This window comes from Oppia nitens, unplaced genomic scaffold, assembly GCF_028296485.1.
Source record: "Oppia nitens isolate AA-2021 unplaced genomic scaffold, nextdenovo-longstitch-racon4-pilon3 scaffold14_pilon_pilon_pilon, whole genome shotgun sequence".
Lineage (NCBI taxonomy): Eukaryota > Metazoa > Arthropoda > Arachnida > Sarcoptiformes > Oppiidae > Oppia > Oppia nitens.
Genome location: NW_026533193.1, coordinates 1 through 67,921, shown reverse-complemented (window position 1 = coordinate 67,921; position 67,921 = coordinate 1). Strand labels below are relative to the sequence as shown.

Here is a 67,921-nt window from a genome sequence, read left to right as displayed (position 1 = left end):
AACATTGTTTAACAAAGAAATTTTAATTTGTAAAAAAAATTACTAAATTTATATTATGTTTAATATAATTTTGAAATAATATTTACTAAATTATTAACAATATTTAATTAATTATTATGTGATTTTTTATTAATAGATATAATTTATTATTTAACTAAAACTGTAATATAATTAAAAAAATATTTATAATACTTTTATTTTTTTWTAATTTTTTAAGTGATAATTATTTTAATTAAACTTTTTATTGATAAATATAAATTTAAAAAAATATAAGCAATACTATAATAAAAAGTCAAATGTTTTTGTTTTTAATAAAAATTTAATAATATATTTCTAATTATTTATATAATTTTAACCATTTTTATTATTGAATTAATTTTAATATTAATTACAATAAGTACTATTGTAATAATAATTAGCTGTAAAATTTATATTATCAAATAATTTTTTAGATATTATAAATAAACTAGGTTAAAATTAGATTTTTATTTAAACATAAACAAGCTAAATTAATTAAATATTCTATTTATTGAATACTATGATATATACTGTATATTAATATATATTAAACATAAGTTTCTAGCATATTGATAAACAAAATAATAATAATAATATGGTTATCAAAACATACTAAATATTAGATATACTATTGTATATTAAGCGCAAACTTTCTATATATATGTGTATTTGTGTAAATAAATTGATTAAATCTAATATCTATATTTGTATAATAATAAATAATATATTAATAGTAGTATAGTTAATTAAATATGCAGTTTTGTGTGTGTGTGTGTGTGTGTGTGTGTTTGTATAAATAATATTTATTTTATAATAAAATAATATTATGTTTATTCAATCAATTTTATTGACAATTATAGATATATAGATATTTATATCTAATAAATAATGTTCAACACTATTATCATAGATATATATATAAACTTTATACTAGTTAATCAAATTTAAAAATCAATAAATTAATAATTAATGCATAATATTTGCAATATATCTAGTGTAATCATTGTTATATTATATTTATATTGTATTTTTTAAAAAAAAAATAATATTATTTATTGTATTTATTGTGATGTGACTATACAAATGTGAAAATCATGTTAAACAGTGTAATGTTGTTTAAGTTTTTTTTGAAAATAATTTTTTAAGGACATACATACCATTCCTTTACTATTTTTTTAACTATGGTTTTTCATATCTCTATTGAATCTCCCATTTATTAATTTTTAATGTCTAATGACTTGGCATATATATATATATATATATATATATATATATATATAGTATATATATATGTGTGTATGTATGTATGCCAAGTCATTATATATTATGTATACGTATAATACTGTCTGCTAAATATAACTTATCCGATGCTTACTACTAGTACTTATAGCTCTCATATGGCACCGTATGGTATAGAGTCTATGGTATACCGTATAGTATAACTATATACTGTAAGTATCGGATAAGTTATGCTTAGCAGACAGTATAACATAAGTTTATATAATGTCTTATATAATTTTTTTCTGTATTCATATAAATTAGGCAATATATATGTGTATATAACAACTATGATGATATATTGATGATAATATATTAAATATTATATAATAAATTAGTATAATTCTAAAATAAAATAACATTTAGATTACTATATATGATATATATATATATATATATATAATTATATAAACAAAATATTTTTTAAATATAAATTTTTTGAGAATTTTAGTTTTTTTTAAATAAATTACAATTCTTAATTGATATTTAATTAAAAAATAAAATATTAGTATAACATATTCTAAACTAATTAATTTTAAAAATAATTATTAAAAAATAAATATAATAAACTTGTTATATCATATATTAGTTAATTATTTACATAATTTTTATAAATTTGCTCTTAATTTATATTATAATAATAAATATTTCTATCATATAATATGCACATATAGTGTACAAACATATATATATATATAAATTATCTCATTATTTAATGTCTTAAACAGTAATCCTAGAAATCTTTATTCATTGAAAATGTCTTTTATAATATCAGTTATTCAGTTATACTTATATTATATAAATATATATATCATATGATATATAATATAATATGTAGTGTCTGTACTTTGAATGGCTGTCATCAACACTACTACACAACTTTTTTTTCTCATTTCTCTCTCTCTCTCTCTCTCTCTCTCTCTCTCTCTCTCTCTCTCTCTCTCTCTCTCTCTCTCTCTCTCTCTCTCTCTCTCTCTCTCTCTCTCTCTCTCTCTCTCTCTCTCTCTCTCTCTCTCTCTCTCTCTCTCTCTCTCTCTCTCTCTCTCTCTCTCTCTCTCTCTCTCTCTCTCTCTCTCTCTCTCTCTCTCTCTCTCTCTCTCTGTATATGTATGTCTTAAAGTCATCAAACACTGTGTCATTTATATTGAGAGCACAGGGATGTCTGTTCAAAAAAAAAAAAATGATTTTCCGCTCAATAGATGCACCGTTTGGTCGAACAAACACATTGTCTGTACGGGTATTCAACACTTACAGTATATATCTATTATTTGGACTGAATATGTCTTTACTGCCGGCGTTTAGTTTATTGTAGAGCAGAAAGAGAGAGAGAGAGAGAGAGAGAGAGAGAGAGAGAGAGAGAGAGAGAGAGAGAGAGAGAGAGAGAGAGAGAGAGAGAGAGAGAGAGCTATTGAATGCCAACTCATCTATCAATGTGTATATGTATTACAACAAAGTTTTTTTCCAGAGAGAGAGAGAGATGTCTTATACACTAAAAAGTCATTATATTTTGTTTTATTTATTAGAGAAGTAATACAATACAGATATATACAGTATTTTCTTAACTTATTTTTTCCATTGAAAAAAAATTTACCGCAACTTAACCTAAAGTATTATTATTATTATTATTTTGAGATAATTATAATTACATGAATAATATCTAAAATAGATTCTGTATTATTATTATAATTATTTTTGTCTGAATTCAATATTTTTATAATAAATTAGTTAATTTTATTAAACTATAATTTTTAAATTTTATTTTTTGTTGTTATTAAATATTAATAATATAAATATTAAAATAATCTATTTATTTTCTAAACTATGATTTAATTGGCAATTTTAATAGATGTTTAATGTGTGTGTAATTACAGTAGAAATAAAATACTTTCTTATATATTATATATTTTTGTTATATACAATACTATGACTTGAAATTTTTTTTATTGATTATACACTACTTATAAGTTAACTGTTATATACTATCAATATATATATATATAAACCATAAGAGTGTACAAAATAATAATGAGTGAGTGAGTGAACTGTTATTTAACTTTTAGATACAATACACAGACAGTATAGTATGTATATATCTGTATAATACTGTATATAATACAAGGTTTTTAAGGGAAAGGGATTGAAAAATGCTATTCACGTCTTGAAATTCATTCATTCAGTCAGTCATTCATTGGATCAGTGGATATCTTGACCTAACAGTGCAATCCATTTATTATTAATGTTTCATCAAATTTTTGATGACAACAACTAGATTAATGTCATCTTATAAATGTATGTCAATATGAGTGTCTGATTATATATACTGTATATATCAGTAATCATTAAAATGTAAGGACTTTTATATACATAATATTTTTTCTCTCATAAAAACTTTGAATATATATATATAATTAAGTCATTAATTAAATTATAGTTATAACTAGTTATGACAAATAAATTACTATAGTATTTAAACTATACGATTGCTTGATTGATAATATTATTATTTTTATTATTTAAATAATTAAGTAAATTGCAAAAAAATACAGTATTTGTTGTATAAGTTATTATATCTTATTATATAAAACCATATAATATACAGTAATACTCTAATATATATACCGTATATAACTATCAAATACTAAGCTAGCGTTTGAAATGATAAATCTCTTTCAATAAATTTTCAAATAAAAAACAGTTTACTATTGAGAGAGAAAAAAATTATATATATTATATAATATTACTCTACTTATATTTCCGCCATATATAATAAAATAAATAATACTAACTGGCTATAATATGTGTTCAAAAAACGTTTTAACATAAGTTATAGCCTATACTTTATCAAATAAAAATGTCACAAAATGCTAGTTTAGTATAAAAATACAGTAATACTGTATTAGTTATAGTATTAATATTATAATATATAATAATAAAAAAAATTGTTTACTAGTAATAGAGATAAGTTATTTGTGTCTATTTAAAAAAAAAATAATAATATGTTTTATACAACATATTGTTAATAGAAATTAAATTATTTTTAAGTATTGAATTGAATAAATTTAATATTTATATGATATTAATAAAAAATTTGTTATTATTATATAATAAATATATTTTAATACAGAGAAAATAAAACTTATTTATAACTTCTAATAGAAATATATTGTTTGTTAAGTCAAAAGTGTTGTCAGTTTATGTTTTCAATACACTTATAATCATATTGAGACCCATTGGACATCAATAATAAAAAATTTTTTTTGTATCACTGATAGTACTCTAGTATTAAAGATAATACCAGTATATCAGTACCTATTGACAGTTCACTTGTCAAATGTGTTGAAAATATATATATTTTTTAAAAAAAAWATTTACTTTATATTACTTTTTTTAAACAAAATATTATTATACAATACTTATAGATTATTAAAGAATTTTTTTAAATGTTTGATAAAAAATAATAATAATTTAATTAAATTTTATCAAAAAAAAGCAGTACATTATAAACTATTAAAATTACTGTTTAAATATAATTATAAAAAAACTATAAAATATATTTAATAAAACTATCTTAGAATTAATTAAATTGATTAAATAATTTAAATAAAAAAACACGATTTAAAATAATTAATAATAAATCAATAAATAATAAAATATATATTATATACTATCTTTTAAAAAGTTTTATATATATATAAAAAAACAATATCTCACTATAACTTATAAAACGTATCATTTGTTTTTTGATATTAATTGCATTGAAATAAAACTTTAGATAAACAGCCGTTAAATAAATGTGTTTCAAAAGTCGGGACTTAAAGTAGTTTTTTATATATATATATATTTATAAAATTGGGATTTTAGTTGATAAGTATAATAGATGTGAAATTTAAGTGGAAATATTTTTTTTTACAAAACTCAACCAAACGTTTTGTCTAAAAAATGTTTATTTAGTAATTTAGGTAACATTTATTTTTRAGTATCAAAAAATATMAMTAAAATAAATTATAAATAATTTGATTTTTTGTGTGTGTGTTTAATTATGTATTTAACTAATAATTAATTTAAATATTTTACAATTTTTTTTATTGCAGTATAAATATTAAAAATGTAAGTTATAATTTACAGTAATATATATATATATATATATATAATGTTTCAATAAGTTTACGATGAATTTGATATTTAAAAACAATACAAACGTTTGTTTCACTATTTTTTTATATTATTTGTTTATAAAATATATTTTAATCATAATATGATTAATAATTATAATAAAATTGGTGTTTATTGAATAATTCAAAAAATATATAGTTTCAATTTTTAAATAAATAGCAATTAATAATAAAATCAAATTTCTCTAAATATTAATTTATGAAATTTACTTATAAGATATAGAAAATTATTTGAATATTACAGTTTTAAAAAATTATTTATATTATTTGTTTTCAAATTTAAATAAATAAATCTATTATTAAATTTAACATTAAATATTAAAACTTAACTACTACACATTAAACTAAATTTTTTTAAAAATTTGATTTCTAAATAAATATTTAATATATTAAGTTTAAATAATAAAACATTTTACTTAATTATTATAGTAATATACTATAGATTTTATTTTATATGTCAATCAATGATAAATTTTCATTAAATTTTACAACTAATTACTTGCAAAATGTCAAAATTGTTAGCAAATAACTTGTATTGAATATCTACTATATATTATATATATATGAAAGCAATCAAAAATATATATAAGTTTTAAATTTAATGAATACTCTCATGAATTCTCTACAAAACATTTATATTTAATGCTAATTGACTGACTGTTTAGTCCTAAAAATAACATTTACATAAAACTTTAATCTTATAGTAAATAAACATTTAGTTACTTTTTCTAAAAAAAATTATTGTATTATTCAATATACTGTTTGCATAAATAAATGTCAACACAAATTATTTATTTAAATTTTAAACTCAATTTAAAGTAAAATTTTATGCTAAATAAATAGCAATTTTATTTTTATCAATAAGAATCAGTATTTCAAATATTATAATTTTTATGGATTTTATATGAATTACTTAATATTACAGTATATATAATACTAGTAATAATAATAATGTTTAGTTTTGTATATTTATTTGTTGAATTAAATTATAAAGTTATAAATTATTATTATTATTATTATTATTATTATCATAGTTTGTATTGTCTCATCAATTTTATAATTATGTTTTTAAAAAACTATTTATTTTGTGTTTGTATTATATATATATCTAACAGTTTTAGGTCTCTAGTGTTTTATTTATTGTTATAATTGATGTGACATTTACTATACAAATGTGAAAATTGTGTTAAACAGTGAAGTAGTCTTTCGGGGATAACTTTGTTCAAACAATTGTATTTGTTTAGTGTTTAGTGTTTTTTGTGTTATTGTTTAGAAAGTCAATAGACATATAAAATTAAACATAAATAAACAGTGGATAAAACAAAAACAAAAAAAACACTTTTTAAAATCAATACTAATTGATAAAAAACGAAACACCGATAACTATAAATACAATATATATTTTTTTATTAATTATTTTCAAATAAATAACTCATAAAATAAAAAAATAACAACAATTCTATAATATAAAACATTTATAACTAATAAGCGATTAATTAATTACAAATACATGATATTAAATAAATGTTATATAAGATATATATATATATATATATATGGGATTAAATGTTTTATATGTGTTATAATTAACTATGGATTATATGTAATCTTATAGTTATAGTGAACATAACATTATATGGGTTAAGACAACTATTGATTGATTGATAGAAAGAGAGAGACAGAGAGAGAGAGAGAGAGAGAGAGAGAGAGATTAAGAGAGAGAGAGAGAGAGAGAGAGAGATTTTATTTGTAATATCCATAAACTTATCAATATCATATATATTTATTTAATTCAATAATAAAAACAGATTATAACTATATTATAAAATGAGAAAATAGATTGATTAATTAATTGAAAGAAAATTATATAAATTATTTTAATAATAATTTTATTAATAGTTATAGAATTATTTATTAAATATATCGGTATATTAAAAATATCATATAATATTATTCCCTATATATATACAGTATATATATATAAGATTTAATTACATATAATTTGCATAAAATTTAGTCAAACAATACAACAACAATATTACTACTAATACTACATAATACATGCAATTTACTTGAATTGTTATTTGACTATGTAGTCTATTATGCTAATTAAAAAATCTAAATTTACATTTACTACTATAAAATTAATATTAATATTTTTAAGTAATACTAATACTAAGTAATACTAATAAATATAGAGAAAACTATTTTTGAAAACAAAAATATTAATTAAAACTGAATTCAAGTATTTTATATTTATTAAGTCATTATATTTGCATATACTTATCATTAGTATAAATTTAAATTAAAATATTAGTTTTATAAAAAAAATAATTATTTAGAATTATAAATATAATAAAATAATATAGAGTATAGAAACTTAAAAACTAATATAATTTAATAAAAAAAAAGTTCACTAAAACTTATATATATATATCTAAAATACAAATCAAATAATATTTTTAAATTTGAATTTAGATTATTTTATATTTTGTTTATTTTATATATATTTATAAAACGATTGAAACTTTTATTGTAATTTTATTTTTATTTTCTAATATATTATTTAATATATATATATATCTTATAAAACTAAAATATACAAACATTTGTAAATAAATATCGCATATTAATATTTTATTTAATCTTTTTAAAATGCATTACAATATTTTTTGGGACATTAACTATACTCACAAATATTGCAATTTAATATTATTTTACTATTATATACACAAAAAAATCAATAAATATTTATATAATCACAACAAGTTTGAAACAACTTTAATGACTTATATCTAACTTTAATACAGTTTATTGAAACATATTATTATATGTCTCACTAAACAACTGATGTCTATAAAAATGTTAGATTAAATATATTAATTGTATCATAATATATAAAAAAATTAAATAACACTTATATTAAAATTTTTATTAATATATTATTTAATAATATATTTTATTATTATATATTTTATTATACATTAAAGTAAAGTATTAGTAAATAATATCTTAATATTTTCTAATTTAAAATTTTTCAATAATTATTTTGCTTACAATTTAGAAAGTTTTATTGAGAAAAAAAACATGTGATTAATCTAAAAACTAAGTCTAAAGAAACAATAAAGATATAAAACCAACAAAAAAAACTTATTTACATAAGTTTTAACTATTATAAGCTCATACCTATTATATTAAGTAATATAATGACTGTATATTTTTTTGTTGTAATGACCATATTATTTGCATATTATTTAGTCTCTTTAACAAACAATACACTCCTATTATTATTATTATTATTACTAATACTACATAATACTGTATTTATTTGTTTTTTTCCCAATGTATTGTTTTATATAAAGTAAATGTATTTTACAGTTAAGTTTTACAATTAAGTACTAAACAATTAAAAGTAATACTTTATATAATACTATATGAAGATTATATGAAGATTTTTTTTTTGATAAAAAATAATAATTAAAAGCAAATTTAAAGCTCAACTTGTATTTAGATTTATATATATATATATATAATAATCATTACATTTGCATATATTTTTCATTAAACAAATGGTAATATAATATAGTAGACAGTAATATACATTAAAAACACAAACTAAATAACAGTTAAGTTAATAAATTGTTTACTAGTCATACAATTAATGAGAAACAAAATTTTGTTACTTTTAATTAAAATACAGTATATATTAAAACATTTATATATTATTCTAAAAAATTAATTAAATATATTAATAAATTATTAATAATAATATTAAAATGACTAAAAATTATACATTTATTGTATATGTTGTCTATATATATATATATATATATATATTGTTTTATTTTTAAATATAATATTTTTAAAGTTTAAGTTATACCTACATAATAAATATGAATATTATCATTTATATGCAAACATTATAATACAAAAAAAACAATAGAAAATATTATTATTATTTTTATTTTCTTATAAATCATTTAAAAAAATAGTCGTCAAATAAAACGGTCTAAACATTTACACACAAAAATGTTTCTCATAAAAAAAATGTTTTTATCTTTAAGTTTTTAAAATGCATTACATTTGTTTAGGACATTGAGTATATACTGTATATATTTATATAGAAAATGATGCGATTAAATATATTACTTGAATTTTGTTTAAAAATAATTTCGATATAATATTTGTATATATATTTTTTATTTAATACAAAATCTTAGATACTTTAATGGCTTATGTCTTGATGTTATATGATATCAGATATATATGTTTCACTAAACACATGTCGTCTACAATATCTAATGTATTGTCAATTCACTACACAATACATGACATTAGTTTAAGATATCTGAAAATAAAATCGTTTATAAAAATTTCTACGAAAAAAATAATATAAATCTAGGATTAAATTATTTAGATAATTTTTTTCATTACTTTTTAATTATATATATATTTATAAAATATTACAATTTTTTAATAAACACATACAATTGTTTAGTGAATATTATTAAGTATTTTATTTCATATTTTCATTAATATATATATATATATATATATATAAATATATAGTAATGTCAATCAAATTTTAACTTTGATAACAACAACATATTTACTCACTTAAAACTAACTCAATTCAATAAGTTATATAAAATATTTTTCATATATATTATAAAACATTAATAGCGATATATATAGAGTATATTTAGTATAATAAATATCACATATATATATAAAAACATTTCATTTTTAAAAAAATTAAAGTTTAAAAGCGTTTGACATTTATATTTGACACAAATAATAGTTATTATATATATATATATATTGAAACTACGGTACTGTATATACTATTTATAAAATTTATGATATATTTATTATAACAATAAAAATTGTTTTGAGTGGCAATTTATATTTTTATATTTTATTGCCACCACAATTTGATTTATAGTTTTAAGTTTAGCTTGCAATTAATTGTAATTGTAATTTATTATTATAAAATAGCATTAAATAATAAATTATTATTTTAGATATTAACTGTAGAAAAACTGTTTACATATATATTTACGTTATATAATATAACAAATAATACAAAAATTTTATTAAATATTTTTAATTTAAATAAAATGCTATGCATTTGTATGTATATATATTAAATAATTTATAATATTTAGTCATTTATACTGTATATTAGCTTTAGTAGACTATATAATATTTAAGCAGATTTTATTTTATTGGATATATTTTTACTAATATCTGATGCCATATGTGTCACACATTTATAATATATTAAACAAATATATTGAGAGAAAACTTTTATTGAAAGACAAGTTTTGATTCATAGTTAGCTCTCAAATACAATCTGTTAGTAAAAGTAAAGATCAATAATTGTTTGCAAACACATTGTGTGTGTGTGTTGTATATGTATATGTGTTGTGTATGTTGTGTGTGTATATGTGTGTGTGTKKATGTATGTGTATRTATGTGTGTRTRTRTGTGTGTATATATGTGTGTATATATGTGTGTGTATATGTGTGTGYGTTGTGTATGTGTGTGTGTGTGTGTGTGTATTGTGTGTCACACTTATAAAAATATTTTTTGTTTAAAAATGGCTTATTTTGTTGTTGTTGTTGTTGTTGTTGTCTATATATTGACTAATAATTTATTAATTTTGTTTAATATTTTACAATTGAAACCATATTTAACTAAAAAAATTATTGATATATTGTTGGTTAAGCATACAATACAACTACAAAAAAAAAATTGCTTATTATTGGTCAGCCATTGAATTATATGATACACTATATAGTAATCGACATTTTTTTTGTTTACGTTGGTATCGAAAATCAGGTATTATTTAATTAATTTTAAATAACATTTATATCCAATAAATAATTAATTGCTTTTTATTGATGTTTTTTGCAGATAATTATCTCACAGACAGACAGTACTTATAGTCTTATAGGAAGCCATTGTTTGACGACTTGATATCTATATTATAGTTTAGCCCAAAGTGTCTACAGATTAGCCAATTAGTCAAAACAATATATATATATTGATTATATTATAAACTAATTACTAAACTAATTGATTGATTACTAAATATTTTATTTCTCAATTTAGATCAACAAAATGTTACCGCAAGTGATGACCTTTCAATTGACCAGTAAATTGACAGCAAATTTATTACAACAACAATAAAAATTATATATCATTAGTATTAGTATAGTACTGTATAAAAGTATATATTAGTATTATATAATTTTTTATTTATTATTTTTTTATAAGATATCATATTTGTATTTTTTTTACTTAATTTTTAAAACTTTTAATTTAATATTTATTTATTAAAATAAAAATTAAGGTATTTAGTTTTTTTTATATAAAAAATGTATGCACTTATATATATATATATAGACAAAAATAAAACAGTATTTAAAAACTACAATAAACTGAATTAATGAACAAAATTGAAAAAATCTATTTTTTTATGAACTGGTTGTCAAATTACTTGTATATTGAATCTACTGTTTCTCTGTATATATCTGTCTGTATATACTCTCTCTCTCTCTCTCTCTCTCTCTCTCTCGAGAGAGAGAGAGAGAGAGAGAGAGAGAGAGAGAGAGACCATTCATGCATTCAACATAACTTTTTTATCACTTAATAAACTAATTTATTACAACAAATTATATATATGTATTAATTAGTTGTCAATTAAAAAGTTACAGTTTTTAAATTAAAAATAAATTCAGCTAATATTTAATAGATGTATAATATATCATACAATATATATATATATATATTGTAGTCAATTCAGTAATTAATATAATGTACAAAATTGGATTGAAATATTAAAATTAATGAAATAATTAATTTATAATTTTTTAAATAATTTATTTAAATATACAAATTATCATTTAAATTGTTTATAAATTATCAATTTAAACAAATCAATAAATTATTAATATATAAACTATAATTTAAATAAAAATAATATATATATATTGATATATATATATATAGCGATACTTAGAAAATAAATTAATTTAAAAATATATTAAAGTATTTGAATAATTAACTAAAATGTTTGAATCAGTTGTGTATTGAAACGGCTGCTTCTGTGGGACAGTCGTATCGGTTAATCGAGTGGTCAGTCATATCATTGACCGTATCTGTAATCTGTTTGTCTGTCCAATAATCGGTTCCCAATTGATGACCCGTGCCTTTACTATCAATTCATCATCAAAATTATATAATAATATTAACAAATAATTTTAATAACTATTTTTTTTAATTTAATTATTCAATAAATTAATCATTAAGTTTATGGAAACACAAATACTATGACAAACGAACAAAAAAAATGAAAAACTTAATTCAAATATTAATTATATAATTATATTAGAAAAATATTTTTATATTATATAAGTTATTATTATAACTAGTTTTACTTTTTTTCATTATTATTATTATTATTATAGAGATAACTGATTTTTATGTTTCATTACATATTTTGCTGTATATATATATATATGTATATAAATTTTTAGTGACAAACAAAATAAATATAAACACATTTAATGTCACAAACAGTTAGTTTATCAGTGTTTGGAATTTTGATGAAAATATTATAACTGTTTGTAATGATTAACACACATATGTCAACACAACACAAATACATACAGCAAACACATTATATAAACAGTAAATATATCATACAATTTAGGAAAAATTGATTTATTTATAAAAAAACAGTGTAAATGTAATGGTAAGTGAAATTATGTGATAAACAGTTTAGATATTATTATTATTTATTTTTTTTTTTGGTGCTATAAAACTTGTCACACAAACTAATGTATTAAACATTAGTTATGAGAAAAAAATAAAAAATATATTTAACTTTAATAGTAGTAATTTAACTATATATTAGTATTAAATGTTAAACTAATATAAAATACAACAACAACAACAAAATTCATTAATTAAATCAATCCTTAAAATAATAATTTTAGTTTCAAAAATTTACAAGGATTTTAAAAAAAAAATATTTTACAATTTTATACAATTAAAAAAATTGCTTAAATAATATTATACTAATGTAATAATACTAAAAAAACTGAAATATTTTAAAGAAACATATTTTAAAATTAAAATTATTATAAGTTTAACTTACTTTGACAACACTTTTAACGACATTTAAATTAATAATTTTAAATGTTTTAATTAAAATTTATTTAAATATTTACTAGTCAACAATCAAAATTAATAGCTATTTATTTAAAGTTTATAAAAATCAATATATATTTTTTGATTATTAAAATACTTAAACAATAGCTTAAATTTTGTTTTATTAAAATATATTTTCAAAATAATTAATAATATATAAATATCTATAATGATAAAATATCTAATATAATGTTACCATTATATTATTAAAAATTCATTGTTTTGAATAGCATTTTTGATATTGATATACAAAAAAAAATCATTAAATAAAACAAATAGTTGTAAATAATAATTATATTTATATCAGAGTAGTAGTAGTAATAGTATTCACTTTAAACACTTTATAAGTATCAATATATATATATATATATGAAATTCAGTAAACTATTAACTTCATTGACAACAAAAAATGTTATATAAAATTTAAAACTTATTTAAAAACTTATTTATTAAATAGATTTAAAAGTGTATAAAAATGAATAATAAATGAATAGATATTACAGTATAATAAAATTAATGATTGTATTAATATTTTTATGTTTCAAAATGCAATAAAATTAATGTATGATTCATTTGAATAGAAAAACATTCAATAATAATAATAATACATATTATATATGTGTCCTAAATATTTTGTATTTCAATATATTTCATACTATTGTTATATTTATCTCTCTCTCTCTCTCTCTCTCTCTCTCTCTCTCTCTCTCTCTCTCTCTCTCTTTCACTCTCTCTCTTTCTAATACACAAAGCTATTTATATCACTATTCATGTATTAGTTGTTTAGCAGTTTTTATCATATATATTATATAACAATAATGAATGTGTGATATGTTGAACATTAATAATGGCATTACATATAGTAATAATAATAGCATCTAATGTATGCATGAAATATCATATATATATATATATATTTTTGATGACATATTATATCAATTTCTAGTAATAATATCAATAATATATGTTGTATTTTTGTATGTGAAACCATTCATACCTTTTTTCACTAATGTTTTTGAAGTATATATATATATATATATATATAGATATATATATATATATATTCACTGAAAGCGTATTTGTTTTCCGCTTTCAACCGCACGTCATAACTGGTGACAGGTTTTCAGTCGTCTAATAGTGTACTGAAGTATCGCTTCCGGCAATGGTTTCAATCATTTTATCGCTTAATTGATTGCCAGCTATTGACTGATGGTTTTGTATTGTAATCGATAGGCCGTTATAATGGTGTTTCCCAGAGTATGGGGCTGTCTGTCTATCCATGACATGACTGTACAGCGACTTGTAATCTTACTAATCATTATATTGTTTAGTATATTATGCTAAATAAATATGTCAAGTAATTTAAATTATTAAAAAAATTAATAACAAACAAATACAAAATATATACTGACTGATGATTTATTTTAAAATAAAATAAATTTATATATATATATATATATATATTACCATTACATGTATCTATTCATGCAATGGTAACGTTGTATTAGGTATTTTATCATTATTTTAATATATATATATTAATTATTTTAAAAATATATTTTAATAAAACAAAATTTGAACTATTGTTAATTCTAGAGTATTTTAATAATTAAAAAAAATATTTTTATTTTTATAAACTTTAAATAAATAGCTATTATTACTTATATATATAATACTCTAATAAAAAACCTAAATATATTTTTTATTATATTATTAATTTACATTCAATTCAAATTAGTCTCTATTTCCATTTGTTTAAAATAACAACAATTTTTTGATGCAAAAAATTAGTTAATAATAATAGTAATAATAAATTAATGAATAATCCAGGAAACTAAATAAACATACCGGTGCTCCGGTAATACTACAGTTAAGCTCAACTGAATCGCCCACTCCTACCATCAAATTCAATAGATTTATGTATAGTATACTAACACTTAGCTATGCTATTGATTAATGGGGTTTAGATTATGGGTTATATTGATAAAAAAAATGAATAAATATATCAAAATAAAAAAAATAAATATATTATATATTAATAGTCAATTTATATTGTAGTTTATATTTTAAAATTTTTATATATATAATATTGATTATTAGTACTGTACTATAAGTAATCATTTTATATATAAACCTATTTATTACTTATAAATAATAAATTGATTTAAGTTTTTACAATAAAATATTTAAAATACATATTGATTTATATAAATTTCTATAAACTTTTTTCTATTTCTATTTCTATTTACTATTTGTATATGTAAATAAATAATTATATAATTTTTAATTTTTAAAATTTAGTTTTATCCATTTATAATAAAATTATCAACAACAAAAATTATTGCCTATTTTATAGTTTCTAATATTATAGTAATTTATTTTTATTTAATTTTACTACTTATAAAAATTTACACATTAAATATAGATTAAATAGCACATCATTAGCAGTTAAAATTTAATATATATATATATAAACATAAATAATATGTTTTAGTAATAAAAGTTATATTTATATGTTATAAGATTTAATGTTTCAGTACTTAAAAAAAATATTAATTAATTAATATATATATAAATATATTTAATGTTATGGAAAAATATGTTATGATATATAAATTAAATGATAGATTACTTGCAAATCACTGAACACAACCCACACTTATGGTTTAAACACATAATAATCATTAATTTTGTTGAAATTTTTTTTTTTTTGAAACGGAAACCACATTTAATTAAAATATCAATAATATCTGTCTGAATGTTAATAATAATTTTTTTTGTTATGATTATGATATAAAATTTATAGTATTTTTTTAATTATAATGATAATCTCAAATACTTATTTACTATACTGTATATAATGTGTAAAAACTGGAAACAGTTATATAACTATATTATTACACTTTTAATTATAAATAATTATTTATTATTTTACTATATCTATTGATAATGTATTTGTTATATGTTAATAAAATCTAATTGATTAGGAATATAAAACTACCTAAAAATTAAATATAAAACTTTTAAAATTTTAATATTACTATTAATTTTTATGAATTTTTTTTATATTTTAAATAAAATAAAAAAAACTATTGTGTTTAGTTGGCACTAATTATTATTAATTATGAATAATTTTAAAATAAATACTAATAAAATATTTATTAATTAATTGCAATTATTTTGTTAGATAATTGCACCYGATAATTTTAATTTAATGTATTTTAAATTTTTTATATATGCATTTAATTAAACCATCAAAATTAATGACAGTTTACTTAAAAACTATATATTATTAATTTGTTTCAAAAATATTTATGTATTGCTAGAAAATAATTAGCTATTTAAAAACAACATTTTGATTAAATAATAGTAAATTAGCACAATATTTGCATTTATATATTGTTTAAATCAATTATTAGTTTGATTGTAACTTGATTTACAAGTAAATGATATTATATATAAATTATATATATATATATGTATTTGAAAAATATTAAAACTAGAATAACATTTTTTTTATTAAGAAAATTTTTGAAAATATTGTTTTAATAAATTAAAGAATATATAAAGTTATATTTATAAAAAAAATATGAATACTGTATTTATTCATAAATTTAAATATTAAATATTAAATAATTTATGATATTATTCAATGCTTTTGTATTGTTTGTTTAAATTTGTTTTATAACAATACTATGAATTAGATATATATATATATATATTTCTATATAAATATATGTATTTATATTAATATGCAAATCCAAAATAATAATATTTATTTATATGCAAATTTTTTGAATAAAACTATATGTAAAATGCTTTATTTAAATGTTGTTTTTAAAAAAATGAGATTTAAATATATTTTATACTAAACATCATTTATCAAAACAGTTCATCAAATAATAATAGTATTGTAATGTTTAGTCAAATCGTATATATGTATGAATATATTAAAATAAATTAAAATTTAATGCAAAGCTTAGACATTTGAAAATCAAAGAAAATAATTAACAATATATTTAATTGTATACAAAACATAACTATAGAATAACACAATTATTTTATTTATTTAATAATTATAAAATTTTTAATTCAAAATCTACTGTTTTTTAGATAAGTTAAATATTAGATTTAATTTTATATTATAAACTATTTAATGTTTTAATTTAGTAATTTATGTTTATTAATTTTATTATATATAAATATTGAATGACTGTATTTTCTAGTTGTATAATAATAATTTTTAAAACAAAATTAATTTAAAAGTTTATTATCAATATATAGTGTTTTACAGTTATATTATATTATATACAAAAAATAATTTATTATGCAACCAATTGTATAGCATTTACTTAAACTATGATTGACTAAAAAAATAAAATTTGAAATATAAATTATGAATTTACTATTTACTGTCAATATCAATAAATTATATTAATAAATCTGATCATATTTACTATTGATTGATTTTTATTTTAATTAGTGATTAATATATTGTTTAAAAAAAATTTATTATCTATATTGTATAATATTTGGATATGAAAAGCGATAAATAAAACCATAAACTTATTTGATATCAAATTTTATACGATTATTTCTACTAACTAGTCATCAAAAAAATTTTTTTATGAAATATTAGTAAATGATTGCATAGTTTTTTTTATAGGTCAAGACATTTGATGAGTTCACTGAATGAGAACTATACACATATGAATAGCATTTTTTTCATACATCCCTTTCCTTACCTAATCATCCCTTTCTATTAAAACTTGTAAGTATTATATAACAACAACAACAAAAAACTAAATTACTGTATCCTAAATGTCAAATACCAGTGCATTGTTTTTCTCTATTTTTCTTATTATACAATATATTGTAATAAATATAGACTATATATATATATATATATTAGGAAAAAGTCAAGTTATAGTAGTGTTTGTAACAATAAAAAGTAATTTATTTGCGCTTAAATTGGATTACAAATACACATATTAGACATTGCAATTAAATTAGTTTATAACACACACACACACACCAAAAATTACTTGAATATAATAGTAATAAGATTTAATTAAAATTAAAAATTAATTTATAGTCTAATGAAATGTACTACTTTATTTTTATACTTAAATATAAAGTGTATATTTTCAATTGTTTGTTTGTTGTTGTTGTTGTTGTTATTGCTATTTTAATCATTAATTTACACATTTAGTTATTACATTTTAATTTCTAAATAATTTTTTTATCAATATCTTCAAGACATCGAAACATTACTTATTATAGCTATTATTATTAATATAACATTAAATATAGTTTTTGTGGCAAATAATTACAATACTAATGTATATCACACACAACAACAACAAAAAATAGCAGCATATCATACCATACGAGTGCCGGCTATAAGTATTTATCAATAAGTTATAAGTAGAGACAGTATTAGTAGTACAGTATGTATGCGTATGTATGTATGTATTCAAGTCATTAGGCATAAAGAAATAGCATTATATGTATCAACAAAAAAAAATGGATGGTTTGGATAAAATGAATGGTATGTATACTATAGTATACAGTAATGTATGTCCCAAATGACAGCCCCGAAAAAAATCAGTATTAATACTGTATTCACAAAAAAAATCCCATTCATACAGTTCACACACACACACACACAAAGCAGACATACATATTGTTAGATATAGTTTTTTTCCGTTGCATTTAAACTATAAAAATATCGATACAAATGTTGGAATAAAAAATATAAGAAATAAAAGAAATAATATACACAACAAAAAAAACGAAATCCAATTTTATTTCAGATATTCATTTCATATATATATATATATATATATATATTTGTTACACAAAAAAAACTAAAATAATCTGTATATATATAATATATTTTTTGTCAAAGAATATTCTGTATAAGTTTCTATATGTGTATATTATTTATATACAGTAATACAATATGTGTTTGATATAAACGATAGTTTTGATATTTATCAAGTATTTATAAGATAAATGATTTAAATTACATATAAAAAAATAGTGAAAATAAATGTTTATTTTTAATTAAGTTTATTCTCTATTTTTAAAAAAATAAAACTCAAGAACAATAATTATATAGTTATCACAAACTTTATTACAAATAAAATTTACTGTTATTTTTATTTATATGTCAAATACAATATGTATTTGTTATGTATTTATTCGCATTTTTTTATATATATAACAGTAACTCAATCTAAACAACTATACTTTACATAATATATACTGTATTTATCATATATTTGTTTAAATAAAATTGATAGCTTTATTATTTGTCAATTATTTGTTACGGTATGATAAAAAAAAATTGTCATACAATAAATAATAAATGGCTTATTATTTGACACAAATATTTAATATCACTATATTATACAAGTATTTATTATCTGACATTTTTTATAACTATAAATATAATACATATTATACTAAAAAAAACTAAAATTTTATGTGTATTTTGTCTTTTCAATGTCATGTTATATTATGATTTTGGCTTTTATGTAAATACAGTAAATTTATGTAAAAAAATATGACAATTATTATATTCAGTATATTTAAATATTTGACAATAATTATCTAATATATATAAAATACTATTTAATATTTATATATATATATATATAATACATAACTTAATATTAAATGCCAAAATCAATATAATTATTGAAAATCATTAACAATTTTTTCATAATATTTAATATAATAAAATCCGACAAAATGATAAAATAGTAAACAAATCATTTAATAATATGTATTATAAAAAAACTATAATAACTAATGAATTCAATAGTTATAGTATTAGTACATTATTTTGTTTTGTTTTCTATAATCTACAAAATTTTAAATATTTATTAGAGATATTTATTTTAGTTTTACTTATTTAGTACTTTATCTTATATATATATATATATTAAGCAAACAAAAAATTAATACTAGATTTTAGTAATTTTTAGTATTTTTAGTATAATTAGTAAAATCATTGCAAATAAAATTTAAATAAAAACAAAGTTGTTATTTTAGCCATTATTTTTAAATGTTAGAAAAATTTTATTTCAATATAYATAWAAATAATAAAATAATCAATATAAATATAATATAAAAAAAACTCTATTTCTATTATTTTGTTTGTTACGATAAATATTATTTTAAATATATTTAATCTAAATTTAGGTATTATAATTAAAAATGTCTATTTTTAAAAATATGTTTTTGCTATCACTTAGAAAATAATAAATCAATAATAACTTATTCATCTCCCGGTTCACAACATTCAATAGCACACACATTTAAAGCACTGGTAGTTTATGGCATTTAGATATTATATTATAGTACTGACACACTTATACACATAAACACAGAAAATGCATAAAAATAGCATTCAATGAGACATAAGAATCGATGGAAACAATAGGTTTGTATTTTTTTCTGCCAAACATTTCAATGGTTTACAATATATATATATATATATATATACTTAATGTCATTTTATACAAAAAACTTCAAAATATATTTTTTCTTATTTTTCAACTTTTAAAACAATTTTTTTTATTGTTGAAACAATTGAAGAAAAATGTAATATTTCTTTTGTGTCAGTTTTGGTGAACCGATTTCATTAAAACACAGTTACTATAAATTTTTCACTAAACCGGTTAAAAAAATTATATTTAAGTATTGATTGAAGTATTTATTGCACGCATTGTATTGAAAGTAATGTTATACTTAACTCAATATTAATAATTAATAACATATTTATTTTGAGTTAATTATATATGTTATCGTTTTTATTCATTTATAAGTTAAACAAATTTATAATAAAAGTTATATACTATAAGTAATAAATAAGTCTATAAATATTATTATTATATTAATTTTATTTAGTATATACTGCAGTAAAATATAGGTCAATAATGAATTTCAATTATTTTTTAATTAATTGTYAATAATTATTAATCAAAAAGTAAATTATATTTATTGATTAGTCTTAGTTTAAAATATTTAACTATTAATATATTATAAATTTCAATAATTTATGTTAAATATAATATTCATTAAAAATATATACAGTTAATATTATATATTGAATTTTATTATTATTATTATTATTAAATTTATTCTATAATATATGTATTATTTTTTATTATAAATAATTTAGATTAAAATAGTATATAAGATTATAAATAAATATTTTATATTCACTTTTATAATAAATCCAATTAAATTATACTAAAAGAATTATCTATTTTTAAAGATTATTTTAAATTTTTAATATAAAATTTGAACAAAATCTCATAAAAATATATATATTATAAATGAAATACAAAAACAAATATTATTAATAATATATTTATATTTGTTTCAGTAGTAAAATAAAAGATTAAGTTTTTTTTAAAAAAAAGAAAATAGCAAACCATAGTAAATGTAAACGTGATTTGAAATACTAATATATTTAATGATAATAAAACAAATATATTTTATAAATTCTGGTCATAAAAACACTTTAATGTTTTTTTTGTTCACAAAACAATACTATTTGTGGTTTTCATTTTATATTATACATACAAATAAAAATATATTTAATAAATACTACATCCATATAACTACTATAACTAAATATATAGTTCTATAAGTAAAATATTATTTTATTTTATCATAAAATAATGTATTTTTTGCATAATGTTATATTYRGGAAATAAAACTATTAAATTGATAAATTTTATAAATTAAATAAATAATTTATAGAAAATAAAAAACAAATAAACTTTTTGTTTTATTTGTATATTTGTTTTTTATTTGAATAAAATTTAAGACAAACAATAAAATTAAATAATCTTAACAAATAAAATAAGCTTAATAAATTATTTRAACAAAATATTARCTAAATTTATGTTAGTCTATGTTTAACAAAATATTTACATAATTTGAATGTTAATTTAAAGTTGTTTACAATAATAATATTTATGTTTTCTCTAAATAATCAATTTTATTTAATATTTATTCATTATTAATCATAATTTTATCAAAACATATATATATATATATCTAATGCAAATTAATTGATTATTTACCTAATATGACATTTACAGTACTAAAATTTTAGTTAAAATATAAATAATTAGTTATTATAATAAATTGTAYWAWTAATAAAAATAATACAGTTTGTATGATAACTTATTTCCACAAATTAAGATTTAATTATGAAACTTAATTTTAAAATAGATTTTCATATAAATTATACAATAATTTACATTAAATACACAAATTTCTATAAATATTAATTGAAATATAAAATATAAATAGTAACTAATAATTAAGCATTTTGTTTATTATTTACTGTATAATTATTAATGAAATTTTTAATAAATACATAAATAAAATATTTTAGTAATTTTATTTGATTAAACTTTCAAAGTTTTTTCTTTATTCAATTGTCAGTAATTCATATGAAATATTTAAATTAGTTTGAATGGCTTTTTWAAAAATAAATTTAATGAAGTCATCAAAACTTTAAATTATCAAAACATTTATTATTTAATACAAATTGACTTTGAGTTAACTCAAATGTCATTTAGTCAAATAGTCTAATACTGTAATAACTAATCTTTTAGATATAATAAAYTGCATTATTATTATTATTATTATTGAATAAACTGTTTGCATAATTAATGTTAAAGAAAATCTCTTGATTTAATTTTTAAAAATTAAAAATTAAAGTAAATTTTTATGTAATTTTTGTTTATGTAAATCTATTCTAATTTCTATTAAATACTAAACTTAAAATGAGTTTAATTTGTTTTGCGCAAAATAATTGTATATTAATTAAAAAAATATAAAATAATTTTTTATTGAATTCATTAACTAAAAATATTTACACTATTTTAAATTACTTTATCAATAAACACATAATTTAAACTATAGTTTTGTTTAATAACTGTTTTTATTTCCAGTTTAACACTAATGTTATATTCAATTGGCTGTAATTGATGTGACATTTGCTATACAAATGTGAAAATTGTGTTAAACAGTTAAGTAGTCTTTTGGGGATAAATTTGCAAACAATTTCTATTTGTTTAGAAGTTTGTAAAATAAGTCAATAGTTTATATATAAAAAAAATTAGACTTATTATACAATTTATAGTATTAACTCTCAATATAATAAAATTTATATTTCAAATGATTGCTAATTAATAGTAATTCTATAAGTATTAGCAAATAAAATGGTAAACAAAATAATAGTAAATTTTTTCGATGTGGACAATAAATTACTGTACAGTAAATACTAAAATATAATTTAAAAAACAAAAATAATATTTGATTTCTTAAAGTGATTGATATATTAGATAATTATATATTTTATTGTTTATTATACTTTTGTCAAAATTATATTTATATTTAAATTTTTAACAAACAATAAGTTTAATTATTCATAATTTTATTTAAAAATATAAAACTGTATTTAAAATTATAAACATTAATATCATATAAATATTTTCAAAAATATTATTTATATAGTTCTTACGTGTATCTTAATCACTAAATTATTAATATTTTTTATATTTATAATAAAATAGTTCAAAATTAAGAATTAAAAACATTTAATATTTTATTTAATTATTTTTTTTAATAAATTCATATTTAATGATGTAATCAATATCTGTTAATTATAATTATTGTTAACCCAAATGTTTCAATTTTATTATACAATTTATTGTAAGATATAACATAAGTTACTGTCATTTAACATTAAAACCATATACAGTATCAAAATATTAATTAAACAAAATTAAATCATAGAATATATATTTTATTTTAATTTTTCAAATAAAGATTTTTATTTTAATCAAAACTAGCAAAAGGCGTAACACATACAGCTTAGGGATGAGCTCTTTGTGTGTGTGTGTATTTGAGTGATAGAGAGAGAGAGAGAGAGAGAGAGAGAGAGAGAGAGAGAGAGAGAGAGAGAGAGAGAGAGAGAGAGAGAGAGAGAGACTAATGTATATAAATTTTTCAGTCATTTATCTGTAACTATTTAATATAAGCTCTCTCTCTCTCTTTCTTTCTATGATTGACTGTATTGAATGCACAGTGCATTTGACAACAAAGTAAAGGCAAACATTAAAAGTCAAGATTAATGATTAGTTGAATAAAATGATGTTTTATATGATTTAGTCATTGAATGTATTGGCAAACATACTGTACACATATCATTGACTGTAAAGCACTGGTAGTTCTGAAACATTACTGTTCCACAACAACTACCTAACCATTTGCCTCCTATTTGTTTCCAACACATTAACTGTTCTCCAACTGCATTGACAATCATCTGTTAATAATTGATTTTTTTTGTTGCTTAAGATTTATGCATAAATTTTTCTAAATTATTATATATTATATTATTTTTTATATCATATTTGTTTATAGTTAACTATAATTATAAAAATTATTTTTATATTTAATTAAAATAAAACAATAAAAAATATAAGTGTGTATAACTATTAATAACTTTTTATACTATTATTGAGAATTTGTTTTTTTATATAAAACTAAAAATTTTATTTTAAATTATTTTATAAGTTTTTCTTTCTCTCTATTGTATCATTTAGTAATTCTATCAACACATTAATGTATTAATAATTTTTGTTGTTGTGTGAAAACGTGATATCACATACAGTGTGTACACTAATGTTATAGATATCTAGAGAGAGAAAAAATTATTTAACGATACAACTTGTGATTAGATTAGAAATTTTCACTTCAATGTTATAATAGATAAAAAACGAGTAGTTTTTAACTTATTTTTTTTGTGTTGTTGTTGTTGTTGTTGTCTATACTTTAGAAACAGTGATATATTATACAGTCTTATAAAAAACTATGTTTTTTATCAATCAATCAATAACAACAACAACAACAACAACAACAAAACTTTTACTAATTAATTGATTGTCACTTACAAACAAAAACAATTTATAACATACGCAAAAAATAACTGATTTTTTTATCTAAAAAATCAAATACTTAATTATGCTAATATTGTTTATTAGTAATATGGGGTATAATTTATATTATATTATATAGTATAGTATTTTTTAAATTACATTATAATTATTAAGATTGATACAAACTTTGGCAACTATAACATACATACACACACACACAATGTTATTATAATATAATATAAATTTAACAGTATATATAAGTCATTAGTAAACAACAGTGTTTAGAAAATAATGTATTAAACAATTTATCATAAGTTTTTTTTAGTGTTTTTCCAGTAGTACTACAATAATAATAATAAGTTAATATATACTTAGGTTTACTAATTAGGTTTTCTTGACTAATAATAATTTTTATTGAAATTGTATTCAATGAGAGTATTGTATTAAAAAAAAAAAAATGATTAATGAATCTAATATTCATTGATTTTTTTCACTAACATCTAAACAATATTACAAAAATAAATGTATTAAACACTTACCTGACTGACTGTGTGAGTGACTGCCAAACATAATAATAATAATAATAATAATAATAAACGTTAAAAAATAGTTACAATAGTTTTGTACGCGTATTATAATATTAATTATTATAATAACACTTTAATATAATACTAGTGTTATTGTTTGGGAAAAACATTATTATCAACATTAACTACAATACAAAATAGTAATTCATATAAAGTAATTGTATTTAACTTGTTTTATAGTTTGTCCAAAAAATAATAATTATTGTTAATTGTTTTTAATGTAAAACATAAAAATAGATTACAAATGTTATTTAATGTGAAATAAAATAAATTATATTTTTTTGATTTGTTTTTATTATTATTAAAAATCATAATAATAAACAAAATTACAATTAATAACGTTATTATTAACAGACTTTATAAAAAATTAGTTGTTAAAAATAATTTATACTAAATTTATAAATATTTATTTTTTATTTATTAGCAATTAAGTTATCAATTATTTTTTTAATACAAATATAAATTGATAAAATGTAAATTTCAACAATTAAAAATGCGATACAATATATATATATACAATAAAATTGATTTTAACAAAATTCATACAAATATTATTCATAATTTGTCTAAAAAATGTGTAGATATTTGGCACAAAAACATTAAATTTATTTATTATTTAAAATATGATTTTTTTTTWAAAAAAAATGTTGTTAAACAAGTTTAATGATAATTAAATTAACAATTATTATAATTATTTGTATTTTAAACCCATTTCGGTGGAAACGGTTTTTGGTAGACGTGTTCGCGTGTTATCGGCTGACGTCCCGGTGTTTGTGTGGCACCGGWTGATGATATATAGCTCAGGTCGTCCACATCGCTAGTCTCGATACCGCCGGAGCCGTCAAACGGTACACACATTTTATGATCGATACGGGACAAGGCGTACGGCGATTGAAAATACAACTGCTTTTCTGATTGAACACAATTATGACTTTCCAGACAACTGTCCTTTAGATAGCATTGATTTTGATCATTAGTGAGGACTGATAGTTGATAGGCTGAGTCCAGTAGTTGATCGTCTCGACAGTTAAACTGTTGGCTATGATGTCGTATGGATTGACTGTTTGTATAATTGTTTTGATTTATTAGCGACTGTGGCCTACGTTTGTATAAAACAATTAGTCCGACACAKAGTATCACAGATAATACTATCACTGAACATATCACAGGTATGGCTATTGTTATGCTATCAAAACCTAACGGCGGTTCCCTTTCAGACAACGGCGATACCGTAGCTATAGATATAATAATAAMTACATTATCAGTAATTATGTATTAAATTAATTATTGAATTTTTGTTATCTATATTTTTATTTACCTCCATGAGCTGTGAGTGTAGAAAATTGGTAGACTTGTTCAGTACTGCCGGCATCGTTGACTGCCCTAACAAATAGTGAATACCAATTACCCGTTTTGAGAGCCTGTATCTCCAGACTGGTCTCATCGGGCCAGAGATGTGCATCCATTTTATGCCATTCCGTCTCATATTTTGTTAATTTGTATTTYAATTGAAACTCTTTGATCGGACAACCATTTGATAGCCACTCATCCARTCGTATGACCGCTGATGTCGTGTTTACTATTATAAAATCATTCAACTGTTTGGGTGCTGTCGGTGCTATGAAATATATTAATTATCACTAATATATTAGTTATTTATTATAAAAATGTATTATAAATTTCTAAGATTTTATAAATACCTGATCCCTTAGTTTTAATAGCAATGGCATCGCTTGCGTCTCCCTTTCCGATAGCATTATAGGCCACTAAATAAAACTAATYAAAAATTTTGTTATTATTATAAAATATTTAATAATTAAACAAATAATTATTTATGAATTTATTTTATATTTAACTTATATGTATWTAAAAACAATAAAATTCTTATACAGTTAATAATAATARGTATATTTTGTCAATTATTTAAAAATAAATAATAATAATTTAAAATCTATCTAAACATATAAAGTCTAGCGTAAATAAATCTGATTAACTTATAATRGTATTTAAAATATAAAATAACTTTAATTCTAGATKTATAATAAGTTATATTATTTTATTTATTTRTTTAGTTTTTATATTTTAATTTTAGAACTTTACTTTAAATTATTTTTATTTATAATTATATAAAATTTTAATATAATATAAATAATAAAATATATAACATATGATTGAATACCTGATATAATGTTCCGCATAACAGATCATTACTCGTATAGGAATAGGTCTTCAAACGCAACTGTTTTTCAATCCATTGTTTTGAATGGCTTTTCCAGTATATGTAATAACCGGTGATTGTGTTCAACGAGTCATTATTATTGCCGATATTATCATCTAATCCCTGGTCGGGGAACTTCCACTCCATTTCAATCCAATCGTAACCGACATCACCGATGGTCAGTATGGGTGCTGTGGGTCTGTCCATTAACAATGTCTGACCAATAATCTCCTCCGATTGCGGACCCGTCCCTTTGCTATCAATTTATTAGAAAAAAATAACGATTATTATTTGATAAAATAAAATATGATAATATTAATTATATGAAAAACAATTTTATAATTTATAAACTAATAGTTTATATAATTTTTAATAAAATATAATTTATTAGTAAAAAACTAGAAACTTTTATTTTAATTTTTTTTCTCATAACAAATTCAATAATAACTTTTTATGTWATATATATGTTGTTGTTATTACTAATACTCGAATTTTTTTATATCTATCAATAAAAATGACTAAAACATCAGYATATATATATATATTTGTGTAAAWTCTGTGACAAAAATATTATTAATACAGTTATCGTCRAAACAGTTATTGTGATAAACAGTCTATTGTTTGATTGAAATTTTGATGAAAATATTGTACTGTTTATATGATTAATACATATGTCAACAACAAATACATTTCAAACACAAACACACTGTATATGTAATACAATTTATAAATTGATATATATTTTACAAATAAAGTAAATATAAGATAAACTGTAAAAATATGTGACAAAATGTTTAGAGAGTTTATGATAAAAATTGCCAAAAATATTATACAATACTATGTATTAAACATGAGTTAGAAAAACAAGTAATTTTCTCTTTTACTTATAAATTAAGTTAAATTAAAACTGAAAACTTTTATTTCTCTTATAGACATTAATTAAATAATAGCTAAAATTAACTTTTAATACAATACAATATAATTAAAAGCAATTATTGCCCAAATAGTGAGTCAAATATCTTAATTATTTTGTATCAAATGTCTTACCCATTGAATGCCTGAACAACGACAGCATATTTAGTGTTTGGTTTGAGTGATGTTATGTTGACTTCGTTTCGTTGGTTTACAACACCCGACACATCACTAATCAATAACTTCTTAAACATATAGTTTGAGTCCAAAGAATCCAATGACTTATAACCCAAATAATAGCCAATAATGCGTCCATTTCTTGATTCAAGTGTCGGAGCCGTRAATGAGACGCCAAGGGATCGGGCACTCAATGGGAACACTTGGATGTGTTGRGGAGGACCTGACGGCTCTGATATATATATAAATACAAGAAAAACATTTTGTTTTATTCAGTTAAATATATTGTTAATGTAATTATCGATTATATTTAAATAAATGAAAMAGTTTTATGAAYACWATACTATTAATACAGTACTTATACAGTAATAAACTAATAATTTTCATAAAATTATAGACAATTCTTTATGCTTTTTAAAAATAAAATAATATAATACACAAAAATTTGAAAGACTGCTTAAAAACATAAAAATTATTGAATGAAAACTCTAWTTATATTTTAAAAATGTTAAMATTTATTAAATAAAATTAATGAATAGATTTGCACATGAATTCAAACAATTATCCATTTATTATATAAAAACAGTATTACATTAACGTATATAATAGAGTAGTAATATTAAAACTAATTAAATTTTAACAGTACTATAATACTGTATTAAAATCATTTTGATTTTTTAAAATTTACTCAAAAAAATACTAACTGATTATTWTCATAAATTAAAAATTTTATGAACAAAAAGTCAAATGAATTWAAAAAATTTGAATTTTTTAAAACTAAAATATATCTTAAATTAATGAGTGATTTTTATGAATATAAAAGATATAATAATAATAATAAACATTATATATGTCCTAATATTTTGTACTTAAATATTAAACWCATTGTATTGTTAATACATTATATATATCTCTATAATACATAAATCTATTTATATAACTATTGATAACTACTGCATGTATTAGACATTTAAAAGTCTTATTATATAACAATAATGAATATGTGATAAGTTTAGCTATAATAATGTCATTACCTATAATAAGGTATGTATTTTGTATGAATGAAATGAATATTTGATGTTATATTTTATCATCAATTTTTAGTAATAATATTAATAAAATACTTTATCAACAAAAYATACATACCTTCCTCAGTGGTAGTAAAGTGTATGTCTTCACTATAGGCACTAAATCCACATTTGTTTTCCGCTCTCAACCGCACGTCATAACTGGTCACAGGTTTTAGTCCTCTAATAGTRAATGAAGTATCGCTTCCGGCAATGCTTTCAATCATTTTATCACTCATTGATTGCCAGCTATTGACTGATATCTTGTATTGTAATCGATAGGCCGTTATAATGGTGTTCCCAGAGTAGGGCTCTATCCATGACATGACTGCACTGCGACTCGTAATCTCACTAATCATTACATTGTGTGGTATATCGGGTGACTCTATTAGAGAGGATATGAAATATATGCAGAAAATTTATAACTGATTATCTAATTGACTATAAATTTTGTTATCAATCACTAATTAGTTGACAACAAATTGCTGACACTTATACTGTATTAAGTGTCTCATTCATACTAATATGTAGTGACATATCCATTATATTACAAGTTTAATGTCATTAATCAATACAATTATATACATTATATATTATACAACACTATTTCAAGTCTATACATAATTAGCCACAAATTAAGTCAAATTATCTAAAAATTTAATTATTAATCTAATTATATCTCAAYTTAATGTTAATTATAATATAATATCAACTCTAATAATAGTCTATACAAACCCTGAACAATGAGCTGATAGTTATATTCATCTCTTCCGTACWGATTGTATGCCAAACACGTGTACAATGAACTGTCCGCACGTGTCGTTTCTTTGATKTGTAATCGCAACAAATGCCTGTCATTTGTCTCATTTCTCAACATTTGATATCTATTATTATTATTATTATTATTATTATTATTATTATTAAGTTGTTTGACATCCAATGGCATCCCATCCTTAGTCAAYGATATAGTGATGGGCTGTTCACCATATGATAGGCAATCTATCCAAACGGACTGTCCATTKGTAACTGTTTGCGATTCAAACTTAGTCTTGAAGTGAGCGCCRACTGTCAAAAAATTAAATTATTTTCCACTAATTCAATAAYTAGYATTAAAAATAAAAAATTATTATTATTAATAAAACTTAGTTATCTATAATATATAATTCTTATAGAAAATTACATATTGTTTAAAMGTTTAAATATGGTTTAAATTATATTTYGTTTYATTATAAAAATAATTAATATATTTTTATAATAAATATTTTGTATTAAWTATATTAAAATATTTTTCTAATTTTATGAAATATAATTGTAAAGCTATTAATATACTATTGAATGTAAAATATATAGTTATGTTATATATACAATATATACAAAGTAGTTAAATGATATATTGTTTTTTAAATAACAACTTTTAAAAGTTTTTTACGTATTGAAAACATACTGTAATTTATTTCAAATATTTTATATATAATGCATATCTTTTTATTCAAACATAAATTWAAATCAATGAATTAGAAATWATTATTTTATGATTTATTATTTAATTTGAAATAAATAAAAATAATWTTCAACTCAATAAGTTTTTATTTTGATAAATTGYTTATAACGTCAACAACAATAAAAAATATTATGATTACATACCGTGTACTTTAAGTGTAACCAATTTGCTGATACCGGTGCCCACACCGTTGTTGGCCTGACACAGATAGACACCCTCGTCATCGAGTTGGACATCATTGATGGCTAGACTGCCGTTGAACAGTGAATGCATGTGTGAGTTACTGATGATTGTCCTGAGCTGTCCCTCCCGGAGCTCCGATCGTTCCCACCAAACACGTGAGTGACCGCTTGAAACACARTCCATCACTACTCGTTGGCCGACAATAGCTTCGGTATCTGACGGACTGATTATCCATTTGGGAKGCACTGAGAGTTGTTTAATGAAAAATAATATATATATATATGTATATATATATATATATATATAATATTTTATTAGATAAATAATTATTAATTATATAAAATAAAATATYTATATTTWAAAAAAATARTTTAATTTGTTATAAAATTTCAATAATAATAATAATAATATTAAAAATAAATAATWATATTAAATAATATAATATGATATTTATATTTAAAAATCTTATTAATCAAAATACTGTAATAAAAAACACAAAATATAATTATATTTAAAAATACTTTTTAAATTTTTGGTGTTTAGTTAGCTAATAAAAATAAAATAATTAATACAAAAAATATAGACAAACCTAAAACAGTTAGTATTGTCGAGTATGAAGTGTTGGCCACTCTATTGGACGCCAAACACGTGTAGTTACCGGAGTCGTCGGCCGTAACATTGGATATGAATAGTGTCGTCGAAAACATATTGTTTGACATCAACTTAATCGTATTGGCGGACGACTTGTCCCGTKTGGYCAAYAATTGGCCCACCGGTACGTCATCTTTGAGAAACTCTATAGTAAGCGGTGGGTCGCCCTCAACGACAGCACAGGTAAGCAATTGACGCATACCTTCCCTGAGATTAGGCGAAACAAAAAACGGTGCAATCACTGGTGCGGCCAATACTTCAATRTAGACGTCGCTGTGTGCCGAACTACCGGAGCTGCTGTTGACTGCACACCTATACCAATGCCTATCGGTATGACTGTCCGCTGATTCAACTATCAGTGTGCCGTTTGTTAAGCTTTTCTGTCGATGATTTTGTGGCAGTTTATGCCACACACGCTGTCCTCCACTACCAACTGTAGTAAAGTCACTACCAATAAACCATTGAATAGATTTCATGGGATAACCATTGGCCGGACAGTCGACTTGTAGTGTTTTCCCCGCAATGACAGTGATATTGTGTGTAAATTGTCGTACAAATACCGGTCCCCTAACCACTACTCGATTGTAATGTACGACTGTATTCATGGTATTTAATGCCAAACATTTGTAACTAATTGTATAAAAATTAAAAATACAATAATAATTATTTATTATTTATTATGTGTTAATTTAAACCAATTAATTTACTATAGTAGTAGCTTTTTTAAAAAATATTTAAATAAACATAATAAAAATATTAGGCAAAATGTAATTATTTTTATATATTTATCTAAATATCTATTATTATAAATTACAACTTATATACATTAGTTGGACGAAATAAATATATTTATTTGTAATTTATAATATTTTAATTTAAAAAAAAGTATTTAAGCCTATTATAAATATAACAAAATAATTATTGATTAAATTGATTTTAATTATTTTTTAAATAATAAAATAATATTCAAAATTTAATCATAAAATACAATTTATAGCAAAAATATATTATTAAAATTAAATTTATTTATTAATAACTATTTTTTAAAAAATAATATGAAAAAACAATACATACAGTCCTCCGTCATCTGTGCGAACATTAGTTATATTGATATAACTGTTGACAACACTATCACTGCTAACATAGTCGCCGATCCGTATCCTATAGCTATCGGTGATGGGCTGTCCGTCGACCGTCCAAATGATTTGAGGCAACGGTAGACCTTTTGCCGAACATTTGAGCGATARGTCGACGCCCGGCGACAGCGGTTCCATCGGTGGAAATGTATAGACAAAGTGCGGTCCGTCACTAATCACATGTATCTCAGCACTGGACGATCTACTCGACCAATCATTACTGACTATACATTGCTATTAAAAAAATTATAATAATATTTATATTAGTTTAATTAAAAAACTATTTAGTAATAATTTATTAAATAATGTATAAATTATTTTTTGTTTTTAATATATAAAATACTTAATTATTAATAAAAAATTGTGTAACCATTCAAATAAAATCTAAAATATAATTATGTCATTTTATATGAACTCATAGTACTTTATATTATATTAATTTATATTATTGATTATTASTTTCTATTTATTTTTACTTTATATACTCTATTATTATTTCTAAATTATAGTAAAGTTTTATAATAAGATCTGTTAACTAAATTATATAATAAATCTTATGTTTATACTTACATACATAGCCTGATCTATGGCATCAATTTGTTTGATATGTAATGAACGATCATTATATAGTTTAATGCGATTATTATACACAATTGGTTTGCCATTCATTTTCCAGATCACATGGCCTACCGGTGCTCCGGTAATACTACAGTTAAGCTCAACTGAATCGCCCACTCCTACCATCAAATGCGATGGATTTATACTAACACTTAGCGGTGCTTTTTGATTGAGATTATGGGTTATAGAGAATAATATTAAAGATTATATTATAAAATAGTCAATTTATWTTGTATTTTGTATTTTGAATATATTTTGAAYATATTTARTAGTAATTGCATTTTTAGTAATTTTCATTATAAATTTTATTACAATAATAAAATTTTGTTTTTTATTTTGAAGATTTGTCATGGATTTAAATACTATATCTTTATATTAGTTAATAAATTTTAAATGAAATAAATGTAAAAATTAACAATAATAAAATAATCACTTGAAATAAAAATTTATTTATATAAATTATTTTTTCATATTAATAATAAAGTAACTAATATAATTATTTTAATATGTAATTTAGCTGTTTACTAGTTATATTAAATTAATTTATTAAAAAATCTAGAATTTTCAAATTAAAGAACAAATAATTAATTAAATTTAATTAATTAAGCTATAAAATTTAAATTATCTAAAATTTAATATCATCAACAGTTAAAAACATTAATTATATAACTATATGTACATTATGTGTGAATATTAAAATTAATAGCTATGGTTAAGATTTAATGGCTTAGTATTAAAGTTTTATATTAATTAATATAAACTTAATTTTATGGAAAATATGTTGAGATATACAAAGTGTTAGATTTTTTGTTGTACATCACTGAACACACACTTATATGAGTCCTTAAACATATATATATAACTCTAATATTTTGCTGAAATATTATTTTTGAAGCGGAAAACCCCTTTAATTGAGACATAAAATTTCTAAATGTATTTTTGCCTAAATTACTATATCATCTGTGGTTTAATTGAATTGTSAAACTCTTAATGTCATTACTAGTCTTTTTAAAAAAAAATTWAAGTATTGATTARAAAAAATATATAGTATTTTTTTGCCTTTTTATATAAAAATAWAAATTATATCCATTAGTATTCAATTGTAAATCTATAGCAAAAAAATTACAAAAAATGCATATATAATACTAAACTAAAAGTATAAGATGTGTGAAAATTAAAAGATGTTATATAACTCAATATAATATTATTGAATAAATTAGTTAACGAGAAATTGTTTAATAAGCATAAAATCTGTGCTAAAAAATATTAATATAATATATAAGTTTTATATATTATATWTAGTATATTGCATAACTAATATAATTATATTTGGTTTACAACTAGAAATAGCTTTAAATACCAAGTTTTAGAAAAAAATATATATTTTAAGAAAAATACAATAATTTTTAGTTATTAATGTAAATATMTTAAATTAATAGTTTCATTTAATTATATTTAATAATTTTTGTTTGATTATAATTTATAATTTATAAAAATATACAAATAATTTCAATGACATACCTCTGACTATAAGCTGTGTATGACTGGTGTCCTGACCCACACTGTTATTACACACACAGACATACTTTGACGAGTCATCCAATAAAACAGATTTTATTATAAGTGATGAATAGATTTGCGTTAAACGAGTAGTCAATGAATTGGACACAAATTTCTGGTCACTAGTAGTTATGGCCGACAATCGGTCCAATAGTTGTGATTTATGATTAAACCGATACCAGACTACATGTGGTGGTGGATATCCCTGTGCACTACATAACAGTTCAACTGTTTGGCCGACAATGGCTGACACTTTACTAAGGCTTGTAGTGATTTTTGGCGACAAATTTGATTGTGACTCTATTTATATGTTGTAATAATAATAATAATATTTTTATGTATATTAGACTATATTACTAGTATTAGAGTATCTAATATTTTATAATTTAATATTTAATAAAATGTTTATAAAAAAATCTATTTTACTATTTATATCTAAATTGATATTATTTAAAATTATAAATATTATATAATGTAATTAAAATTATTGTAAGTTTTTAAAATAATATAACTTAATAGTTGTTTTTAACATATTATTTTTAAACAGATAAACTACTTATATATATATAAAGTAATTAATCTATTAATATGCTAAATAAATTGTTATAATATTATACACAATTACTTATGTTTACTTACGATAAAACTATAAAAAATAATTAATTAAAATAATAGAGTATCATATTTGACGTGTGTTTGCTTACATGTATTTATGAAATAATAATTAATAGTTTTAGTATTTTTTCTGTTTTCCCATTCATTTTATTTTATATCATTAATAATTTTATATAATAATAATAATTGTTTTATCAAAAAAACTGTTTACCGGTAACTATAATACGTCCGGAATTGGCGCTGACTTTCACTTCATCGTTGAGTTTGTGTTTAGTCTGACATCGATATTGTCGGTGACTATCAGTGATGGCATCGACACTATGGATGACAAGATCACCGGTAGATAACACACTAAATCGGCCGCCTATTGATGGATAATATAATTTTTAATATAATTAATAAAATAAAAAATAATTTAAATTTTTCTTCTACTGTTTGTAATCGTTTAAATATATTTTTAAATATAATGTATTATATTATAACATTTTCATAATTATCTTCTATGCTGACTATGTAAATTAAATATAACTTTAAATTACTGATAAAATGTAAAATAATACTGATAAGTATATTTGTACTCATAATTATGTTTAATAATACTGTATAGGATTTTATGTAGTAATACTATGTAATACTTTTGTGTTATAACACAATTTTAAATACTATTATTTTAATACTTATTGTTATTGTTGTTAATTTTAATTACTATTATTTAATATTGTTGTGGTTTATAAGTGACTAGTGTTGTGCGTTAATACTGAATTTAATACTATTAGATATTTAAGGGATTAATACTATTTTGGTTTCAATACATTGTAAAACAATACTAAGGTAAATACTATTGTAATACTGATTATAATTATTGTTATTTATTGTTGTTATTATTAGTTTATTATTATTACTATTATAATTATACTGACTATTATTATTATTATTGATTATTATTATTACTATTTTTTGTTACTACAATACTGTCAGGAAAAGATGTTTATATAGTGTCGGTGGCGCCATCTATTGATGGGCACCGACACTAACAAAATTAATTAATAGAGTTGGGAACGGAATTCCCGGTTTCGTCCCGGCGGGACAAACCAGGAGTCCCGTCCCTAAAGGCTTAGTTATATTGAAACGGGATGATTACCCGGGTGACCGGATAATTATCCCGTCTATAATACAAAATATACAACACTATTTTTATTAAGTGGGTTAACACCTAACAGAAACATAGGGAATATTAAGGGAATATATAATGAAAATATAGGGAATTTTTATGGGAATATTTTATTAATTAATTAATTTCTTTAATTCTTATTGGGAATTAAGTATAGTATATGAATTTATATTAGGGAAGGCACGGCATGTTTGCACACGACACCAATAGGTGTTGTGCGCAAACAATTAGTCCCATTGATTTTGAGAGTATATAAACTGCTGTAAACCATTCATTTGGTTATGAAGTGTTGGGTTCAGACTTAAACCAGTTAACCCTAAAGAGTGCTTAGGATTTGCATTAAACTGCAAACCTAATAAAATACCATTGGATTACATATAAATTTATTGTACTTTTGTTTTTATTATTATTATTCAAATAAATACTGTTATACTCATTTACAATACGGATTACAATTTATTTTAACTCAACGGTGAGTCGTCAGACTTGGACGGTATCTGTTTACGGATAGATACCGGTTGTGTTTCATCAGCTCGTATCGGACCGCTGTGGCGTAACAGTGGCTACGAATTAGTGTAACACAACGCAATATTTACAGCTATTTTTATCATTAATATTTTCATTATGTGATAATAGATTACTTTATTTTTAATACCATTTTGAATGTTTGAATGAATGGTTAGTCCATCATTTGTTAGCCAATTGGTAACCAAAACATAATCTCTTATAAATGCAGGTATTATATCACATCTTAATATCTAATAAAATATTAAATAATTTAAATCAATATTAGATAAAAAATTTATTTAAATTATATATAAATACTGAAACATACGGCAGTATTGCCTTTAATAACAAACTCATCGTAAACTCGCACTTCATATGACTGTCTAATACCTAATAATAATAAAAATGATTTTTTTTTTTTTAACAAATTACAGATTCTATTAAATTTTATTAAATAAAAAATGAAATAAAAATATTTTGTATGTGTGTCTTAATATTACAAATTTTCTAAATATATATATACTGTATATATATTGTGGCATTTTGTGTAAAATTTAATAAATATTAAATAGAATTTAATATTTTTTTTAATAATTATTACAGTTTTTGAAAAATTCTCTAAATTGTAAAATTATTATTTTTAAATAATAACTATAATACTATGATATTAAAATAAAATTTATTTAACAATAATTTTTTTACAAATGGATCTATATATTAAATTTATTGATTTTTTTATAAATTTATGAAAAAATAAAAAGTATTAACAATAAAAAAGTATTTATAAATACTGTATTAGTATATATTAATATATAAAGTTATATACAATACGATTATAAAATATATATTTCAACACATTTGACAACTGAACTATCAATATCACTGTTATATATTATTATCTATAATACTAATAGTACTACTAGTACTACAAAAAATTATTATTGATGTCCAATGGGTCTCAATATGATAGCTGTCATCGAAAACACAAACTGACAACACGTTTGACTTAACAAACAGTATATCTCTATTAAAAGTCTAGTAAATAATATCTTTTAGTTTTATTATTTCATTTATTTTATTTAAAAAATATTAATAAATATACAAATTCTATAAATTCAACAAATATTAAAACCATTTAATTAAGTGATTATTTCATATATTTTATTTAAAAAATAATAATAAATATACATATTCTATAAATTCAACAAATATTAAAACCATTTAATTAATTGATATTAAATAAACAAATAAATAATTATTGTATAAATAATTTAGCCATCAATTGATCAAAATATTATAATAAACTATTAGTATTAAAATCAATCAAATGAATAATTATTTATATCTGTTTATAATTTTATTGTAATATTGTTTTGTAAAAATATTTATTATTAGGATTTTTAGTAATCCATATTGTAATTCAAAATTAAAATATTTGTATTCAGTATTTAATTATGATTTAAAATAATTTATGTGATTCTGAAATTCTTAATACACTTTTAATTTTTTTGTTTAAATTTCTATAAATAAAATTATAAAAATGCTATTTATTATTAATACAGWATGTGTTWGTGTTTAGGATTAAATTTTAATACTTAAATGATATACAATTAGATATTTAATTTAAATAAGCAGCTTATTGTATGAAATAAATATGATAAAATAATTTATTATGCAAATTCAAAATAATAATATATTTATATGTTAAAGTGTAACTATTGTCTAAAATAATAGGATTTATATATTTAATACAAAGTTAATACATCATTTATCAAAAATACTTTATTCAATAATAATAATAATAATAAGAAAAATGTTGAATAATTTTTGTATATGTTTTAATATACTAAATAAAATAAATATATTGAAAACAACTGTAACTTTGAATAGTAATTGAATTGTTTAATATATATATTTATTTAAGTTATATAACAGCGGAATTAGTTTATAAAAATACGGAATTTATTATTATTTTTATTTTTTCATATTTATTATATTTGATTTTTGAAATAAAAACTGAGTTATAATATGTGAAAAGAAAACTAAATACTATTATTAATAAAATTGTTTTACTAATTAAATACATATATTTATATGGATTGAACTATAAATTATTTACTAAATATTTATTAATCAATATACTAATCATAACTACAGTTATCGATTGTCTAGTAAATCAGTTTAGTTAGTTAATTAACATTTAAATATTGTAATACTATTTAACAATACTGTTGATTATTAATTTGATTAATTATTAAACATAAAATAATAACTATATTAAACAAAAATTAATACTATTTGAACAAATCTATTGTATAAAACATTTTATATGTTAACTGATGTTGAATGACAACTACACTAATAATTGACACACATTTATGATAATAGTATATCCAATGCTCATTAAATTGATGAGACAATAATAAATGATTGCACAGTTAGGTCATGATATCAGTGATCAATACTGTAAATGCATTCAAGACGTGTACAGCATTTTTACATCCATTTTCTTTACAAAATCATTCATTTCTGTTAATACTATAGTATTATATAAAATACAATTAAATTACTGTAACTAATATTAAATATCAATGCTTTCTCTTTTTTTTATATAATATTATATAATAGTATACAATATATTGCAAACCATATAAAGTAAATACTACTATGGGTTTTATAATTTAACTTATAAGTAGTGTTTAATATAATAAAAATAAAGTCTAATTATAATACAATAAACTATAGAAATAAAAAGTATTTTATTTTTACTGATATTAAATTACACACACATTATGAAAATAAAAATTTCAATTAAATTAGTTTAAAACAAAAAGTACTTTTAAGTTTTAAAAAAATTAATTAAAAATATATGTTAACTAAAATGTACTAGCATATACTTCTTAATTAATTTAAATAAAATTGACTATATGAATAGTTATTTTCAAACAAATAATTTAATTTTAATAATAATTTTTACAATTTAACTACAATTGAGAAATAAATGTTATAATATAAATCAAAATTTACTTAAAAGCTAATAAATATAAAATTAAACTAACTTTCTAATTAATTAATTAAATAGAAATCAATATTAATAATTTATTAATTGTCATAAAATTAAGTGATTGATAAATATATTAAATAGCGATTTAGTTTATAAATTTAAATAAAAGATTATTAAATAAAAGATTTAAAAAACAATTATTAAAAATTAGTAATAATAAACCGATAGATAAGTAAAATTCAAGTTTTTTGTTCACTTAATAAACTAAACGCCGACACAAAAACAAATCAATGCAATAGATATATACTGTAAGTGTTAATACACACAATGTGTTTGTTCGACCAAACGGTGCATCTATTGAGCGGAAAGACATTTTTTATAGACATCCCTTAGACATCCCTGTGCTCTCATTATATGACAGTATATTTGATGTCTTTAAGAGACACACGAAGAAAACTATGAGTAGTGTAGTGTAGTGTTGATGACAGCCATACAAAGCACAGACACTACATATAAATTATATCATATGATAAATATTAATATTATAAAAAAATAAATGAATAACAATATTATACGAGACATTAAATGAATGGATATCAAAAATTACTGTTTAAGACATTTAAATAATAAGATTATATATTGAAAGTTAATAATAGATGTAATTTATATATATATATATAAATATAATTAAAATTATTAATAATACTCTACTATTTATAAGTGAAGTTTTGCAAAGAAAATTATTTGAATATAAATGTATATTACAATAGAAATACAATATCCATACCATATGGTGCCGGCTATAAGTATAATATCGATATAAAAGTTATTATATGACAGTAGTATTAGTAGTACAGTATGTTTGCGAGTCATTAGGCATTAGTAGTGAAAAAAATAGATCGAATAAATAAGGGATGGTTTGATAAAAATAAAATAAAACGAGGAATGGTATGTGTAGTGTATGTCCCAAATGACAGCAAACATTAATACTGTATTCAAGTCATACATACAGTTCACACACAAATTGTTAGATATTTTTTTCATTTAAACTAAAAATAGCGATACAAATGTTGGAATAAAAAAATCAATTTCTATTTAGTTATTTATATCTTATATATATATTTTTTGAGTACAAAATAGTCAGATATTATGTTTGTGTATATATTCAATATGTTTAATATGTTTATTATACAATATGTTAGATATAGAAATAAAATTCTAAATTAGTATCATATTATGATATACTATATAATGTATTGATAATAGATGATTTCAATAATAACAACAAAATGCAAAAATTTGTATTTAAATTATGTTTCTTATCAAACATTGCATTAATTATAAATTAAATTGTAGTAAATACAGTATACAAGTGTTAGTTCAACAAAATTAATTAATAACATCATTTATTATTTATTTATAGACACTATATTATTATGTATTTTATAATTATATGACTAGAATCTAAAATACTGTATTTATTAAAAAAATATACAGCAATTTTTTCTATCAATTTCAGTATAAACAATTTATWTATAACAATATTTTCAATAAAGTTATAATGAGATAAAATAAAATTATTTTTAATAAAAACACAAAACAATATGTTTGCCTAAAATCTAATAGTTTTTAGTAATAGTAAAATATTTTGTTGTGTGTATRTGTTGTAAACATTTAGTTGAAATCATATATAGATTTTTATTTATTATTTATCTATCTATCGATTTATCAATATATTGGATGAACAATACAATACAATGACACTAGAAATAAGATTATTTTTGTTCAGTTCAATTAGTAGATTCATTTCAAAAATAAAACTACAAAAATTAKTTTATTATTATTATTGCCAATAGGTTTGAGTAAAAACAATGTTGAAAATAATAATAATAACAAAAAACAAGATAAAAATATTTATTGTTAGTATTGTTAAAGTTATTATTGAGAAATAAAAAACAATTATAACTTTATTCTTATAGAAAAAGTTGAGAAAAAATTTATTTAAGATTTTTATACTAAATTAAAGGTAAGGAAATAGTTTTTTATTTATATTAAACAGAAAGTTAATATATAATTAGTATTATGTTATAAATAATTTTTAAAAATACTAAATAATAATTATTGATAATTAATTTCAATGACTTACTGGCTCTGATGTTACACTCAGTGCTCTCAATAGTACCGACACTATTGACGGCAACACAGCGTATGGATGACCAGTGTATGTCCTGTTGGTAGTCGTGAGCGGCAAACGGCATATACACCACTTGACTGGTATAGCCGTCAGCAGTGAGCACCTGTATTATACTATCCCTATTGACTAATGGCGAGCCATCGGATTTAATCCAATGGATTTTCGGATCAGGATTTCCTATTTAGTTAATTAATGTTTGATATAAATAAAACACAATTAAATATATTTAGTATAAATATACACAAATAGAAAACAGTATTTATTTTGTATAATTTACTAACTATTAATAATTAAATTAAATTTTAATTACATTCGAGTTGTTTAGCAAATGTCAAATTACTACCAATTTTTAAAAAAAATTTTCTAATAAAGCTAAACATTTTTTTCTCAATCATAAACATTTTAATATTAGTAATTTTGTTCAAATGATAAAAAATAATAAATAATTGTAAAAAACTGTTCGKATGCTCAAAAAATACAATAAAATTATTTTTTTTAAATAAATAGAAATGTTTATTCATTAATTGACTAAACTCTCTATTCGTTAAAACTATTTTAAATTGATTTGTTTAATCGGAAAAAACAATATTGTGATATTGAAAATATAATAGAGACATATATTATATTAATATATATATATATATATACAAATAAAATAAATGGCTTATTTATTTAAAAATATATTAAAAATAAATATATACTATATATATATATATATAAAATGCTATTTTATTTCTCATTTATTCAGTCAGTCAGTCAGTCAGTCAGTCAATCAGCCATCCATTGCATTGTAAAACCACTACCAAAATACTATTGTGACTAATATATTATACAAATGTCCAAAACACATACCAGTGCTCACACACTCCCAGCACACATACTGTGACTTTTTTCATTGACTAACTTATCCATTGAATCACTCCYTAACACACACACACACACACACACACACACACACACACACACACACACACACTATGTATCCGATAGTATTGTACAAAATAAAAACATTTGGAAAATAATAAGAATTGATTTTATTATTTATTATTATAATAGACTTGTCTTTAATATATTTGAAATGTAAATCCCATTTCATTTGCCTTTAGTTTTTAGGTTTATTTCAGACGTGTTTTGAAGATAATATACATTCAAAGGCAGTTTTTTGTACATTTATTTTATTAAAATATATATATATATATAAAAGTTTTTATTGGATTTGTTTTTTTTCGTATTCAATGTTGTTTAGTATACAAATAATACTAAARTATATTACATAAGTTGTGGGATAAAAACTTTTATTTAATAAAACAGAGACACAGTTGTGTATAGCTGTTAATAATGTTTTCAAAAAATAAATAACATAAAGAAACTTATATTATAAATATTTTATTTGTTATGTATTAAATAATACAGTATTTATATTTTTTCATATTATTAAAAATTATTAAATTAAAATTWAATATTAACTTATTAGTATTRTTAATATTTAATAAATTTGATTGTTTGTGTCTATAACTAAATATGTTATAAAAATTATATAATATACTAAAATAATATAATGTAAATTATWATATATCATATGTTATAAAATGTTATATATTATTATTGTTTTAATTCTCATAATTATAATTATTAATCGATTAATTTTTAGACATTATTTAAGATATTTTATTTATTTTAAATGATAAATCATTTAGAAACAATTATTTATATATTTTCTATAAAATTATTATTATTTAATAAACTTTTTTGTATTTACAAAACCATTGAATTAAAATTAAATATAAAAAATAATTTTTCTTAATATGAATTTACATCTAATATTAAATTGTATGATAATAGATGTAAAGTTAACAAAACAACAATATATTTTAAACTAACTCAAAAAACATGTCATTTAAAAACCAAAATGTATTTAAAATATTTAAGTTATTTTAATATGTTTTTAGTTGACTAACAGAATATTCTATAATATAAAGGAATAAATAATAAAATTCAAAATAAATTTTTTAGAGAATATTTATGAATTCAAGTTATAAAAGTGTATAAAAAAATTTTAATATAAATTTTGTTGCTACAATTTTTTTAAATTTTTTATGATAATAAAATTATTCATTCAATAACCATATATTTTGTATRAATAATASAGTAAAAATGTTAACAATTTTTATATTGATGTACATTTGTCTATAGGTATGTGTGTTTGTATACATAAAAATGATTTGTATTTTATGTTTTTTCCACGATTACAATATATTTTAGTAAATAACATAAAAAATGTCATCTTTTTATGAATTTAAAAAAAATAATAATAATAAATTAYTAAATAGTTTATTAATGATTTAAATAACAAAAAAACATTCATACATACATACATACATACGGTAATACACATACAAATACATTAAAATTATAAACTAAAAACAATTATATGATATTTTAATATAATAATATATTATGATATATTTTATACTTTATAACAATTTATAATAATTACTACAAACCTTTAGCACTGCATGTAATGACAGTACGGGTGTCGTTGAGAAACTCAACCCTATTGTTGGGTTCAATCAAAAACTGTGGACCCCTTAGCTCTAGTGATGCATCGATTAATATACARAAWAWTWATATCAAAATTTATATAATTATWAATGAATTTATATTATAATATTTTRATARTTCATAATTATTAAATTTTATTTCTAAAGTAAATAAATATAAACGTATTGTATTAATGTTTATTTTATTCATTATTCAATCTTTCTCTCTCTCTCTCTCTCTCTCTCTCTCTCAATATATTATTTAAAATTCAATATAAAAAAATTTGTTTTTTAAAAATATTTTAAATTTACTTTTTTTAGTATAAAAACAAATATTATACAAAACGCAAACATTTATTAATATATAAAGTTTTGGATGAATATCTAATATAACTGTTAAACTGGAGGGCATTTTGTGTCATCAAAACTGTTGTGCAAAACACAGCAAATATTATATATAATATATACCTAAAGTGTTTACATTTGGCTTACAATAATGTTTTTCATATAAAAAAAAAGAGCTAAAACTCATTTCTCATTTAAAGTCTCTAAAGAAAAATACATCGACTAAACAAACATTACATTTATAAACACAGTATATATTTGTATAGAAAGATATTGAGATATATTGTGCTAATAAAGTGCTTAAATAAGTGCTATTTTTAGAGACAATTTGTGGTCAAAAGCATATATAAAATAAATGATTATTTGGAAAATTTTATTTATTATCGTAATTATTAAATAAATACTATAGAAATATAATAGTTTATCTATATTATAGTTTTATTGCTAATTAAACAATAATGAAAATTAATTAGGCATTTCAAAAATCAAGTAMATAATATAATTTATTAGTCTATTAATATAAATAATTTTTTAATAACTTTAGTTTTTCWATATAATATAATACGGAATAATAATAAAAAATAATAAAAAGAATATTTTTATGATATTTATTAAACAAATGTAAAATAGTAATAATGTATTGAAAGTATTGATATTGAAATAAATTATCATGTACATTTATTATGAAAATTTTTGTAATAAATTATTAAAWGTAAACAGTCAATTATTTATTAAATTATTTATAYATAATACAGTATTTTTATATTACTTTATAAATATTATATATAATATTTATAGTAGTAATATAATTATTATATATAATTATATTAGCAATCAGTGATCAAATGTTTTGTCATATTTTCATAACATAATCATATAATTCATAATCAGATTAGATATATAAAGTAAACATTGTTTTTTACTTATTATTGTTTTTACCTATAATTTGAGAAATTTATGAACAATACMTAATCTATAATATGTAATAAATTATTATTAGTATTAAATTTTTTAAAACTAATGTTTTGTTTTATTAATTTAATTAYAAACTATTGTTATTATTTTAGTAACTTATTTATATTTAAGATATTTAAATTAAATTATATATAAGTTATGTACAAATATATGAACAATAAATTTTTATATAATATTAACWTTACCTGATAAATGTTGACTAWAAATATAAGATGTTAAATAWAATATAAACAATAATCCAATAATTATTGTTAACATAATAAATAAATAAATAAATTGATATTTTAATTGTTATTAGATTATAGAAATTACAAAAAAAACACAAATAATTTACACTAAAAACATGAATTATGAAAACATATAAATAATATGATAGTTATTATAATTATTTAGTTGATTTTTTTTATTAACACACATTATTATTATTAGTAGTAGTATTTATATATATACAGTAAATATATATATATATATATATATATATATATATATATCCAAATTATTATGGTTTTTGATAATAATAATTATAAAATTGTAATAATTAAGTTTATAACAAAAATTAAAATAACATTTATTTTAGTGGTTAATTACATTCAAGACATTTATAATTAACTAGTTTTTTATTCAAACAAATTTAACATTTTATCCATCAATYAATCAATCAATCAATCAATCAATTATGTCTTTCATCCAATAAATTGTTTACTATGTAGTGGTTTCTAATAGTTGTTGTCTTTTATAATGCAATACAAATAAATTATAATACTTTATTTGTGTGTATGTTATTGTTAGAAATGCTATAGTCTTTAATATAATAGTAATCCTTATGGCAATTGATAATACATTTTGTTTGGTATTATTATTATTAACATTATTGAAGTACTGGTGCACTGAACTAACCGTTTAAATTAGAAAAGTATTTTCTAAAGCATTGTTCCGATACTATACATACTGTAGTCACTCAATGGTATGGTATGACTGACTGATGCTTTCGAGAGCACCGATACGTGAATCATATGGTTGTAAGGAAACTGTGTTATTATAGTTCTTCCTATTCGTACAGATATTATATTATATATATTAAGCACAGACTCAGTCATCACTGATATAATCAATAAGTTTAGTGATCAAAGACTTTATACTCTATKGACTCAAATGTATTATTTTATCAATTCCTATGCAAATCTAATATAAGGAAATATTTATTATTTATAAATAGTATTATTAATTTAGATATATTTAATTATTACAATAACTAAAATATTATTATTATTATATATATATATACAAAATTATTTAAAATTTTCTGCAAATTATAAAAATTATTAATTATAATAGTAATACAGTATAAACTGATTTTTAATCTAATTATTCTTTTTCATAATTAATATTAAATAATATTATAATTTATAAAAATTAATATTTAATAATAATAATTTATAGAAATAYTTTTTTTTCARTTAAATTTTATTTAGTAWTTTCAAATTATTATTTTTATAAGATTTTACACTTGATTTTTGATTCATTTTCATCTACAATATTATATAAAATAAAATTTAAACTTAAAAACTAAATTATTAAATAATTATTTGAAAATTATATTTTAGTTAATAAATATTATGAAAAACYAGTTGTAGTCWATATACTGTATTATAATTTGTTTTTAAATTTATAYATTRAGTTAAATATAAAATATAAAATATAATACTAAGCTGTTGTTATCAATCTACTAATTGTTAAGTTAAAATCAATTATGTTTTAAATAATTTATTTGCTAATAATGTAAGCATTGAACGCAAATATGTTTTTTCAGATAATTATTGAATAAAAACAGTACTCAAACACAATCACTCAAACATACACTAAAAGCACCGGCAGTTTATGGCACTTAAAACTTATAAYWCTKACTAACAAACACATAGAGACACACAAAATGCAAGAAAAATAGCAATCAATGAGASATAAGAATTGATGCAAACAATAGWKTTATATATATATTTGTCACACATTTTAATGCATTACAAAATACATCTAAAGAATWGTTTTTCAWTGTTTCACAAAAAATATATTTTTTTATATTTTTTTTGTTGAAAAATATGTATTAAAATATAATATAAAATAATATCAGTTTATACATGTGTTGGTGTGAACCGTTAGATCTCATCGAGTGCTCAGTTAATATAAAATCATTTTATAATTTGTTTCTCAAACACAGATATAACGGAACAAATATTTCCAAAAAAAATAAAATCATTTTTTACACAAAAACTATTTGTTATAATATGACAAAGTTATGTCTTATATATAAAATAAAATAATATATACTYGWACTGTATATAACAGTTTTGTTAATAATAGRCATTAAGACCACACATACAATATATAGAAGTATAATAAATATAASTATAAAATATATAACTATTTGGACACACATTGTATATAAGTATGGCATTCAATGATCAGAAAATACATTTTATGGTCAATAATATGTAGGAAATGCAACCCTTAAACACAACACCATTGACTATAATAATGACTGTCTATTATTGTACAGTAAATCAATATAATATTCGCTAAAATAAATACATTAACTGTTATTTTGATATATAATTATCTATTTATTTAGAAATATGAATATTAATATATATTTTTAATTTTGTTATTGAATTTWTATAAWGTTATTTAATTATTAAATTTATTATGAATATAATTATTTGATACAAAAAATAGATTTTAACAATTATAAATTTATTATTATTAATTTATGTTAATCACCTTTGTYAAATTTGATTTTATCTRTTGTTATCTAATTTTCGTTATTTAATTTATAAATAARCTACCTAGGTTATTTTTAAAAAATTATGCTTTCACGCTAACTTAAGGGAATATGTATTMTATAAATAWATTTATAASAAATAWATTGTTWGCAAATTTATCCCCAAAAGACTACTTCACTGTTTAACACAATTTTCACATTTGTATAGCAAATGTCACATCAATTACAGCCAATTGAACATAACATTAGTGGATCATTAGTGGAATTATTATCAAATGGAAATATTAAWATATTATGTGGTATTACTAATAGTATACTATAAATTATGTGTTTATTAATAAAGTAATTTAAAATATTGTAAATATTGACACCGCAGTCACATCTGACACCGGAGTCACATCTGACACCGCAGTCACATCTGACACCGGAGTCACATCTGACACCGGAGTCACATCTGACACCGCAGTCACATCTGACACCGGAGTCACATCTGACACCGCAGTCACATCTGACACCGGAGTCACATCTGACACCGCAGTCACATCTGACATCGGACTCACATCTGACACCGGAGTCACATCTGACACCGGAGTCACATCTGACACCTTTGTCACATCTGACACCGCAGTCACATCTGACATCGGACTCACATCTGACACCGCAGTCACATCTGACACCGGAGTCACATCTGACACCGCAGTCACATCTGACACCGGAGTCACATCTGACACCGCAGTCACATCTGACATCGGACTCACATCTGACACCGGAGTCACATCTGACACCGGAGTCACATCTGACACCGGAGTCACATCTGACACCTTTGTCACATCTGACACCGGAGTCACATCTGACACCTTTGTCACATCTGACACCGCAGTCACATCTGACACCGCAGTCACATCTGACACCTTWGTCACATCTGACACCGCAGTCACATCTGACACCTTTGTCACATCTGACACCGGAGTCACATCTGACACCTTTGTCACATCTGACACCGCAGTCACATCTGACACCTTTGTCACATCTGACACCGTCAGTCTGACATCTGACACCGGAGTCACATCTGACACCGTCACATCTGACACAGTCATCTGACACCGGAGTCACATCTGACACCGGAGTCACATCTGACACCTTTGTCACATCTGACACCGCAGTCACATCTGACACCTTTGTCACATCTGACACCGGAGTCACATCTGACACCGGAGTCACATCTGACACCGGAGTCACATCTGACACCGCAGTCACATCTGACACCGGAGTCACATCTGACACCGCAGTCACATCTGACACCGGAGTCACATCTGACACCGCAGTCACATCTGACACCGGAGTCACATCTGACACCGGAGTCACATCTGACACCGCAGTCACATCTGACACCGGAGTCACATCTGACACCGCAGTCACATCTGACACCGGAGTCACATCTGACACCGCAGTCACATCTGACATCGGACTCACATCTGACACCGGAGTCACATCTGACACCGGAGTCACATCTGACACCTTTGTCACATCTGACACCGCAGTCACATCTGACAACGGAGTCACATCTGACACCAGAGTCACATCTGACACCAGAGTCACATCTGACACCAGAGTCACATCTGACACCRGAGTCACATCTGACACCAGAGTCACATCTGACAMCRGAGTCACATCTGACACCGGAGTCACATCTGACACCGGAGTCACATCTGACACCGGAGTCACATCTGACACCTTTGTCACATTGTCACATCTGACACCGGAGTCACATCTGACACCTTTGTCACATCTGACACCGCAGTCACATCTGACACCGCAGTCACATCTGACACCTTTGTCACATCTGACACCGCAGTCACATCTGACACCTTTGTCACATCTGACACCGGAGTCACATCTGACACCTTTGTCACATCTGACACCGCAGTCACATCTGACACCTTTGTCACATCTGACACCGCAGTCACATCTGACACCGGAGTCACATCTGACACCGCAGTCACATCTGACACCGGAGTCACATCTGACACCGGAGTCACATCTGACACCTTTGTCACATCTGACACCGCAGTCACATCTGACACCTTTGTCACATCTGACACCGGAGTCACATCTGACACCGGAGTCACATCTGACACCGGAGTCACATCTGACACCGCAGTCACATCTGACACCGGAGTCACATCTGACACCTTTGTCACATCTGACACCGCAGTCACATCTGACACCGGAGTCACATCTGACACCGCAGTCACATCTGACACCGGAGTCACATCTGACACCGGAGTCACATCTGACACCGCAGTCACATCTGACACCGGAGTCACATCTGACACCGGAGTCACATCTGACACCGGAGTCACATCTGACACCGGAGTCACATCTGACACCGCAGTCACATCTGACACCGGAGTCACATCTGACACCGGAGTCACATCTGACACCTTTGTCACATCTGACACCGCAGTCACATCTGACACCGGAGTCACATCTGACACCGCAGTCACATCTGACACCGGAGTCACATCTGACACCTTTGTCACATCTGACACCGCAGTCACATCTGACACCGCAGTCACATCTGACACCGGAGTCACATCTGACAACCGCAGTCACATCTGACACCGGAGTCACAGTCACATCTGACACCGSAGTCACATCTGACACCGGAGTCACATCTGACACCGGAGTCACATCTGACACCGCAGTCACATCTGACTCCGGAGTCACATCTGACACCGGAGTCACATAATGATTCAGGATAAAAAACTAAACCCAACTATAGTCATGTGAGGTATCAAATGATTCAGAATAAAAAACTAAACCCAACTATAGTCATCTTCTGTATCAAATGATTCAGGATAAAAAACTAAACYCAACTATWGTCATGTWGGGTATCAAATGATTCAGGATAAAAAACTAAACCCAACTATAGTCATGTGAGGTATCAAATGATTCAGAATAAAAAACTAAACCCAACTATAGTCATGTTGGGTATCAAATGATTCAGAATAAAAAACTAAACCCAACTATAGTCATGTTGGGTATCAAATGATTCAGAATAAAAAACTAAACCCAACTATAGTCATGTTGGGTATCAAATGATTCAGAATAAAAAACTAAACCCAACTATAGTCATGTTGGGTATCAAATGATTCAGRATAAAAAACTAAACCCAACTATAGTCATGTGAGGTATCAAATGATTCAGAATAAAAAACTAAACCCAACTATAGTCATGTGAGGTATCAAATGATTCAGAATAAAAAACTAAACCCAACTATAGTCATGTTGGGTATCAAATGATTCAGATAAAAAACTAAACCCAACTATAGTCATGTTGGGTATCAAATGATTCAGAATAAATGATTCAGGATAAAAAACTAAACAACTATAGTCATGTGAGGTATCAAATGATTCAGAATAAAAAACTAAACCCAACTATAGTCATGTTGGGTATCAAATGATTCAGAATAAAAAACTAAACCCAACTATAGTCATGTTGGGTATCAAATGATTCAGRATAAAAAACTAAACCCATGTTGAGGTATCAAATGATTCAGAATAAAAAACTAAACCCAACTATAGTCATGTTGAGGTATCAAATGATTCAGAATAAAAAACTAAACMCAACTATAGTCATGTTGGGTATCAAATGATTCAGAATAAAAAACTAAATCCAACTATGGTCATGTGAGGTATCAAATGATTCAGAATAAAAAACTAAACCCAACTATAGTCATGTTGGGTATCAAATGTTTCAGAATAAAAAACAAAACCCAACTTTAATCATGTGAGGTATCAAATGATTCAGAATAAAAAACTAAACCCAACTATAGTCATGTTGGGTATCAAATGWTTCAGAATAAAAAACAAAACCCAACTTTAATCATGTGAGGTATCAAATGATTCAGAATAAAAAACTGAACCCAACAATGGTCATGTTGAGTATCAAATGATTCARAATAAAAAACTAAACCCAACTATAGTCATGWKRGGTATCAAATGATTCAGGTATCAAATGATATCAAATGATTCAAAATAAAAAACTAAACCCAACTATAGTCATGAGAGGTATCAAATGATTCAGGATAAAAAACTAAACCCAACTATAGTYATGTGAGGTATCAAATGATTCAGAATAAAAAACTAAWCCCAACTATAGTCATGTTGGGTATCAAATGATTCAAAAAAACTAAACTGATTAGTCATGTTGAGGTATCAAATGATTCAGAATAAAAAACTAAACCCAACTATAGTCATGTTGAGGTATCAAATGATTCAGAATAAAAAACTAAACCCAACTATAGTCATGTTGAGGTATCAAATGATTCAGAATAAAAAAAACTAAACCCAACTATAGTCATGTGAGGTATCAAATGATTCAGAATAAAAAACTAAACCCAACTATAGTCATGTTGGGTATCAAATGATTCAACTATTGTCATGTTGGGTATCAAATGATTCAGAATAAAAAACTAAACCCAACTATAGTCATGTTGGGTATCAAATGATTCAGAATAAAAAACTAAACCCAACTATAGTCATGTTGGGTATCAAATGATTCAGAATAAAAAACTAAACCCAACTATAGTCATGTGAGGTATCAAATGATTCAGAATAAAAAACTAAACCCAACTATAGTCATGTTGGTATCAAATGATTCAGAATAAAAAACTAAACCCAACTATTGTCATGTTGAGGTATCAAATGATTCAGAATAAAAAACTAAACCCAACTATAGTCATGTTGAGGTATCAAATGATTCAGAATAAAAAACTAAACCCAACTATAGTCATGTGAGGTATCAAATGATTCAGAATAAAAAACTAAACCCAACTATAGTCATGTTGGGTATCAAATGATTCAGGATAAAAAACTAAACCCAACTATAGTCATGTGAGGTATCAAATGATTCAGAATAAAAAACTAAACCCAACTATAGTCATGTGAGGTATCAAATGATTCAGAATAAAAAACTAAACCCAACTATAGTCATGTTGGGTATCAAATGATTCAGAATAAAAAACTAAACCCAACTATAGTCATGTTGGGTATCAAATGATTCAGAATAAAAAACTAAACCCAACTATAGTCATGTTGAGGTATCAAATGATTCAGAATAAAAAACTAAACCCAACTATAGTCATGTTGGTATCAAATGATTCAGAATAAAAAACTAAACCCAACTATAGTCATGTGAGGTATCAAATGATTCAGAATAAAAAACTAAACCCAACTATAGTCATGTTGGGTATCAAATGATTCAGAATAAAAAACTAAACCCAACTATAGTCATGTTGGGTATCAAATGATTCAGAATAAAAAACTAAACCCAACTATAGTCATGTTGAGGTATCAAATGATTCAGAATAAAAAACTAAACCCAACTATAGTCATGTTGGGTATCAAATGATTCAGAATAAAAAACTAAACCCAACTATAGTCATGTTGGGTATCAAATGATTCAGAATAAAAAACTAAACCCAACTATAGTCATGTTGGGTATCAAATGATTCAGRATAAAAAACTAAACCCAACTATAGTCATGTGAGGTATCAAATGATTCAGAATAAAAAACTAAACCCAACTATAGTCATGTTGGGTATCAAATGATTCAGAATAAAAAACTAAACCCAACTATAGTCATGTTGGGTATCAAATGATTCAGRATAAAAAACTAAACCCAACTATAGTCATGTTGGTATCAAATGTTGAATAAAAAACTAAACCCAACTATAGTCATGTATCAAATGATTCAGAATAAAAAACTAAACCCAACTATAGTCATGTTGGGTATCAAATGATTCAGATAAAAAACTAAAAACTAATGATTCAGTAAAAAACTAAGGTATCAAATGATTCAGAATAAAAAACTATAATCAAATGATTCAGGATAAAAAACTAAACCCAACTATAGTCATGTGATATCAAATGATTCATGTTGATAGTATGTTGGGTATCAAATGATTCAGAATAAAWAACTRAACCCAACWATGGTCATGTTGAGTATCAAATGATTCAGAATAAAAAACTAAACTCAACTATKGTCATGTTGGGTATCAAATGATTCAGATAAAAAACTAAACAACTATGATTCAAATGATTCAGAATAAAAAACTGAACCCAACAATGGTCATGTTGAGTATCAAATGATTCAGAATAAAAAACTAAACCCAACTATAGTCATGTGAGGTATCAAATGATTCAGAATAAAAAACTAAACCCAACTATAGTCATGTTGGGTATCAAGTGATTCAGAATAAAAAACTAAACCCAACAATGGTCATGATGAGTATCAAATGWTTCAGGATAAAATCTAAACCCATTTATAGTCATGTGAKGTATCAAATGATTCAGAATAAAAATCTAAACCCATCTATAGTCATSTKMGTATCAAATGATTCAGRATAAAAAACTAAACCCATYTATAGTCATGTGAGGTATCAAATGATTCAGAATAAAAAACTAAACCCAACTATAGTCATSTTCKGTATCAAATGATTCAGGATAAAAAACTAAACCCAACTATAGTCATGTGAGGTATCAAATGATTCAGGATAAAAAACTAAACCCAACTATAGTCATGTTGAGGTATCAAATGATTCAGGATAAAAAACTAAACCCAACTATAGTYATGTGAGGTATCAAATGATTCAGRATAAAAAACTAAACCCAACTATAGTCATGTGAGGTATCAAATGATTCAGAATAAAAAACTAAAGTAACTATAGTCATGTAGGGTATCAAGTGATTCAGAATAAAAAACTAAACCCAATTATAGACATGTTGGGTAACAAATAATTCAGGATAAAAAACTAAAGTAWCTATAGTCATGTTGGGTATCAAATGATTCAGAATAAAAAACTAATTMCAACTATAGTCATGTTGGGTATCAAATGATTCAGGATAAAAAACTAAACCAAATGATTCAGAAAAAAAAAAACCCAACTATAGTCATGTTGGGTATCAAATGATTCAAACCCATAAAAAAATGATTCAGAATAAAAAACTAAACCCAACTATAGTCATGTTGGGTATCAAATGATTCAGGATAAAAAACTAAACCCAACTATAGTCATGTGAGGTATCAAATGATTCAGAATAAAAAACTAAACCCAACTATAGTCATGTTGGGTATCAAATGATTCAGAATAAAAAACTAAACCCAACTATAGTCATGTTGGGTATCAAATGATTCAGGTATCAAATGATTCAAATGATTCAGAATAAAAAACTAAACCCAACTATAGTCATGTTGGGTATCAAATGATTCAGAATAAAAACTATAGTCTGTTGGTATCAAATGATTCAGRATAAAAAACTAAACCCATYTATAGTCATGTGAGGTATCAAATGATTCAGAATAAAAATCTAAACCCAACTATAGTCATGTTGGGTATCAAATGATTCAGAATAAAAAACTAAACCCAACAATGGTCATGATGAGTATCAAATGATTCAGGATAAAAAACTAAATGTGAGGTATCAAATGATTCAGAATAAAAAACTAAACAACTATAGTCATGTGAGGTATCAAATGATTCAGAATAAAAAACTAAACCCAACTATAGTCATGTGTGAGTATCAAATGATTCAGAATAAAAAACTAAACCCAACTATAGTCATGTTGAGGTATCAAATGATTCAGAATAAAAAACTAAACCCAACTATAGTCATGTTGAGGTATCAAATGATTCAGGTATCAAATGATTCAGAATAAAAAACTAAACCCAACTATAGTCATGTTGGGTATCAAATGATTCAGAATAAAAAACTRAACCCAACWATRGTCATGTTGGGTATCAAATGATTCAGAATAAAAAACTAAACCCAACTATAGTCATGTGAGGTATCAAATGATTCAGAATAAAAAACTAAACCCAACTATAGTCATGTTGGGTATCAAATGATTCAGAATAAAAAACTAAACCCAACTATAGTCATGTTGAATAAATGATTCAGAATAAAAAACTAAACCAACTATAGTCATGTTCAGGTATCAAATGATTCAGAATAAAAAACTAAACCCAACTATAGTCATGTTGGGTATCAAATGATTCAGAATAAAAAACTAAACCCAACTATAGTCATGTTGAGGTATCAAATGATTCAGGTAAAAAACTCAAATGATTCATCAAATGATTCAGATAAAAAACTAAACCCATCTATAGTCATGTGAGGTATCAAATGATTCAGAATAAAAAACTAAACCCAACTATAGTCATGTTGGGTATCAAATGATTCAGAATAAAAAACTAAACCCAACTATAGTCATGTTGAGGTATCAAATGATTCAGGATAAAAAACTAAACGCAACTATAGTCATGTTGGGTATCAAATGATTCAGRATAAAAAACTAAACAAATGATGTCAAATGATTCAGAATAAAAAACTAAACCCAACTATAGTCATGTTGGGTATCAAATGATTCAGAATAAAAAACTKAACCCAACWATKGTCATGTTGAGGTATCAAATGATTCAGAATAAAAAACTAAACCCAACTATAGTCATGWGAGGTATCAAATGATTCAGGATAAAATTCAGGATAAAAAACTAAACCCAWCTATAGTCATGTGAGGTATCAAATGATTCAGAATAAAAAAAACTAAACCCAACTATAGTCATGTATCAAATGATTCAGGTATCAAATGATTCAGATTCATAAAAAACTAAACCCAACTATAGTCATGTTGGGTGATTCAGAATAAAAAACTAATTCCAACTATAGTCATGTTGGGTATCAAATGATTCAGGATAAAAAACTAAACCCAACTATAGTCATGTTGGGTATCAAATGATTCAGAATAAAAAACTAAACCCAACTATAGTCATGTTGGGTATCAAATGATTCAGAATAAAAAACTAAACCCAACTATAGTCATGTTGGGTATCAAATGATTCAGAATAAAAAACTAAACCCAACTATAGTCATGTGAGGTATCAAATGATTCAGAAAAAAACTAAAAACTGATTCAGAATAAAAACTAAACCCAACTATAGTCATGTTGAGGTATCAAATGATTCAGAATAAAAAACTAAACAAATGTCATCAGGTATCAAATGATTCAAATAAAAAACTAAACCCAACTATAGTCATGTTGAGGTATCAAATGATTCAGAATAAAAAACTAAACCCAACTATAGTCATGTGGGTATCAAATGATTCAGGATAAAAAACTAAACCCAACTATAGTCATGTGAGGTTGATTCAGAATAAAAAACTAAACCCAACTATAGTCATGTTGAGGTATCAAATGATTCAGAATAAAAAACTAAACCCAACTATAGTCATGTTGAGGTATCAAATGATTCAGAATAAAAAACTAAACCCAACTATAGTCATGTTGAGGTATCAAATGATTCAGAATAAAAAACTAAACCCAACTATAGTCATGTTTTCAGGTATAAATGATTCAGAATAAAAAAATAAAAAACTAAACCCAACTATAGTCATGTTGAGGTATCAAATGATTCAGAATAAAAAACTAAACCCAACTATAGAAATGATGGGAATCAAATGATTCAGAATAAAAAACTAAATATAGTCATCAGGTATCAAATGATTCAGAATAAAAAACTAAATCCAACTATGATCATGTTGGGTATCAAATGATTCAGAATAAAAAACTGAACCCAACAATGRTCATGTTGAGTATCAAATGATTCAGAATAAAAAACTAAACMCAACTATAGTCATGTTGGGTATCAAATGATTCAGGCTAAACCCAWCTATAGTCATGTGAGGTATCAAATGATTCAGAATAAAAAACTAAACCCAACTATAGTCATGTGAGGTATCAAATGATTCAGAATAAAAAACTAAACCCAACTATAGTCATGTTSKGTATCAAATGATTCAGGATAAAAAACTAAACTCAACTATTGTCATGTTGGGTATCAAATGATTCAGAATAAAAAACTRAACCCAACTATRGTCATGTTGAGGTATCAAATGATTCAGAATAAAAAACTAAACCCAACTATAGTCATGTTGTGGTATCAAATGATTCAGRATAAAAAACTAAAYCCAACTATAGTCATGTTGGGTATCAAATGATTCAGAATAAAAAACTAATTATAACTATAGTCATGTTGGGTATCAAATGATTCAGGATAAAGAACTAAACCCAACTATAGTYATGTGAGGTATCAAATGATTCAGAATAAAAAAACTAAGTCATGTTGAGTATCAACAGATAAAAAACATGTTGAGGTATCAAATGATTCAGGATAAAAAACTAGCTATAGTCTAGGTATCAAATGATTCAGKATAAAAAACTAAACCCAACTATAGTCATGTGAGGTATCAAATGATTCAGAATAAAAAACTAAACCCAACTATAGTCATCTTCTGTATCAAATGATTCAGGATAAAAAACTAAACCCAWYTATAGTCATGTGAGGAATCAAATGATTCAGAATAAAAATCTAAACCCAACTATAGTCATGTGGTATCAAATGATTCAGRATAAAAAACTAAAGTAACTATAGTCATGTCAAATGATTCAGAATAAAAAACTAAACCCAACTATAGTCATGTTGAGTATCAAATGATTCATCAAATGATTCAAATGATTCATAAAAAACTAAACCCAACTATAGTCATGTTGAGGTATCAAATGATTCAGAATAAAAAACTAAACCCAACTATAGTCATGTTGAGGTATCAAATGATTCAGAATAAAAAACTAAACCCTAACATATAAATGATTCAGATAAAAAACTAAACCATGTCATGTTGAGGTATCAAATGATTCAGAATAAAAAACTAAACCCAACTATAGTCATGTTGGGTATCAAATGATTCAGGATAAAAAACTAAACCCAACTATAGTCATGTGAGGTATCAAATGATTCAGAATAAAAAACTRAACCCAACAATGGTCATGTTGAGTATCAAATGATTCAGAATAAAAAACTAAACACAACTATAGTCATGTTGGGTATCAAATGATTCAGAATAAAAAACTAAACCCAACTATAGTCATGTGAGGTATCAAATGATTCAGAATAAAAAACTAAACCCAACTATAGTCATGTTGGGTATCAAATGTTTCAGAATAAAAAACAAAACCCAACTTTAATCATGTGAGGTATCAAATGATTCAGAATAAAAAACTAAAAAACCCAACTATAGTCATGTGAGGTATCAAATGATTCAGAATAAAAAACTAAYCCCAACTATAGTCATGTGAGGTATCAAATGATTCAGAATAAAAAACTAAACCCAACTATAGTCATGTTGAGGTATCAAATGATTCAGAATAAAAAACTAAACCCAACTATAGTCATGTTGGGTATCAAATGATTCAGGATAAAAAACTAAACCCAACTATAGTCATGTGAGGTATCAAATGATTCAGAATAAAAAACTAAACCCAACTATAGTCATGTTGAGGTATCAAATGATTCAGGATAAAAAACTAAACCCAACTATAGTCATGTGAGGTATCAAATGATTCAGAATAAAAAACTAAWCCCAACTATAGTCATGTGAGGTATCAAATGATTCAGAATAAAAAACTAAACCCAACTATAGTCATGTTGGGTATCAAATGATTCAGAATAAAAAAAACTAAACATGTGAGGTATCAAATGATTCAATAAAAAACTATACATGTTGAGGTATCAAATGATTCAGAATAAAAAACTAAACCCAACTATAGTCATGTTGAGGTATCAAATGATTCAGAATAAAAAACTAAACCCAACTATAGTCATGTTGAGGTATCAAATGATTCAGAATAAAAAACTAAACCCAACTATAGTCATGTTGGGTATCAAATGATTCAAAACTATGATTCAGGATTCAAAACTAAACCCAACTATAGTCATGTGAGGTATCAAATGATTCAGAATAAAAAACTAAACCCAACTATAGTCATGTGAGGTATCAAATGATTCAGAATAAAAAACTAAACCCAACTATAGTCATGTTGGGTATCAAATGATTCAGAATAAAAAACTAAACCCAACTATAGTCATGTTGGGTATCAAATGATTCAGAATAAAAAACTAAACCCAACTATAGTCATGTCAAATGATTCAGAATAAAAAACTAAACCCAACTATAGTCATGTTGGGTATCAAATGATTCAGAATAAAAAACTAAACCCAACCATGTTGAGGTATCAACTATAAACCCAACTATGTCATGTTGAGGTATCAAATGATTCATAATAAAAAAATAAACCCAACTATAGTCATGTGAAGTATCAAACGATTCAGAATAAAAAAAATAAAGCCAACTATAGACATGTTGGGTATCAAATTATTCAGAATAAAAAACTCAAATAGATGTCAAATGATTCAGAATAAAAAACTAAACCCAACTATAGTCATGTGGGTATCAAATGATTCAGGATAAAAAACTAAACCCAACTATAGTCATGTGAGGTATCAAATGATTCAGAATAAAAAACTAAACCCAACTATAGTCATGTTGGGTATCAAATGATTCAGAATAAAAAACTAAACCCAACTATAGTCATGTTGGGTATCAAATGATTCAGAATAAAAAACTAAACCCAACTATAGTCATGTGAGGTATCAAATGATTCAGAATAAAAAACTAAACCCAACTATAGTCATGTTGATTCAGGTATCAAATGATTCAGAATAAAAAACTAAACCCAACTATAGTCATGTTGAGGTATCAAATGATTCAGAATAAAAAACTAAACCCAACTATAGTCATGTTGAGTATCAAATGAAAAAAAACTAAACGCAACTATAGTCATGTGAGGTATCAAATGATTCAGAATAAAAAACTAAACCTATAGTCAATCAAATGTTTCAGGATAAAATCTAAACCCATTTATAGTCATGTGATGTATCAAATGATTCAGAATAAAAATCTAAACCCATCTATAGTCATCTTCTGTATCAAATGATTCAGGATAAAAAACTAAACCCATTTATAGTCATGTGAGGTATCAAATGATTCAGAATAAAAAACTAAACCCAACTATAGTCATGTTGGGTATCAAATGATTCAGAATAAAAAACTAAACCCAACTATAGTCAAATGATTCAGAATAAAAAWCTAAACCCATTTATAGTCATGTGAGGTATCAAATGATTCAGAATAAAAAWCTAAACCCAWCTATAGTCATGTGAGGTATCAAATGATTCAGAATAAAAAACTAAACCCAACTATAGTCATGTTGGGTATCAAATGATTCAGAATAAAAAACTAAACCCAACTATAGTCATGTTGGGTATCAAATGATTCAGRATAAAAAACTAAACCCAACTATAGTCATGTGATTAAACCCAACTATAGTCATGTTGTATCAAATGATTCAAATGTTTCAGAATAAAAAACAAAACCCAACTTTAMTCATGTGAGGTATCAAATGATTCAGAATAAAAAACTRAACCCAACAATGGTCATGTTGAGTATCAAATGATTCAGAATAAAAAACTAAACYCAACTATAGTCATGTTGGGTATCAAATGATTCAGRATAAAAAACTAAACCCAACTATAAAAAAAAAAACTAAACCCAACTATAGTCATGTTGAGGTATCAAATGATTCAGAATAAAAAGAATAAAAAACTAAACCCAACTATAGTCATGTTGGTATCAAATGATTCAGAATAAAAAACTAAACACAACTATAGTCATGTTGGGTATCAAATGATTCAGAATAAAAAACTAAACCCAACTATAGTCATGATGAGGTATCAAATGATTCAGGATAAAAAACTAAACAAATGATTCAGATTCATAAAAAAACTATAGTCTAAACCCAACTATAGTCATGTTATAGTCATGTTGGTATCAAATGATTCAGAATAAAAAACTAAACACAACTATAGTCATGTTGGGTATCAAATGATTCAGAATAAAAAACTAAACCCAACTATRGTCATGTTGAGGTATCAAATGATTCAGAATAAAAAACTAAAAAACTAAACCCAACTATAGTCATGTTGATTCAGGTATCAAATGATTCAGAATAAAAAACTGAACCCAACAATGGTCATGTTGAGTATCAAATGATTCAGAATAAAAAACTAAACCCAACTATAGTCATGTTGGGTATCAAATGATTCAGRATAAAAAACTAAACCCAACTATAGTCATGTGAGGTATCAAATGATTCAGAATAAAAAACTAAACCCAACTATAGTCATGTTGAGGTATCAAATGATTCAGAATAAAAAACTAAACCCAACTATSGTCATGTTGAGGTATCAAATGATTCAGAATAAAAAACTAAACCCAACTATAGTCATGTGAGGTATCAAATGATTCAGAATAAAAAACTAAACCCAACTATAGTCATGTGAGGTATCAAATGATTCAGAATAAAAAACTAAACCCAACTATAGTCATGTTGAGGTATCAARTGATTCAGAATAAAAAACTAATCCCAACTATAGTCATGTTGGGTATCAAATGATTCAGATAAAAAACTAAACCCAACTATAGTCATGTGAGGTATCAAATGATTCAGAATAAAAAACTAAWCCCAACTATAGTCATGTGAGGTATCAAATGATTCAGAATAAAAAACTCAAATGATTCAGGTATAAAATTCAGAATAAACCCAACTATAGTCATGTTCKGTATCAAATGATTCAGGATAAAAAACTAAACTCAACTATTGTCATGTTGGGTATCAAATGATTCAGAATAAAWAACTGAACCCAACAATGGTCATGTTGAGTATCAAATGATTCAGAATAAAAAACTAAACCCAACTATAGTCATGTTGGGTATCAAATGATTCAGRATAAAAAACTAAACCCATCATGTGAGGTATCAAATGATTCAGAATAAAAAACTAAAAAATCAAATGATTCTAAACCCAACTATAGTCATGTTGGGTATCAAATGATTCAGAATAAAAAACTAAACCCAACTATAGTCATGTGAGGTATCAAATGATTCAGAATAAAAAACTAAACCCAACTATAGTCATGTGAGGTATCAAATGATTCAGGATAAAAAACTAAACCCAACTATAGTCATGTGAGGTATCAAATGATTCAGAATAAAAAACTAAACCCAACTATAGTCATGTTGGGTATCAAATGATTCAGAATAAAAAACTAAACCCAACTATAGTCATGTTGGGTATCAAATGATTCAGGATAAAAAACTAAACCCAACTATAGTCATGTGAGGTATCAAATGATTCAGAATAAAAAACTAATCCCAACTATAGTCATGTTATCAAATGGTATCAAATGATTCAGAATAAAAAACTAAACCCAACTATAGTCATGTTGAGGTATCAAATGATTCAGAATAAAAAACTAAACCCAACTATAGTCATGTTGAGGTATCAAATGATTCAGATAAAAAACTCAACTATAGTCATGTTGGGTATCAAATGATTCAGAATAAAAAACTAAACCCAACTATAGTCATGTGAGGTATCAAATGATTCAGAATAAAAAACTAAACCCAACTATAGTCATGTTGGGTATCAAATGATTCAGAAAAAACTAAACCCAACTATAGTCATGTTGAGGTATCAAATGATTCAGAATATAAACCCAACTATGATTCAAATGATTCAAAAAAAAACTAAACCCAACTATAGTCATGTTGAGGTATCAAATGATTCAGAATAAAAAACTAAACCCAACTATAGTCATGTTGGGTATCAAATGATTCAGAATAAAAAACTAAACCCAACTATAGTCATGTTGGGTATCAAATGATTCAGAATAAAAAACTAAACCCAACTATAGTCATGTTGAGGTATCAAATGATTCAGAATAAAAAACTAAACCCAACTATAGTCATCTTCTGTATMAAATGATTCAGGATAAAAAACTAAACCCAACTATAGTCATGTGAGGTATCAAATGATTCAGAATAAAAAACTAAACCCAACTATAGTCATGTCATGTGAGGTATCAAATGATTCAGAATAAAAAACTAAACCCATGTGAGGTATCAAATATAGTCATGTCATGTTGGGTATCAAATGATTCAGAATAAAAAACTAAACCCAACTATAGTCATGTTCAGGGTATCAAATGATTCAGAATAAAAAACTAAACCCAACTATAGTCATGTTGAGGTATCAAATGATTCAGAATAAAAAACTAAACCCAACTATAGTCATGTTGAGGTATCAAATGATTCAGAATAAAAAACTAAACCCAACTATAGTCATGTGATATCAAATGATTCAGAATAAAAAAAAACCCAACTATAGTCATGTGGGTATCAAATGATTCAGAATAAAAAACTAAACCCAACTATAGTCATGTTGAGGTATCAAATGATTCAGAATAAAAAACTAAACCCAACTATAGTCATGTATCAAATGATTCAGGTATCAAATGATTCAGRATAAAAAACTAAACCCAACTATAGTCATGTGAGGTATCAAATGATTCAGAATAAAAAACTAAACCCAACTATAGTCATGTTGGGTATCAAATGATTCAGAATAAAAAACTAAACCCAACTATAGTCATGWTGAGGTATCAAATGATTCAGGATAAAAAACTAAACCCAMCTATAGTCATGTGAGGTATCAAATGATTCAGAATAAAAAACTAAACCCAACTATWGTCATGTTGGGTATCAAATGAWTCAGGATAAAAAACTAAACCCAACTATAGTCATGTTGAGGTATCAAATGATTCAGAATAAAAAACTAAACAACTATAGTCATGTGAGGTATCAAATGATTCAGAATAAAAAACTAAACCCAACTATAGTCATGTTGAGGWATCAAATGATTCAGAATAAAAAACTAAACCCAACTATAGTCATCTTCTGTATAAAATGATTCAGGATAAAARACTAAACTCTACTATTGTCATGTTGGGTATCAAATGATTCAGAATAAAAAACTRAACCCAACTATAGTCATGTTGGGTATCAAATGATTCAGRATAAAAAACTAAACCCAACTATAGTCATGTATCAAATGATTCAGGTAAAAAACTCAAATGATTCAGGTATCAAATAAAAAACTAAACCCAACTATAGTCATGTTGGGTATCAAATGATTCAGAAAAAAACTAAAAACTATAGTCATGTTGAAAATGATTCAGAATAAAAAACTAAACAACTATAGTCATGTGAGGTATCAAATGATTCAGAATAAAAAACTAAACCCAACTATAGTCATGTTGGGTATCAAATGATTCAGAATAAAAAACTAAACCCAACTATAGTCATGTTGGGTATCAAATGATTCAGAATAAAAAACTAAACCCAACTATAGTCATGTTGGGTATCAAATGATTCAGAATAAAAAACTAAACCCAACTATAGTCATGTTGGTATCAAATGATTCAGAATAAAAAACTAAACCCAACWATRGTCATGTTGGGTATCAAATGAAAAACTTCAGAATAAAAAATGATTCTAAAAAACTAAACCAACTATAGTCATGTGAGGTATCAAATGATTCAGAAACTGATATAGTCATGTTGGGTATCAAATGATTCAAAAAAAAACTAAACCCAACTATAGTCATGTTGGGTATCAAATGATTCAGGATAAAAAACTAAACCCAACTATAGTCATGTGAGGTA

General features: G+C 22.8%; 1 protein-coding gene across 1 annotated transcript; it reads right to left on the bottom strand.

Annotated features, from left to right (window-relative positions):
* Positions 1–26,952: 26,952 nt before the first annotated feature.
* On the bottom strand, positions 26,953–48,672 carry LOC128961446 (cell adhesion molecule Dscam2-like; the record flags this gene model as incomplete). The annotated part of the gene is made up of 21 exons (XM_054307691.1): positions 26,953–27,485; positions 27,569–27,868; positions 27,951–28,026; positions 28,430–28,724; positions 29,516–29,789; positions 30,704–31,009; positions 31,360–31,508; positions 31,638–31,689; positions 32,269–32,553; positions 32,898–33,589; positions 34,034–34,329; positions 34,666–34,874; positions 36,235–36,573; positions 37,100–37,252; positions 38,328–38,411; positions 38,526–38,622; positions 38,701–38,817; positions 38,895–38,956; positions 43,717–43,941; positions 46,269–46,358; positions 48,574–48,672. Coding segments are annotated over 21 exons (4,733 nt in total), but the record flags the coding sequence as incomplete, so codon positions are not given.
* Between the last annotated feature and the right edge of the window lie 19,249 nt (positions 48,673–67,921).